The sequence below is a fragment of the Magnolia sinica genome, chromosome 11 (assembly GCF_029962835.1).
Source record: "Magnolia sinica isolate HGM2019 chromosome 11, MsV1, whole genome shotgun sequence".
NCBI classification, from domain to species: domain Eukaryota; kingdom Viridiplantae; phylum Streptophyta; class Magnoliopsida; order Magnoliales; family Magnoliaceae; genus Magnolia; species Magnolia sinica.
The window spans coordinates 14,199,799-14,271,887 of record NC_080583.1 but is presented as its reverse complement, the minus strand read 5'-3'; the positions used below and the strand labels follow the sequence as shown (position 1 = coordinate 14,271,887).

Sequence of the window (72,089 nt, the reverse complement as noted above, 5' to 3'; positions counted from 1 at the left end):
AAAGGCCTCCCCCCAATAATCAAACCCAAATCGGGGTGGGTTCGCCGAACTGGTGGCCCCCCCGCCACTTGCTGGCCTGTCCGACGGGGCCACGCCCATCTAGGGGGGCCACGCTGATTTGGCAGCCCCCCTATGGCTACGGATTATAACCGTAGCCATAGGTACGCCCCCCCCCCCCACACACACACACACACCCACACACACACACTCCTTTATATATATATATATATATATATATAGATATATATATATATATATATATATATATATATATATATATATATATTTGTTTTTATTTTTATTTTTCATACACACTCATGCCTTTTCAATGAAATTTTGGAATAAGATGTAAATGACATACATAATTAAGCCGGGTTTTGCAATGACTCAGCCTACATTGCAATTTTCAAGTTGATTTTATATGAAATGCATGGAATTGACCGTGAAGTGAAGGGAATTTACCGTGAAATGCATGGAATTGACCGTGAAGTGAAGCGAATTGACCGTGAAATGCATGGAAATGATCGTGAAGTGAAGCAAATTGACTATGAAATGCATTGAATTGACCGTGAAGTAAAGGGAACTGATCGTGAAATGCATGGAATTGATCGTGAAGTGAGGGGGAATCGTAAAAGATGACCGTGAAATGCATGGAATTGACCGTGAAGTGAAGGGAATTAACCATGAAATGCATGGAATTGACCGTGAAATGCATGGAATTGACCGTGAAGTGATGGGAATTGACCGTGAAATGCATGGAATTGACCATGAAGTGAAGGGAATTGACCGTGAAATACATGGATTGACCGTGAAGTGAAGGGAATTAACCGTGAAATGCATTGAATTGACCGTGCAATGAAGGAAATTGACCATGAAATGCATGGAATTGACCGTGAAATGAAGGGGATTGACCATGAAATGAATTGGATTGACCATGAAGTGAAGGGAATTGACTGTTAAATGCATGGAATTGACCACGAAGTGAAGGGAATTGACCGTGAAATGCATGAAAATGACCTTGAAGTGAAGGTGAATCGCCAGGATTGACCATGAAATGCATGGAATTGATCGTGAAGTGAAGGGAATTGACCATGAAATGCATTGAATTGACCGTGAATAAAAAGAATTGACCGTGAAATGCATGGAAATGACCATGAAGTGAAGCGGTATCTTCGAAATTGACCGTGAAATGCATGGAAGGGTCGACCCTGTTCGGCTAAAAGCTGTTTGGGCTCCACTTCTTCTTTATACCGGGACCCATTGAAAGAAATTGGCGTAAAGGTCAATGCAAAGGATGTATGTGAGATAATTTTGGAGGATTTAACGTTAAATTCTTGGAATCGCCGTATATTAAGAATCTATAGTTTCCTCAACAAGTTTGGGTGGAAACCAAAATCACAGGATAAATCTATAACTCATGTATGGCCCAAAGTGCTTTAAGGGGGACGGGGTCAACCCCATCTGGACCCGGTAGATTTCACGGTTAATCGCGGTGATTCCCCTTCACTTCATGGTCAATTCCCTTCACTCCATGATTATTTCCATTCATTTCACGGTCAATTCCCTTCACTTCATGATCAATTCCATTCATTTCACAGTCAATTCACTTCACTTTATGGTCATTTTCATGCATTTCACGGTCAATCCCGACGATTCCCCTTCACTTCACGGTCAATTCTGTGCAATTCATGGTCAATTCCCTTCATTTCACAATCAATTCCATGCATTTCACTGTCAATTTCGGTGATTCCCCTTCACTTCATGGTCAATTCAATTCATTTCACGGTCAATTCCCTTCACTTCACGGTCAATTCCCTTCATTTCACGGTCAATTTCATGCATTTCACGGTCAATTCCGGCGATTCCCCTTCACTTCACGGTCAATTCAATTCATTTCACGGTCAATTCCCTTCACTTCACGGTCAATTTCGTGCATTTCACGGTCAATTCCCTTCACTTCATGGTCAATTCCATGCATTTCACTGCATTCACTCCCTTACACTCAAATACACGTCCGAACTCATCTTTGTCATCCCTATTCCCTCAAATACATGTCCGAACTCATCTCTTCCATCACTATTCCTTCTTTTCACTGATTTTCTTCATTAAATCTCCATCCTACTATCACATTGCATCTTCCATGTTCCATTCTACTCAAGGCTACCTGCATTCGTTTTCTGAGAGGACGTAATGCATTGATAAACGTGAATGTTGTAGGCTTTTCTCCGAAGAATGTGTTTCACATCAACACCGGGATAGACCGTGAAATGCATGGAAATGACCCTGAAATGCATGGAATTGATCGTGAAGTGAAGGGAATTTACCGTAAAATGCATGGAATTGACCGTGAAGTGAAGGGAATTGACTGTGAAAAGCATGGAATTGACAGAGAAATGCATGGAATTGACCGTGAAGTGAAGGGGAATCACCGAAAACGACTGTGAAATGCATGGAATTGACCGTGAAATGCATTTAATTGACCGTGAAGTGAAGGAAATTGACCGTGAAATGCATGGATTGACCGTGAAATGAAGGGGATTGATCGTGAAATGAATTGGATTGATCGTGATGTGAAGGCAATTGACCGTTAAATGCATCGAATTGATCGTGAAGTGAAGGGAATTGACTATGAAATACATGGAAATGACCGTGAAGTGAAGGGAACTGACCGTGAAATGCATGGATTGATCAATTCCATGCATTTCATGGTCAATTCCCTTCACTTCACGGTCAATTCCATGCATTTCATGGTCAATTCCCTTCACTTGATGGTCAATTCCATGCATTTCACAGTCATTTTCGGCGATTCTCTTCACTTCATGGTCAATTTCATGCATTTCATGGTCATTTTTGACGATTCTCTTTCACTTCACGATCAATTCCATGCATTTCACGGTCAATTCCCTTCACTTCACGGTCAATTCCATGCATTTCACGGTCATTTTTTGGCGATTCCCCTTTACTTCATGGTCAATTCAATGCATTTCGTAGTCCATTCGCTTCACTTCATGGTCAATTCCATGCATTTCACGATCATTTTCGACTATTCCCCTTTACTTCATGGTCAATTACATGCATTTCACGGTCATTTTTGGCGATTCCCCTTACTTCACGGTCAATTCAATGCATTTCGTGGTCAATTCGCTTCACTTCATGGTCATTTCCATGATTTTACGGTCAATTCCCTTCACTTCATGGTCATTTCCATGCATTTCACGGTCAATTCGCTTCACTTCATGGTCATTTCCATGCATTTCACGGTCAATTCCATGCGCGTAGCTCCGCCGGACAGGCCAACACGTGAGGGACGAGCCCACTCCGATTCGGGTTTGATTATTAGAAGGAGGGTTCTATGGCTACGGATTATGGTATTTATGGCTACGGCCTACTGTTATAATCCGTAGACATAGGTCCAACCGTAGCATAAGACATTACTATACTCACGGAAGTTTTAGACCATTATGAAATTTGTTTTTCCTCTACATCCAGGTTTTCGTGACCTTATGAATGGATTGGATGGAAAATAAATGTTATGGTAGGCCTTACAAAATTTTTAACGGTGAAAATTAATTTTCCTGCTGCTCTTTGTGGTGTGGTCCAGTTGATCTTTGGATATGATTTTTTCTTTTTGATAATGCTCCGAAATGATATCGAAATATGGATGAACGTCGTGGATATAATAAATACATAACTGTGGAGCCCTGTAACTTTGATCTCTCTTGAACCGTTCGTACAACTCTGGAGTTCGAGGAGCGTCAGCGCTCGTCTTTGAGCACCAGGCGATCCGCTTCCGGAAGGAAAGCAGGGGCATTTTCGACCTGTGAAATGAGGCCGTACAGCTGGGGCTTATTCTTGGGAGGTAAAAAGCAAGTGACCTTAAAGAAGGTTGGTCGGCCATATATGGGTCGTACAGTTGAAATTTTCTCTTATACTAACTGTGCACGTGGCATATAAAAAATTGAAATTGATCAGGCGAACCATGGTCCTGGTTTAGGTGTATCATAAAACAAAATTACACTTATTTGATCATCGAAGTATCATTTTAATGGACCATTTATTGGGCGGTTGAGATGAAAAAATCAAATTAGTCCCATTTCAGCTGGGGAGTTCTTTTATACTCTGAAAGCGTATGTTGCTTTCTGCACATGCACTTAATAAACTACAAATAAACCGACTAGATTGTTAAACCCACTGATTCCACGTCATCAACTCAAAACCAAATGGATTCAACATGCCTAGCTTCTGATTCATGGACAGTTGTCGTCGAATTATGATTTATGACCAATAGACTTTTTTCATTTATAACCGTCCAATAAATGTCCACTAATCCGATGGTCAGATAACTAAATGAGGTTAATTTTTCGTCAATGATACATCTAAACTGGGACCTATAATTCGAGCAGCTTAGTTTCAATTACTTTAATGCCACGTATGCAATTTCCAAGTGCCGGTGTATCATTCATCATACTCTGCCAGTGCATCAAAGACAACCGTTCACCAATCAAAAGTGAGGAATTTTTAACGAATCTGTTTTTGAGATTGGGAAGTTTACGCGGATTGACAGTTGTACGGTTTCTCTGTGCCGGCGCATCAAGCGTCCTAAGCTGCCAGAGTATCAAAGTACTCCCCATCATGAGTTTTTTCCTACCGTATAACACCCTCGTGGTCATGAGCCTTCCTACGCCCACTTATCCTTACCTTAAGAGAATAAGCCCCTGCTGTACGAACAGCTTTTCACGCGTCGAAAATGCCCTGCTTTTACCGGCCGCACATTCGAAAGCGGCCAGCCGCATCTCCTTCTGAAATTGAGTTTTTTTTTCTTCTTTCCTTTCCCTGATCCTTCATCATAGCCGAAGAATTCCATTTTTTTATTCCTCCTCCTCATTCGTGGCTATCCACTCTAGCAGTAAAATTCTCCTTTTACCGCTTTCTTCTTTTTCCTTTTTTGACTGTCCACCCTGAGAGTAAAAGTGTCAAAAATGTCATGTTCGGTTTACCTTTATCTGGTCAAGAATACACACCCTTACATACATCATTTTCGACTTTTGTGAACCGAAGATAGAATGAAAATGATCTCCCCATCTAAGAAGCTTCGAACCGCATGTATATTTGAAACCCTACTTTCTTTTTGTGGACCCCATTATATATTATACAATACGTGCGAATGGTAAACAATTCATTTTTTTTTAAAAAAAAACATTGAATGATATCACATGTCTCAACAAATGAGCAAATTCAATGTTTAAATGGCTCACACTGAGGGTTTTTGAAATAAAGAACGAAATAAAATGTGAAACTAAACGAAGCCTTAGTGGAAGAAACCAAGCACCGACTGAATTAATAGATCAAAGGCCACAAATTTCAAGACAATTGCACGGCTCTGGAAAAACTTGGCTGAAGTTTTCTTTTACACATCCACCTATTTTCAATGTTGGGGCCCACATGCTGAATGTATCAGATTTATTCCAGGAAAAGATGTAGAACATCGGACCAACCTGATCAATAGATTGGATCTCGCACCTATGCCTGATGCTTGACACGTGGGGCGTGCACATGAACTTCGCTGCATAGAAAAGCTCCTCTTCCCACAGCCCAAAATTTTGGTACACGGATTCCCTGCAACCTCAACATGTGGGGCCTGCCGTGATGTATGTCTCATCTCCACTCCGTCCTCCGTTTAGGACACAGGCACACAGATCTAAAAATAAAGTGAGCCAGAACACAAGATATAATGGGGATTGAACGCCTACCGTTGATAACTTCTTGGGGCCATAGAAGTTTTGGATCAAGCTGATATTTGTGTTTACCTTCTTCCACGTCTGTGTGACCTTATGAACAGCGTGGATGAGAAATAAATGTCACCGTGGGCCCTGGCCCCATTTGGCCGGGCAGATTGGAAGGGACTGGATGGTATTGGAAGGGTTCGGTAGTTAAATCCTACGATTGGCCAGGCGTGCCAGATAGACTGGGTGATCTAACATCGGGATATAACAATCCCATGTATCTTAAGACAATCCACTGACAACACCATCATTACCTTTAAATCCCATCCAATCCACCCTAATCCGTTCAAATTTGCCTGGAACTTGTTTGGTCCGAGGAATTGGAAAGGATGGGAAGGTTTAATCCCAGGATTGGCCTGCGTGCCAAACAGACTCAATATAGCAATCCTGGGATGCAGCAATCCCATGGATCTTAAGGGCGTGTTTGGCTAGGCGCTGGATGTGGGATTACGACGACTTTCGAGGGTTATCCATGAACATCCCATCCCACCGACTGTTTGGACAGTCGACTGGCGACGCCCTCATAAACCGCGCGGGTTATCCATGAGTCGGATTCAACAAATCCCTCTGCCAGTTTCGCCATCCCTCCATATCCCATGGGATTCGTGAATGGATATGGAAGGACGGTCTTCAGATGGCGGGCGCAGGAGACCAGTCGGGTGATGGAAGCGACAACTCTAATCGACAGCTGCCGTGCATGTGATTATAAATCGAGAGGTGTTGCTTGGTGGGGATAGGTAAGAGATCGAGAGGTGAGTCCTCTTCCCCTCCTTCACTAGCCTGGGTGTTGACGGGCGCTGGCACGCTGGTTAAGATCAAGTCATTCTTCTTCCTCGTTGTTTATAGGCAGAGTATTGACGGTCAGTGTTTACAGGTAGGTAACCGAACCAACTCTTAGAAAATGGGTTTTTCCAACCTCTGTTGCGTTTGTTCCCTGTTGTTGCTGATGAACATGTCTTCAAATCAGTTTTTGGATGGGTTCACTGCTGGATTGAGATTTTTAGCTTCTCTTGAGGAAGAGGAAACCAGTTATCATGAAAATGCACTACATGACCAAGATGGCCCAATTTAAAATAATTGAGGTTGTGTGGATTCGTTGGGTAAATCACAATAACTGATTTACCCTCCGGATTTCATAAACCATTTTTCATGCTTGGAAAAATCGATCTCGCTGGCCATCACTAACAACTTTCCTAAACCCACACGCCTATGGAGCCCTATCCATCCACATGCAAGCACGCATGCTAACATCAGGTGGGTAATGGTGGGCCTGACGTTCTGGATGTATTCTCAAATGGACTGGATGTACAGGAATGCTTGCCAAGCTTTGCATCAGGTGGGTAACGGTATGCCTGACATTCTGGATGTATCCTCAAATGGACCGGATGTACAAGAAATTCTTGATAGAAACAATTGTTGTCGTCGTTCTTTTGCATGGTGTGGCCCATGTGAGGAACAAGGTGGCGTGTTTTTAGGGCAATGAATATGAACTGCAAGGTTGGACATATAGAAATTCATTGGATATGAAATTAAATGGGTATGCTGTTTGGAACACATTTGTTGTTTGGAAGATCATATGGTTATTTGAAATGCATTTGTAACTGCATTCAAGTAGTTAGATGGAGTGTTACTTTATAGTTAATAATCACATAAAGTGAAAGAAGCTTTGCTTCAAATTGATCAATCTGTAATTGTCAATTAATCTTGATTGAAAGCACCGATTGCTTAATATTTGCAGTTGTTAATATTTCTCTTCTTGGTAAATTGTACAAAGCACAAAACAGGAAACAATGTATAGTTCCTTGTTTGTACTTTTCACTGTATGTGGTCTTAATCCGTTGTCAATGACCTTCAAAAACTTAAAGTAGGATTCAAACTTGAACTTGGTTGTTTGAAGTATTTCAATGGTTTGTCACCTGTACGTGAAATAGCTCTTTGCCAGTACAATACATCTACTAATTAATTTTTGGAGTTCAGAACAATACATATGAATTTTCTCTGTTTTACAATCTTTATAATATTTTTTATGGAAATGTGTACCCATGCATTATCGGGGAAACCGAAAAAAACTTTGTATTCTATGTCTTTATCTTCTTCTACATATGCAATTGCATGCTACTCTTAAACTAAAATTTTAAAATATCAGAACAATTAGGCAAACCAAAGTAAATAAAAAGAGGCTTCAAAATGATATTTTGTGCTTCTTCCTATCTTTTCACTGAGCTTTCTCTTAGAATATCTACTCTTCGTTCTTCTGATGGGAATGGTGCCTTTAGGACATCCTCCATTCAAATACCACAGTTGTGCTATAGCTTTGGATTCCTATGAAGATGCCATCTTGCTTTCATCAAACAACCCTTTTGGATGTAAAGCAGGCCTCGGCCTACACATTCCATTGGAATGGCATCTCTGTCTCCCAAACTCTTGGGCCAACATGATAACTTCTCATGGTGGATATTACTGATAATCACAATGTTTATCCTGACATCCATGTTTTAGTTTCCTACAACACAAATCTCTCAAGCAAATGATACAGACATGGAATAGGCCCTACACAACTGCATTTTTCAAGCAAGGCAATGTAAACACGATATAAGTCACGCAACATACAGAAGGCTAACTATTAAATGTGAAATGGTTCAAACCCTTGTCATCTTTTTTCTTTGCTGTTTTCTTTTAAAGATTGAAGTTTGGTGATGCCGGTTAAATAAACGGCAATCCAATTTCTGTTAGAAGATCAAGCAACTTCAAATTGCTGTAGTAGCATACTGATGACTATCAACAGATAATTGGTTCAAAAAGCTTGTCACCATCTGTTCTGGTTGGGTAGTGTTAAGATGCATTAAACCTAATACACAGGTTAGTAAATATTTTAATTAGGAAAATGACCCAGTTTGGAGCAGCCATTAGGTAGATGTTGAATCGTTTTTTCAACAGTGGAACATTTACCTTAAAATTAAATTACTTTGACTGATAGTGTTGGCTTTGGTGAAATAGATAATTATGCATCTGCAATCATTGAGTTAACGTGTGTGACATAAGTAGCTATGCATTTGCATATTTGAGTTAACATGTGTGATGTGTTTTTCATGTGCGCATATATTAACAAGCTCAGGTGCAAAATATAGACGATCATTTATATATTGTCTAAGAGTGGTAGCATGTTTGTTTCACTGAGCAAAAATTATTAGGTAACTTTGTTGTTGTTGTAGATGTTACATTCATGATAAGGAGACATGTCTGTTGTAACCCACCATAGAAAATCCATCAATTACTAATCTGTTAACACATGCAAATCAATAGGCATACCAATACGCTGTATGCACTCTATTGTAAATGATATTTAAGGCTGCGGCTTTCGCTAGGCAAACTTTTTTTAGGGTGATTTTTAATAACTGACAGCTATCCATTACCTTCTTGTATAGTTAGTCTTTATGCTCTTTTCTAATTTCTTATAATACAGTTTGTGTTCTGTCAAAAAAGAAGAAGAATCGGATCAATCATAGAAAAACCTTTTTTTTTTTTTTTTTGCTTGAGATTTCTTCTTTCTGTGTTTTGCAGCTGTAATCTTTGTTAGAAGAGTGGATATTTTTGGTTTCTTCTTCTTCTGTTCTGCAGCAATAATCTCTATTAGAAGAGTGGATATTTTTGTTTTCTTCTTCTTATGTTCTGCTACTGTAATCTTTGTTAGAAGAGTGGATATTTTTTATTTTCTTCTTCTTCTGTTCTGCAGCTATAATCTCTATTAGAAGAGTGGATATTTTTGTTTTCTTCTTCTTATGTTCTGCAACTGTGATCTATGTTAGAAGAGTGGATATTTTTGTTTTCTTCTTCTTGTATTCTGCTGCTGTAATCTCTATTCGAAAAGTGAAATCTCTTGTTTTCTTCTTTTTATGTTCTGCTGCTATAATATCTATTAGAAAAGTATAAGACTGCAGAATTCATTTCTGGGTTTTGATTATTGAACTGGGTTTATGAGATTTTTTCTTTTTCTAAGAGCTTAAAAGTATTTTCCCAAACATAGATATTATTGTTTTTTTGTTGGATTTTAAGGAGCTTTGGTTGAGCTTCAAATAGAAAACAAAAAAATATAACTAGTTTGATTCATCTTTTTTGTGAAAAAGAGTATCATGGGTTGCTATCCATTCTAAAGAATTACTTTTATTAGGCAATTGATAATTGCAACCATCCTTCCATGGCCTGGAAAGAAGATAGCTATAGAAAATAAGGCCAACTCAAGGATCGATTGGATCATCCAATCAAGGTGATTTTGCATGCGGCCCATTAAATGTGTTTTGGACTTAATGGATAATTCAGAGTGTCCAAGTTAACCAATACAAGTAGGAGCAGCACTAGAACAACTGACGAGTGACCTCTGGTTTTCCCTGCACACTAATGCTACTTCATTTTGTTGGTCATTGATTGGATTATCGCATGCATCTAATGCTACTCCGACTCTAAGAAAATGACAAGCCATCTTGCATTTTGTACTATACTTGCCAAACACCCTACAAGACCAAATTGCACTTTGTATTATACCTACCAAACGCAATAAAAGACTATAATACATTTTGGACATGCGTGGACCAAATAAACAAATTCAGGTTTGTAGACAACTCCTTTCCTGATTTCATAGGGAAGGTCCTGACTTCCAATTCTCTTGAATCCACCCCAGGATAACGTGGAATAATGGATATTTCTCACCTAGTGTAGATCAGATGAAAGGTGACAATCATCGATATCTCCATTGAGCTTGGGTGGTTTGATTGTTTCAATATACGTAAAATTGTTTTAGTTGCAAGTAACTATACAAAATAACAATGCACATAGAAATAGAGTAGGAGTTGTGAAGATATTTATTAAACCATCGACGTTGTACATCTAGGTGTAGGTGACCTAGCCAAATGGGTAGTAAAGAGGAGGAGGACGAACGTAGGGCCGTGGTTGGCAGCTTGTGTGGCAGCGATTGGAGAATACTGCCGAGCTTACATGTTTAAACAACCGACATGTTTTGGGAATGATGAGCGGGCAAGGTTCATCAACTCGATTATTCGGGCTACTGATCGGGACTGTGTTACCCAACTCAGGATGAGTCGAGAAGCATTTTTCTTACTATGTTCTCAGCTCCGTGAGAAGACACTTCTTCGCGATAGTCGAAACGTCAGTCTTGAAGAACAAGTCGTTATTTTTCTTCATACGGTGGGCCATAATGTTCGCAATCGTGTCATAGGGCATCGTTTCATTCATTCGGGTGAAACGATTAGCCGGCATTTTCATCGCGTTCTTGATGCGGTGGTATCACTGTACCCTATTTACGTGAAACAGGCCGGACAAGAGCCACCCACCGACCTCCAAACAAATCAAAATTGGGCTTCATATTTCCAGGTATAAGTATTTCTGAAGGTCTCTTACCTACTATACTGTTCAGTTTTGTCCATCAATTTACAAATACATGCCGGTTTAATTCACATGTAACACATCATAGGACTGTGTTGGTGCAATTGACGGTACACATATTCCAGCGCATGTTCCAGCACCCGATCATGCTTGCTTCCACAACCGAAAAGGGGTTTTGTCCCAAAATGTTCTTGCAGCCTGCTCATTTGATATGAAAATATTGTATCTGTTAGCCGGCTGGGAAGGTTCTGCATCAGACGCGAGGGTGCTACACAATGCATTGACTCGAACCAATGATCCTTTGACGGTCCCAAATGGTAGATCACTATAATCGTTACACTAGAATACATTTTGATAGTTAATGGTTCAATCTGATACGCTTAATGTAACATTAGTTCTAATGTGTAGGAAAATTTTACATAGTCGACGCTAGATATGCCCATTCGCCAAGATTTATGGCTCCTTACCGTGGTGTTCGATACCATTTGCAAGAGTATCGAAGTGGCGGAGCACCGTTGAACATGAGGGAGCTGTTTAATTATCGTCATGCCCAAGCGCGGAATGCAATTGAACGTTGTTTTGGCTTAGTGAATGGTAGATTTCCGATATTGAAGACAGCGATCCAATATGCATTTGAAACACAAGTGAAAGTTGTCATTGCTTGCTTTGTCTTACATAATTTCATTCGATCTGATATTGATTGCGGTGAAGATCTACAGGCTGCTGGTATATCAGTAGGCGAGGTGGAGGGTAACCCTACACCCACCGAGGTCTCCACGCATGACGAGCAACAGTGTTTATTTCGATCGAATCAAATGGAGAAAGAAGCGTGGATTAGGGGGTGCGATGCCATCGTAGAGCAAATGTGGGCAGATGCGCAATGTAATAGTAGGATAAGATAGCACAGTAGATAGTCGTTACATTATTATTTACTTTTTGCAAGTTCTGTCTTGACATATGAAGTACATTACACCAAACGTGTTGTAACTAAATGGAGCGGACAAGGATTATTTTGCGTCCTGTTAATCAACCGTATAATTTGTCTAAAACTTTGCGACTTTCTTTACACATGAACTTAGGTGGTTTGATATTTTGAATAACAGGGCATATAATAGTTTGTTTTCTGTGTAGGTGAAATGTCGGACAATTGTCTATCTGATACATCCACACCTATACAGTCGCCCGTTCGGTCCCCTGCTATACCTACGCGATGTTCACCGCGAGAAAAGACAGTTAAATCCCTTGCAGAACCCCTCTTCCGGGCAGCAAAGAGCAAGTGGAGCTCTCCAATGGATCAGGTTTTATGTAACACATTATTGGAACAAATCGCCCTGGGAAGGAAAGCCGACAATGGCTTCAAAAGAGAAGCATATCAAGTTGCGGTCGAGCAAGTGACAAGACAAACAGGGGTACCTGTCACCTGACAGAACGTACAAAACAGACTCCGATATCACAAAAGAGAGTACAATGTTGTCAGGGACATGCTTGCTGCTAGTGGATTCGGCTGGGACAATGAGCGTATGGTGGTAACTGCGCCAGATGAAGTATGGGAAGAGTATCTCAAGGTACTATTAAATCTAGTTGTTCTATATCTGTATATTCCATGTATTAGCTTTCAACCCAAACCTCTGATTATATAAATCTGAATACATGGAAATAATGCGTAGTGTTCTGTTTCTGTAGTCACACCCACACGCTGCAAGACTAAGGGGCAAGAGGATCGAGAGAATGGATGACCTAGGGGTTATCGTTGGCTCTGATCAAGTGACCGGACGTTATGTAAAGGGATCTAGGACAATGGCTGCATCGTCATCTAGGATTAATCAAGATCTGAATGAGACTTGGACGGAGTTAGATGACGATCTTGACGATCATGTTGACCTCTCCGATGATACATTAGGGGATTCTATAGGGACCATGCGCGGTCAATTTTCCTCGGACACACCGAGCATGCCAAATCGATGCTATCGCGGCACTCCCACTCAGACATCTGATACAGATCATGGCCGCAGTGGGAGTGGGAGTAGCACCAAAAAACGACAACCCCCACCTTGACCATGTGATGTACTTGGCGTTTCTCTGAGGTCTGTTGCGAACACTATGCGTGACTTTGGGCTAGGAAAGGAGATCAACGGAACTAGCAAAGTTTTGGATGTCCTTGAAGAGGTGGAGGGCCTAACCTACTCTGAATTCATTGAAGTTGGTCAGCTCTTAAGTAGAGACGAGAACATGGAATCCTTCTTTGTTAGCCTACGCCCTGAGTGTCGCGTGCATTGGTTAAAACAAACCCTCCGAGAGAAGTTTGGTGATGGTGCTAGTGGTTCCGTTTGATGGGCTTCGTCCGATGATGATACAGTTTATGCTTCTAGAATTGTAATAACTAATATTTTTTTCCTTTTTTTTTTTTTAGCTTGGTTGTGTGGATTCCTTTTTTGGTTTGGGATTGGTTTGATCCTGGTAGGTTTACATTTTGTGGATGACATTAAACTGCTTACAATCAATAACATTAAACATTTTGTGGATGACATTAAACTCTCAAAAATTGGCACATGTAAGCTCTAATACAGGTCTTCGACGAGGGAGCAAGGTACGTGTTAATATGGGTTTCAATGCAATGCAATAGCCCCACTAAGGCAGGTGTAAATAAGAAATTCATCTCACTTCTCTTTCTTCAATATTAGATATAGACATTTGTATCTACATATATCTTATTGTATCCGCTATCTTTATTTCACTATGTGATCTCCTAAATTGATTGAGTGTTATTTGTTTCTGTAGATGAAGAAGGAAAAATATTACGTTGTTCTAGTTGGTCGTCGTGCAGGGATTTATCTATCCTGGGAAGAGGTCCGATTGGAAGTAGAAGGATACAGAAACAGTAGGTTTCGGGCCTTCAAAAACTGGAGAGAAGCTGCAGCTTATTGGGAGAGTTATCATTCTGGCACCATTGCTCAAGCAAGTATAGTATCGCCACACATTAAGGCACCTGCATCCCATTCAAACGAAGGGCTCGCCTCCCGGATGACGTCATGGTCGTCGACCCAACAGACGACCCGAACAGTGGTTTCTCGTGCGACTTCAACGGATGATGCCGACGTGTCAAGGGGTGAAACGTTAGCTGCATTGCTAACGGGTATTGTAGTTGTGTTTTTTATTTTGTATATTGTCATCAAACTTTAGTCACTTGATTTCCCTAGTAAACAATTTCAGTACTAATTAAGCATACCATGATACTATGTTACATGGAATGCAATTCCTGCTTGACAACTTTTTGCTGATATACTTATCTTAATTGATGCAGCTACCATTAAAGTGAATTGAATGGCAGTAATATGTTGCTGTGAAATAGATGGCGAGCAAAGTTAGCAAGTCCAGACCGACACCATGGAGCCTAGTTTTGGTTAGCATGAAAATGGGCCCCACCCATCCTATAGTATAGCATGCTCGAACAAGTCTGAGTTTTGGATTTTGGATTAGAGTATGATTTTTAATTCATATTCCCCTTCATCGTGAAGAGTCAGTCCCAGTGATTCAGATATGATAAAAGAGACACCATGGTAGCCCCACATAAACATAAATGGTTGGTGTTTCATCCTAATTGTTCCCTGTGTTGGTGCTCATATGGGTTTATGCATCTGGATGATTCTTGGCCCCAAGACCCGACCGCAGGAGTATGTTTGATAGATGGAGTGGATTTTGAAAGAGTTGATCACACATTTATATCTCTTTATTTTGAAAGAGACCTTCGTTATGCCCATGTGTTGGTTCAATAAAGCTCATGTATGCACTACACATGGATTGGCATGGCATGATAGGTCTCAGGCCAAAGTTTGCAAAGCAAATCTATGTTAGTAGAACACTTTGTTGAAGGTTTCTAACTCATTCCCCAATTTCCAATACTGTGGCATACAAGTAGACTGGACCAGATATTATTTTTGAAAAAACATATAGAAGGTAGGACCATCCTTATGGATGGAGTACAACTCCCGATGCCATCTCTCTTTTTTCGTCTCATTTTAGAAACAAAAATGAAAACCAAAAAAAAAAAAAAAAAGAAGAAGAAGAAGAAAAAAAGCTATACACTATTATACCCCACACCTCATCTAAGAACATGTGACCGTTCACCGCATGTTTAACAAATGGCAATGCCTCTTCCACCATACACTACCATAGTTGTTCCGAAATCTAGACAGCCCAATTCTCCACCCAATTGATGGACCACAACTTCTCAAATTCACCGTAACAGCACGAACTAGTTTAGCTCCAACCATCCAATTTATAACTATAAACTGGATGGTTAGGATTGCTTAACAAGTCCAGTTTTTGACATACGCTCCATCAACAATGTGCCTCACGACCTGGACGGTCTGGATGTCCATACAAGAATTAACTTGGACGAGTCAGTGTCACTCTTAGATGGTGATAAACTATCACAGGAGTCTAACCAGATTCAAAGAAACCAAGGAATGATAGAATGTACACAATGTATACACTAAACATGAGTGTATGTTGGACGTGTAGACCCAATGAAAAGGGAAGGAAGATGATGACTGTATACACCAATGTTCAGAATATATACCAGGCACCACATCATTCATAGAGAAAACCAAACACCCCAAAAAAACTAGCTAAGATGGAGAATGACCGTAAAACAGTGCTGTCAAACTCTCAACAAATATATACTAATCTCTGGCCCACCATTCCCATCAGGATTCATCATCAGAATCGGCTTCTGAATCTCTTGCCCCGATTACCCGCTCGAACCTGGATCTCATGTACATGAGCTCACCCTCGGACCATCTTCCATTCCCCAGCAGCACGCCTGCACCAATCGAAACAGGTCCCACTGCCTTCAGTACCTTCCACTCAGTGGGCCCACACTCTCGCTGAATCACGTGCCCACATTTCCGTTGCAATTAGTCCTCGACTGTAATTCATTCGGCAACCTGACCCCTTTCTTCTCGACCATCCGATCAGACTCCAATGCATTTCTCACTAGGCCCGACGCCATCTCTCTGATCCAGTCTCATCCTATAAAATGATGTATAGAGGATGATGGACGGCATGGATGAGACACAAACATCATGGTGGGGCCCACATAGCACCGACCCAATCCGTTTCCCTCGTTGCATGGAATACTGTGCAAGAAGTGGGCGGGCGTTGGAAACGGCAGACGTTTAGTTCCATGGGATTGGTCCGGCCATCCCAAACATGAACGGCTGCAAATCGGTGGTGTGAACCGAATCCAACAACCATCCCAAACACGCTGGCTTTTCATCGTGGAATTCGTTCCATCCCATGGATCTTAATACAATCCACTTACACCACCATCATTACCTTAAAATTGATCCCATCCCACCAAATCCCATGGGATCGGTCCGGCCAAACACGCCCTAAGATAATCCACTGACAACACATCATTACCTTGAAATCCATGCCATCCACCCTAATACCATTCAATCCCTTCCAATCCACCCGGCCAAACGGGCCCTAAGAAGGTTTCAATGGTGGATGCTGCTATCCCAACTTTCATGTGGTGTGGTTCACTTGAGCTTTGGATATGTTTCGATTTTGGGCTCAGCTACTAACATGATCCGGAAAGACTGATGGACGGCGTGGATGAGACACATACATCATGTGTGGGCCCCACAGACTGAGTATCTCAGTGCCATATCCGCATGCCACGCTGATATTTGTGTTTTCCATTCATCCAGGTGGTAATAACGTCATGAACGCGTTGGATGGAATATAAGCATACCGGTTGGGCCAGGCAAGGTTTCAACGGTCCTCTCTGCTTCCAATAGTGTGGCCCACTTGATTTGTGGATCTCGTTCCTTTATGGGCTCATAAACTAAAATGATCTGTTGAAACAGATGGACGGAGTGGATATAACACAGAATAACGATGGGCCCCACAGTTCTTGGGGTTACAAGAATCCTCTCCAACAGGGGGTTGCAGGCAGGCAATCCGCGTCCAAAAATTTAAGTTTTCAGTCTTCAAAAGCCCGCTCGCTCCGCGCCTTTCCCAGTTCAAACTATCTCTTTCTCTCTCTCTCTAGCTCTCTCTCACTCTCTCGATCTCTCTCTGTCTCTCTCTAATGGAGAAGATTTGCGTCGCAGTCCGCGTCCGTCCTCCGGTCAGCCAAGAACCGCCCAACGCGTCGCACTGGAAGGTCGAAGACAACCGCATTTCCCTGCACAAGGCTCTTGGAACCCCAATCTCCGGCCTCTCATTCACTTTCGGTTCTCGCTCTCTCTCTCTCTCTGTCTCCATCTTTTCCCTTTCTTTTTGATTATCAGATTCTAACCTTATCAATTTCTGTTTCTTTTTTCTCAGATCATATTTTCGACCAAAACTGCACGAATGCGAGGGTTTACGAGCTTCTCGCCAAAGACATTATTCGTGCCGCCATCGATGGATTCAACGGTAAGTCCTTCCAAGTCCCTTTCTTTTGTTCCACTCTTCGGAGTCGGAATTTGATTTCTATGCCCACCCTTTTTAGATAAATTCGCTCATTTAATTAATTTATTTTTTTGATAATTCGGGGAATACAATAGTACAACTCTGTAGATTTTGACGAAATGTAGAATAAATGGGTGTGCATTTATTTTTTAAAAAAGGGTTTTAGGGGTGTAATTGATGCTCTTACAGACTATAACACTTTATATGCAGGCACTGAGAATTGTATGTGTCATACACTAACTCGAGTACTCAAGGAAAGCTCGCTAAATTGGTTGAGCAGTACTAAACTCTGATTCATTGACACTTGTTTGTTGAAACCGTCCAATAAATTTCCACCAATCCGCCAGTTAGATAATCGAATAAATGTAATTTTTGGCTCATTATACACGTGACTTGGGATCCAATTTGAATTTAATTGTATGCCGTGTATGCAATTTCCAAATAATTTTCAAGTGCCTGCTAGTCATCCATCACGCTTTGCCTGAGCATCAAAGTCTCTGTGTGCGCGCGCATTTGTCTCTCGACTTGCCTGAGTCAATCCGTGACTTGCCTGTGTCAATCCGTGACTTGCCTGTGTACCCTAATTCTATGCCACACTGAGTATAAAATGTAGGTATGAATTTGCTGAGGGCACAAAATCAACATGACTTGGTGAGTTTCCCTGGGTTTTTTCCTATGTTTCGATGTCTCGGACGGAAAAAAGAAGAAGAAACCCCTGATTGCATGCTACATTGTGTTGTTGGTTAAAAAGGATGTTTGTTGAAAGTTACATAACATGTATGCGTATTATGCTATGACTATTAGACATGAATATGATATCATAATATATTATTGTAACATGAGATGAAAGCTTCCTTTAACACACCCCCCACTCCCCTGTGCGCATCATGATTGAATGAGGAATGACGAGTGTTGTATTTTGTTTCAAAATTTATATTCAAATTGGAATTTCAAATATTTTGGTTTCCCTCCACATTTGAAATTTCTGATGTTTTTTGAGTTGTGGGTTTTGTCCCACATCGAATTTACCAAAGTAAATCTTCATATATATATAAGATAGGCTTTTTGCCTTGGAGCTTGAGCCCCATTCAGGGGGCATGTGAATTTGGTCCTGTGGGGGGCTATGCCAATAGCTCTAATTTATACCATTGACTACACATGCGCGCACGCTGAGCTGCACCGTGTCCGCGTGCCCATGCGCGACGGGCCGGTGTGGGTTTACTCGTGCGCGTGCATGTGTATGGGTACTCGCGGGACTTTATTTATGTGAGAGTGTACTCACACTTGCACATTTTCATTTTAAACTGGAGAGATGCAAGGTATCCCGTATCGGTATCAGTTGGCGTAATGGTGCCCTCCGATACCATTACGGATACGGGGGCGTAGCGACGCCATTTTTTTTTTTTTTTGACCAAAAAAATATGGATTAAATCCAGAATATTCTAAGCATTCCAAATATGTATTCATTTATAAATTGGAACATGTTTATGGTGGTGTAACGGTCCACTCTTTGGTGAGAAGTTGTATCAGACTGTCTGATGAATTTATGAACCAGATTACCTGAATTTGACTACAAAATTCATATATTTAATTTTTTAACTATCTACTATCAATGATAGATATATTAGAATGAATGTAATATGAAAATATCTTACATTAGGTGTTTGCAATTATTTTTGAGGAATTTCTCGAACATACTTGTGGATGTGACTGTGATTCCTGTCTATAACCTGTCATCCTCAAGTCAAGAATATTAAAAAAAAGAAAATATTAGTGTCTGATATACTCCCCTGCAACTTGATTAAGGATTACTTGATTGGTTGTCAGGGGAGCTATTTTAAATACAAGTTCGGCAGTGTCAAGTGTGTACTTGGCTTCTTGCAAGAATATTGCTGTGAGCTGTCTGCTGCAAATACTTACCTTAATACAAATATATACTTGCAATCACAAGTCATCACCAAAATGAAAATCTGTTTTTTTGTGGTTGCTCGACCTCCACATCATCGTCATCGTCATCATTAGGCTGAGGCTGTCCAATAGGTGTAGGTGCTGCATACCCATAATATCCAGTGCTAGAAGGAAATACTAGATCAACGAAACCAGAGGATGACTGATCTTGACTAGGCAACAACTTCGACCCTGAGTAAGGATATCCACCAGTGCCCGTTGAATAGCCATACTGGTGCCTGTACTCAGGCTGTTGAGAATCTTGAGATTGTGAGTGCGTCTGCTGTGATGGGTAACTTGGATTTGGATTTGGATATCTATAATTATATGGATATTGATCGGGAGGACTACTCCAACATGAATGTGATGGAACAGGCTCAGTATAACCACCATAATCATAATCCAATTGACCATAAGAATATCCATCATAATAATCAGGACCATGAGCCTGCTGATGTTCTAGACCTCCCGGACCCGGTGCACCACTAGATGTACTCGCCTCCTGTTAGCTGTATCGTGACTCGGTACACTCATAAGTCCGACCTCGTGTACTACCTCGTCGATGTTCATCGGCATCGCGATCTGTAGACTGCTGTATAGGGCGCTGAGCAACACCAGAAGTGCCAGCACTAGGAGCAAGGGGGTCATCATCACCATCATCCGACACGGTCACGCTACCACTGCTCGAACTCTTTTGTTGATCTTGAGCCACACCCAAACTTGGCATAAACGCTGCCCCTCTTACTGGGTCCAACACATCTGCACCAGTCTCTTATTGCGCTCTGCGTATTTCTGGGTCATCAATTTCTAATTCTTCACTATCCTCCTCAATTTGCTTTTCTCTTGTTTCCAACCAAGGTAAAAGCGGGTCATCCTCATTATAAATATTGTCTACATTTATTGGACAATAGTCTGCGTCATCGGCGGCTGTAATGCTCCTATGATGTCGTCGCATTCTTAGTTTTATATTATAGTGCATGAAGACAAGTCTATCTAATGTCCTAGTCTGCAATCTATTCCTATTCTTTGAATGAATAAGCGCAAAACAACTCCAATTCCTTTCGCAGCTAGAAGAAGATGTTGTCTGGCTTAAAAATTTTATTGCAATTTTTTGGAGAGCCTTTGTACTCTCTCCGAAATTAATCCACCATTCGGCTGGTTGTAACCTAGATATTGCATGCTGTGCAAGAGCATCTTTAAAGCTACCCAGGCGGTTTCCAAATGTATCTAATTCATTCAACGTCTTTATTTGCATATCTAAGTCAAGTTCTAATCTCTTTATCGCATTCTTTAGCCCGACACGAACTTCATCATCCGTAACAAATGATTGGGCATATCTGTACATAGGATTTAGGTAGTAACCTGCTGCATGAAGATCGTGATGGAGTTGTCTTGTCCATCTCCTGTCGATCATCATCCAATAAGACTCCTAGCTTCTACAATCACGTTGAATTGCCAACTTTGCCTTATTCATGGCATCATATAAGAAGCCCATGGTAGGTGCTTCGTCGGTTTCAACAAGACGGAGTACCCTCATTAGTGGCCCAATCACTTTTAGGATCGACTTGACCCTCTTTCAATATTTATTGTCTCGTATGGTGTTCGCAATTTCAACTGGTGTCCCCGATGTCTTCTGCCCGTGTTTTGTGTTGAGCCATTCTCAGGAAGCGAACATCTCACTCAACTCTCCCCTATGCTGGAATAAACTCTCTAATGCTATAAAGTTTGTTGCGAATCTAGTCACCGCAGGCCTCAACAACTTTCATCCTTTCGTAAACTTTCTCATTATTGCGACTACTTGATTATGGTTGTAAATAAACATCGTCACTTCTCTTGCCCTTTCGACTATTTCCTTAACATTCTTCTTGTTCCCAATATCTTCCAATATAAGATCAATACAATGGGCAGCACATGGTGACCAAAAAAGATGTTTTCTCTTATTCATCAACATATGTCCTGCAAGCTTATATGATGCTTCATTATCTGTCACAATCTGCACTACATTCTCCTCTCCAATCTCTTCCACATCTTTATCCATTAGTCCAGTAATATAAGTAGAATTTTTTGTTACCTCTGAAGCATCAATTGACTTGTGGTATATAGTTCCTAAGTGGCAGTACACCATGAAGTTGATCATGCTATGTCTGGTTGGGCTAGTCCAATTATCACACATGATTGTGCATCCTCTGGCTTGCTATACAGGTTTAAAGGTAGCCACGTATCCTTTCACATTCACATACTCTGCATCTGTCCATTTTTCCCTAATTTCCTTAGCCATGGGAGCTTTTATTCCTTCACCTGCTTCTGCTGCTGCATCAATTACCACTTGCCAAAATAGAGAATTGGCCGCGTTAGGAGGTATGTTGGCATGTATAAATAACTTTGCTGCTGTTATACCTAATTTCTCAACGGAAGTTCTACCCCACATTTATTTTATCTTCTTTTGTTTAGTTGATTCTTTCCTAAACAGGATTGGATCAATAGAGGGTCTCCTAGGCTCATTTACTTCTTCATCCAAACGTATAAGGGCATCACGTGAAGATGTCTGTCGTTGGCTCCCAAACACACGTCGTAACCCACTAAACCTACCCCCCTCCCCCCGTATCACGCACTGACCTATGCGTGCTAAACATGCGGTGACGTTATTCTTCTTCACAAGCTAGACGCAAGTGCTCTCTCCTAGCTATAGTTAATTCCCAATCTGAATCTTCGTCAGAATTAATAATATCTTCATCACGAACGCCCATATATTCAGGACCAAACACCTCTTGTCGAGCTGCATCCTAAACATCATCTTTCTTCTTTTGTACAGCAACACGTTTACTCTTCGACTCATCCAGACTAGCTTGCATTAAAAGCATTATCTCTTTCGGTACTCTAGTACATCCTGCAACTTGACCCTTTCGATGTGCCAAATGTTGTTTGAGACGGGTAATTCCACCAGTCACTAGTCTATTACAATAGTTGCACTTCTTTTGGTGCTTAGTACCACTAACCCTCTCACAATGTTACCATCCAATATCCTCGCTTACTTGTTGGTCAGACCCAGACATTTCTTTAGGTTTAGGTACATACTAGATAATTAGATATGGATTAGATATGAGTATGAGTATATGACCTATATCAATAAAGATGATTTTATGTTCTAACTAAACCCTAAGAAGCTCCAAAACCTGTCCAATATAAGAAAATAAAAACATAAAGTCACTAATTCGAAAATAGAAAAAAAATTATAAAATGACACCACAAATCTATAAAATACACATTAACATGTTATACTATAATTAATAAATAATAAATCAAATTCTATGATTAAATCAGCAAACCATTCCTTAAAAAATGATTTTTCGAATTAAAAAAAAAGGGCCAAAACTAGTGCGCAAATAGAAAAAAATATAAAATGACACCACAAATCTGTAAAATGCACATTAACATGTTCTACTATAATTAACACATCATATTCTATGATTAAAACAACAAACCATTCATTAAAAAATGATTTTTCGAATTTAAAATAAAAGGGCCAAAATTAGTGCGTAAATAGAAAAAAATATAAAAAAATATAAAATGACACGCAAATCTGTAAAATGTACATTAACATGTTATACTATGATTAACACATCATATTCTATGATTAAACAAAAAATCATTCATTAAAAAATGATTTTTCGAATTTTAAAAAAAAGTGCCGAAATTAGTGCGTAAATAGAAAAAAATATAAAATGACACCACAAATCTGTAAAATCACATTAACATGTTCTACTATGATTAACACATCATATTATATGTTTAAAACAGCAGACCATTCATTAAATAATGATTTTTCGAATTAAAAAAAGGCCGAAATTAGTGCGTAAATAGAAAAAAATATAAAATGACACTAAAAATTTGTAAAATGCACATTAACATGTTCTAGTATGATTAACACATCATATTCTATGATTAAAACAACAAAACATTCAATAAAAAGTATAAATACCTATTTTTGACGAATTTCTGGAAAATGGCCCACGGGGCTTCGATTCAAGAAAATCCTTAATATAATGTGTTTTTATCTCAAATGGCAAGCCAAGATTGGTCACAAATAGTAATAGAAGGATTTAGTAAGAGTTTGGAAGAAAGTGGTTTCAAAAAAACTGAAAAAACAGAGCTTAAAAAGAAAAACAATATGGCCGTTATTTGACTATTACGGCCTAGCCGTTATGGGGCAGTAACGGCGGTTATGCCCCGTAACGGCCGTTACGGTGCCGTTACGATACCAAAATCGGGGGGTCGCTTGTTACGCCCCCGTATCGGGTAACAGGTACGACCGTTACCGTTACGTATCAGCCGTTACAGCCGAAACGTAACGGATACGGGACACCTTGGAGAGATGTGATTGTTCGGCTAGTTGCACCTCTTGGGTTTAAACCCAACATACTAAACCCTTTTGAAAGAGTGTTTAATGCACTAATTCGGAGTATATATAAGGACTTCCGTTCCAGTTTCAAAATAACGAAAAATCTTTTCTTCTATTGTGAGAACTCTCTCTGTCTTTTGGTTTACAAGTTTTGGTTGCTGAGTTCGTTGTTGAGTCAACTCAGCATTTTCGGGTTAAACCGCAAGTGGTTTGAGCCTGCGTACAGTGAGTGCACTGCTGTCGTTGTATCCTGGAGGTCGATTGCTCTGGAAACCTGTTGCACTTGGGACGCTGTCCAAGGGGAGCAAATTCGATTTCAAGCGGAGTGACTCTCGTCACGCCTTGACTCAAATCTATATGTCTTCTATCTCATATTTAATTTTCTTTTTTGGATCTCGATTTTAAATAGTCTATTTGATTCAACCAAATATTCCAACATGAAGATAGACTCGGCATGACTTTATAACTGAATTATGAGTGATTGTAGTCTAATTAGTTTTTGGGATGTTCACAAGGGACCCATTTGATAAAATCATAGATATGGCGCACATAGGCACGTGTGGGGTGCTCTACTCTTTATGATCCATTCTTGTAGAAGTTGTTGCATTTATTCATAAAAGGCTGAAATCACATGTAAATTCCAGAGTGTGTTTTCACACTGAGGTATTGGGTTCAAGCCCAGCTTACCTATACAATTTTTATTTTTATTTTTAAATCATGTATAAATTCTAAACAAGATTTTTTTTTTTTGCAAGTCACTGTGTTGGCCTGCCTAAGTCAAGCCTAAGTTTGCCAATCTTGGTCTATTAAATTTTATATGCATTTTTAAATTATTCAAGGATCTCCATGTTTCTTATGTTTCAACCTATGTTTTCACGTTCAAAGAGCCATGAAGGAAATTGATATTTTGAGCTTATGCTCACAAAACTTTAATGGATGTTGGTGATGCCACTTAAATAACTGGCCATTCTTCCTATTTTGCATACTTGGATTTTCCAGAAGCATGTGTTTGATTTGCTACTTACACCCACTTGCTGCCTCTGGTGATATTTACAGGAACTGCATTTGCATATGGACAGACCAGCAGTGGCAAAACTTTCACCATGAATGGTTCTGAAAGTGATCCTGGAATTACTCTCCTGGCAATCAGAGATATTTTCCAAAATATTGAGATGGTATCAACATTAGTTTGTTAGACATTTCTTTAAGTTGCCTCACACATTCTTTGAATTTTGGGAGCACTAAGCTATTTTAACATCTTAACATTCTCAGACGACCGACCGTGAATTTTTGATTCGTGTTTCCTACATGGAAATCTACAATGAAGAGATCAATGATCTTTTTGCTCCAGAGAATCATAAGCTTCAAATTCACGAAAGTTTAGATGTAAGATATGAGAAGGTTTTGAAGCTCATTTTAAAGTTTAGAGCATTGGATTATATTGCTTATTTTTATTATTTTTCCAGCGTGGCATCTTCGTTGCAGGCCTTCGAGAGGAAATTGTGAATAATGCTGAGCAAGTTCTCAGACTCATTGAACTAGGGGAAGGTTTGAACGGATCTTATCCATCAGCATAATTGTATTATTCATTGGCTTCTATCTTCTATTTTGTTGCTTTTACTTTTCTTTGAAGTGATTGTGCATCTATTTTCTCTATTGATAATTTTATTTTTTGTAGTTAATCGGCATTTTGGGCAGACAAACATGAACATTAGAAGTAGCAGATCCCACACCATATTTAGGATGGTATGCCCTGTCAGAAAATTGGAGCTTCACTGGGTCTTTTCTTTGGTTCTTATCCCTGCTCCTTGTTATTGATACTAGACCTTGTGATATCTTAATTAGGTTATTGAAAGCAGGGGCAAGGATTCATGTTCTGGTGATATTTCTATTACTGATGCCATCCGAGTGTCTGTCCTGGTTTGTATTCTTTTTCTTTGCAATATCCTCTTTAATTTAGTTGTCTAAAACTGTTTCCATCTTATTCTGGATCAGTCTCCAGTTATAACATGTGTTCAGTTGTGCTTCCCAGTATCGGTTCCTTGGAATTCCAAATTGCAAGAGAACCCTATACTAGGCCTGTTGCAGGCTTTCGTTTTCCTGCTTTTCCACTCCAAATTGCGAGAGAAAGATGTAGGGGAAGGTCCTGAACATATCTCACTTCCATTTGGTGCTAGCCTATCACTTTGGCCCATGAATCCTCAAACATAGCCTTTGTCACTGTCTGATTCATTCAATATTTCTTAGTCCTGCATCTTATTTTATTACATGCCTATTTATGCTACCAGAATCTGGTAGATTTAGCTGGGTCAGAGCGGATTGCTAAGACTGGAGCCGGAGGTGTGCGTTTGAAGGAAGGGAAACACATCAACAAGAGCTTAATGATTCTTGGCAATGTAATTAATAAACTTAGTGATGGTGGCAAACAAAGGTTCGTTATACATAATGTGAATCAGTTGCTTCATTTTTCTAGGAAACTGCTATATTGAAAAGAGTGGAATTCTGATGCAGGGGACACATTCCATATCGTGATAGCAAGCTCACTCGCATACTCCAACCTGCTCTTGGTGGTAATGCCAAAACATCTATTATTTGTACAGTCGCACCTGAAGAGGTATCCTTCTATTCATTTCACGCATCTTTTTGACACTTTATACAGAGCATACCATGCAAGAGGTCTGGTTATGTTATGCAGTTATTATATTTAGGTTCACATAGAGGAAACAAGGGGAACCCTCCAGTTTGCAAGCAGAGCTAAGCGTATTACCAACTGTGTTCAAGTGAATGAGGTCATTTCTCTTACTCTCTTGATTTCATTGCAGTCTCTCTTTTCCAAGTAAGAAGTTGAATCTTGACACGTCTAAAACATCATTTTAGACAAAGTTGTTGCTTCAATATTTTGACTTAGGTATGTCATCCAATATCAGCAGTTTTCATTTCTCAAGATATTGTGTTTTCAGATTGGTTAATGGTAGAGCTCTTAATAATGGATGTAGTACCTCTATAATTGAAAGAATTGTGGTTTTTTCAAAGTCCATTTTTCTAATGTTCAAAATGTATAAAGGTTTATTCTGTGAGAAGGGAAAGAAAGGGGACCCTCCGGGATTTGAAATAAGAAGAATAAAAGTTAAAAACAAAACATTGAAAGTTTAATATATGAAAGTAGAAAGCAACATTGGACGCATAGGAAGTTTAAAAGGAAAAGCTAAAACAATGTGTTTCTTGAGATATATATAGCATGTAGCTGCTTCATGATACTAATGATGCTAGATAATCATAGATTTTGTTGTCTTCGTAATCCTATTATTTTCTCCTGTTTTGCAATTTTCTCTACAACATTTAGCTGGAAAATTTTCACTAGGAAATTGTATTGTGTTGAGTTGAGGTTAATCTTCTTGTTAGGGGCATTCTGTTGTGGCACGTGTCATGGGTGGTCTAGCCCCATGAGTGGTGGAGCCCACTTATTGGTCGGATGAAAATAAGAAAAGAGGAAGAAAAGGAAAAGGGGCTTGTAGAACACATTTTAAGAGAGAAAAGGGGGAAAAGAGGAGAAAGAAGAAGAGAAGAGAAAGGTAGGTTTCTTGTGTAAACAAAGATTACAGTATTTGATACCAGAGAGGAGCTGAATGATTTCTGTATTTGAGACAACCCAAGGGGTTGAATATATAGAGATTACAGTCATCTATACAAGGAAAATAATAAAATCAGAATCCTCTACCTATGGAAATGAACTATACAATGTATACTAGCTATACAAGGTATACAAGGCATGTGAGCCCGTCTAACATCCCCCCTCAAACTAATGCTGGTCATCGACAAGTAATAGTTTGCCAACTAGAAATGAGTGACGTGCAGAAGTGAAGGACTTGGTGAATGTCGATAATCTGATCATGGGATGCAACATGTGGAAGAGAAATGAGCCCAGACTGAAATTTCTCGCGGATAAAGTGACAGTCAACTTCAATATGCTTCGTCCGTTCATGAAAAACTGAGTTAGAGGCAATCTGAATAGCACTTAGATTATTGACATGGAGTGGAGTAGGATTCTGCAGAGGAATGCCCAAGTCGGAAAGAAGTCCACGTAACCAGACAAGCTCACTACACACAGCGAACATCGCTCGATATTCGGCTTCTGTGCTCGATTTGGAAACAGTGGCCTGCTTCTTACACTTTCAAGAGATGAGAGAAGTGCTAAGAAAAACACAGTAGCCAGTGGTAGATCTTCGTGTGAGAGCACAACCGGCCCAATCAGCATCCGAATAAGCACGAAGGTGAGACGCCGCGGAGGAGAAGAACATTGATTGATCTAGAGTTCCACATAGGTATCGTAGGATGCACAACACCGCAGTTATATGAAGAGTCTGAGGAGCAGAAACAAACTGACTGACGACTTGGACAGCGTAGGCAATATCAGGGCGAGTCATAGTTAAGTAAACCAGACTCCCAACCAAACAGCGGTATAAGTCGGGCTGCGCAAGTAGATCACCATCGTCACGGCCATATTGAACGTTAAGTTCTAAGGGAGTCTGAACTGTCTTTTGATCCGTCAATGATGTCAAGGCGAGAAGATCCTTGGTATATTTACGCTGGCTGACCAGGATTCCACATTTAGAACGTGAAATTTCAAGCCTAAGAAAGTATGTGAGATGGCCGAGGTCTCTCATCTTGAAGGATGATTGCAGAACATCCTTTAAAGCCGAGATGCCAGTAGCATCGCTACCAGTCAGAAGGAGGTCATCAACATAGACGAGAACAATGATAATGCCGTGAGCAGTGGTGCGAAAAAATAAGGATGAGTCATGACTACTTTGAGTAAAGCCAACACATGTAACAACATCGTGAAAGCGTTGGAACCATGCCCGAGGTGCCTGTTTGAGGCCATACAGGGCTTTCTTTAGGCGACATACCTTATTGTCAGGGATTAAAGAGCCAGGAGGAAGTTTCAAATATACGGTTTCTTGGAGGTCTTCATGAAGAAAAACATTTTTCACATCCATCTGAGCAAGTGGCCAAGAGCGAACGGAAGATATTGCCAGAAGAGTACGAACGGTTTTCATCTTGGCCACAGGAGCGAATGTCTCATCATAATCAATTCCGTATTCCTGTTTGTATTCCTAAGCGACAAGTTGAGCCTTGTATTGATCCAATGATCCATCAGACTTGGGCTTGACAAAATAAATCCATTTGCTACCAATTAGCTGTTAGTCAGCGTGTCGAGTGATAATGTCCCACGTATGATTTTCATCCAATGCTGCAAGTTCTTCTGCCATAGCCTTCTTCCAACAATCATGAGTGGCTGCCTGAGAGTATGAAGTAGGAATGGAAACAGTATCCAGAGTAGCATTCGTGGCAGACATAGAGCATATCAAGCGATCAGGCGCTCGATGTACATGATTGGAACGACGTATCGAGGTAGGTTCAGGATCTGCAACAGGTACAGTAGGTTCGGGATGACTAATAGGTGGTGGATCTGTACGTGGTTGACGCGAGTAAACCTGCAACGGACGAGGGAGAGTATGCGAGGCAAGAGGAATATCAGAACAGGTGGTCTGATGAATAATCCCATGACCCTGAAGAAATGTACGAAAATCTATTGAGAGATATTCCCCCCCGAGTCAGAGCGGAGAGTTTGAACTGGAACCCGAAATTGAGTCTCCACCATAGAGTGAAATATCCTGAATTTTTAAAAAATCTGTTACTTTGAGTGCAGAAAATAAATCTAGGTGTAATGTGTGAAATTATCAATGAATATAACATAATATCGTAACCCAGAGAGAGACATAATTGGTGAAGGACCCCAGACATCCGTATGCACTAGTTCAAACATTGAAGAGGATTTTGTAGTACTTAGAGGAAAATGAATACACTTACTTTTTGAAAGACAACAAAATGTACAAGAATAATCTAAATCTTTTTTATTAAGAGAAATGTTCCCTAACATGCCAGAAGAAAATAACCGAATTAACCTATCGGAATGTGGATGACCTAGGCGAAAGTGCCACAGTTTCCACAATTTATTTGCTGAATAAATATCTGATGAAGATGGAGAAAAGAAACAACGAGCCGGAGTGACAGATGGATCAAAGTCCAACACGTACAGACGACCATGCCGCCTACCCATCTCAAGTACCTTCCCCATTGCCAGATCCTGCACAAAACAACAGTTGGGAAGAAATATGACTAAATAGTTATTGGATGTGAGTTGACCAACTGAAATTAAATTGGAGGAGAGGTGAGGGACATGAAACACATCACGAAGGGTGAACTGACGATGAGCAGAAGGAGAGAAAGTCAATGATCCAACAGACTGAATGGGTAGTCTAGTGCTATCCGCAGTAGAAATAGCCTGATTTCCGCTGTAGGGACGAATGTTGCGAAGATGGGATACAACACCAGTCATATGATTGAAGCACCCGAATTGAAGAACCATGTAGAAGATGGGGATATACTTGACATCTTGGCCGCAGAACAGGCCTGAACGTTTTGCTGGAGCATCGCAGGAGTCAAAGGTGATGAAAGACCTTCAGCAGAATCAGTAGATGCAGTATCAGTAATAGACGGCTCAGAAGAAATAGTGGTAGCAGTAGCAGAAAGAGCATGCCCACGACCACGGCCACGACTACGACCACCACGTCCACGGTCGAAAGAAGATGCATAGGCACGTGTACGACAGTCATGAATACCATGACTAGTCTGTCGACAATAAGCGCATCATTCTTTGCATTGAGTGATGACATGACTCACCTTGTTGCAGCCGCGACAAGTCAAAGGAGTGGAACCACGGGTTGGTGTAGTGGTGGACACAGCAAGCACCATATCAGATGATCTCGGAGTTGAGGAAAGAAGAGAGAGAACTTTCAGTCGTTGTTCCTCAGTCAATAAATCATTAATAACCGAATTTAATGAAGGAGTAGGGTTAAGGTTCAAGAGAGCAGCCCGATAATGCTCAAATTCCGGACGCAGCTTCATAAGAAACTGTCGAACTTGCGCACTCTTGTGCATAGTTTGGAATATCTTAAAGTCATGAGGAAATGTTGGATCCATCATAGCCATCTCAGTCCAAATTGTGACAATTTTGAAGTAAAATGATTGAATATTGTCGTCACCCTAAGTAAGATTAACAAGATCCTGTTCCAGGCAGTATAACCGGGCCGCATTACTCTGTTGATAAATTGTCTGGAGATGCTCCCACATTGCTTTAGCAGTGCGATGAGGTGTGAGGCCAACAACAATGGATCGATCGACCGAATTGAGAATCCAGATAATAATCCGTCCATTGTTCATTTCCCAATCAGCTAATTTGTCGGCATCTGTGGAAGTGGGGCTAGTAACAGATCCATTAATTAGTCCCCACAAACCACGACCCTTGAGGAAGTTCTGAAAATGGATGCCCCATAGAAAATAGTTGGTACCATTAAAACTACAATGTGGGGCCTCTGTATGTGATGAGTCCTTGTCCATTGATCTGAAGTAATAGCAAAGAGTCACAGCAGAAGAAGGTTTTAGATGTACCTTGCAGCAGGAGGTACCCAAGGTATTGCAGGTGCTGGATCTGGCGTAATAGCAACAGGGGAAATCTAGATCTGGAAAATCTCTAGATCTGGAACAACAACAGGGGTTATTGGAACTGGCGTAATAGCAACAGGGGTTGCTGGAAAACCGAGCAGCAGTAGCAGCTGCAGTAATCGCTGGATCTAGAAAATCGTGTAGTAGGGCGTGCAGTAATCGCTGGATCTGGAAAATCGTGCAGTAGGGCATGCAGCAGCAGAGGGTCGGATGGTGGTTGGACGAGTAGGGATGGTCGGATGGTGGCCGGACGAGCAGGGACGAGTAGGGATGGTCGGATGGTGGTCGGATGGTGGCCGGACGCAACAGGGATGAGCTGGTACGGTCGGATGGTGATCGGATGCAGCAGGGATGAGCAGGGATGGTGGTCGGACGCAGCAGGGATGGAGGCCGGACATAGTAGAGATGGTGTTCGGACGCAGGGAAGGTCGGATCTGACAGGTGGTGGCGGTTTTGGATCAGTGAAGCTTTAATACTATGTAAACAAAGATTACAATATCTGATACTAGAGAAGAGCTGAATGATTTCTGTGTTTGAGACAACCCAAGGGGTTGAATATATAGAGATTACAATCATCTATACAAGGAAAATAATAAAATCAGAATCCTCTACCTATGGAAATGAACTATACAAGGTATACTAGCTATACAAGGTATACAAGGCATGTGAGCCTGTCTAACATCTTGGTGGCCAAGGCTAGAGTTCAAGAGGGGTGATTCTTGAAGGTTTTTCTTATTCTCTCCACGTTTTTCATCCTCATAGCAACCTGATGTCTCTTTTAGGTTAGTTTTCTTCCATTGAAAAGAGTTTCTTGTGGTGAGAATATTGGGTTGTTTGAAGCATCAAAGAGGTAATTTGTATTTGATTTTCTTTTGTATTTTCTCAAGTTTTGGACAAAAGACTATAGAAGAACATTGTACTTTCCTATTTCATAGTGGATTCTCTCGGATTTGCCCCATGGTTTTTTCTTCATCTTGAAGGGTTTTCTACGTAAATCTTGCTTTGTGGTTTTGATTGTGTTTTGGTTTTTTCCTATTTTGTGGCTTTGGTTTGGATTTGTGATAGCCATTTGTGGATTTCATATTTCTATTTGATTCATACATAGACGGGGAGTGTGTCGGTTCCCAACAGTGGTATCAGAGGTTTGGTTGGAAGCGTGGTTGTTTGTGGGGCTTGTTGTTTGTCATGTGTGGATTGATGGAGGTAAGCACCTTAAATAGAATAGTTAGCCTTCATGGCTATCATGGGCAAGGTGTCCCGAATCGGTTACGTATCGGCCGTAATGGCCGATACGTAACGGTAACGGTCGGACCCGTTACGCGTACGGGGGCGTAACAGGCGATGCCCCGATTTTGGTACCGTAACGGTTGTTACGGGCCTGTTACGTGCGTAACGGCCGTCACTGACCCGTAACGGCTAGCCCGTAACGATCGAATAACGGTCATATTTTTTTTTGCTTTTTTAAGCTCTGTTTTTTCATTTTTTTGAAACCATTTGCTTCCAAACTCTCACTTAATCCTTCTACTACTATTTTTGACCAATCTTGGCTTATTTGAGATAAAAACACATTATATTACGGATTTTCTTGAATCGAAGCTTCGTGGGCCATTTTTCAGAAATTCGTCAAAAATAGGTATTTATACTTTTTATTATATGCTTTGCTGTTTTAATTATAGAATATGATATGTTAATCATAGTAGAACATGTTAATGTGCATTTTACAGATTTGTGGTGTCATTTTATATTTTTTTAATATTTTTTTCTATTTACGCACTAATTTTGGCTTTTTTTTTTAAAATTCAAAAAATCATTTTTTAATGAATGGTTTGCTATCTTAATCATAGAATATGATGTGTTAATTATAGTAGAACATGTTAATGTGTATTTTACAGATTTTTGGTGTCATTTATATTTTTTTCTATTTACGCACTAATTTTGGCCCCCTTTTTTTAAATTCGAAAAATCATTTTTTAATGAATGGTTTGCTGTTTTAATCATAGAATATGATGAGTTAATTATAGTAGAACATGTTAATGTGCATTTTACAGATTTGTGGTGTCATTTTATATTTTTTTAAATATTTTTTTCTATTTATGCACTAATTTTGGCCCTTTTTTTTAAAAAAATTTGAAAAATCATTTTTTAATGAATGGTTTGCTGTTTTAACTATAGAATATGATGTGTTAATTATAGTAGAACATGTAATGTGCATTTTACAGATTTGTGGTGTCATTTTATATTTTTTTCTATTTACGCACTAATTTTGGCCATTATTTTTAAAATTCGAAAAATCATTTTTTAATAAATGGTATGTTGTTTTAATCATAGAATATGATGTGTTAATTATACTAGAACATGTTAGTGTGCATTTTATAGATTTGTGGTGTCATTTTATATTTTTTTCTATTTACGCACTAATTTCGGCCTTTTTTTTTTTAAATTCGAAAAATCATTTTTTAATGAATGGTTTGCTGTTTTAATCACAGAATATGATGTGTTAATCATAGTAGAACATGCTAATGTGCATTTTACTGATTTGTGGTGTCATTTTATAATTTTTTTCTATTTTCGAATTAGTGACTTTATGTTTTTATTTGCTTATATTGGATAGGTTTTGGAGCTTATTAGGGTTTAGTTAGAACATAAAATCATCTTTATTGACATAGGTCATATAGTCATACTCATATCTAATCTATACCTAGTTATCTAGTATGTACCTAAACCTAAAGAAATGTCTGGGTCTGGCCAACAACAAGTGATGATATTGGATGGCAACATTGTGAGAGGGTTGGTGGTACTAGGCACCAAACGAAGTGCAAGTATTGTGATAGAATCGTGACTGGTGGAATTACCCGTCTCAGATAACATTTGGCACATCGAAAGGGTCAAGTTGCGGCATGTACTAGAGTACCGAAAGAGATAATGCTTTTAGTGCAAGCTAGTCTGGATGAGTCGAACGGTAAACGTGCTGCTGTATAAAAGAAGAAAGATGATGTTTTGGATGTAGCTCGACAGGAGGTGTTTGGTCCTGAATATATGGGCGTTCGTGATGAAGATATTATTGATTTTGACGAGGATTCAAATCGGGAATTAACTATAGCTACGAGAGAGCGCTTGCGTCTTGCTCGTGAAGAGAAAGAACGTCGCCGCATGTTTGGCACGCATGGTTCAGTCCGTGATACAGGGGGGCAGTGGGAGTGGGAGTGCAACTGGAAGTGCAACTGCTTTTGCAGGTGGGGGTGTGGGGGGGGGGGTAGGTTTGATGGGTTACGACGTGTGTTTGGGAGCCGACGACAGACATATTCACATGATGCCCCTATATGTTTGGATGAAGAAGTAAATGAGCCTAGGAGACCCTCTATTGATCCAATCCTGTTTAGGAAAGAATCAACTAAACAAAAGAAGATAAAACAAATGTGGAGTAAAACTTCCGTTGAGAAATTAGGTAGAGCAGCAGTAAAGTTATTTATACATGCCAACGTACCTCCTAATGCGGCCAATTCTCCATATTGGCAGGTGGTAATTGATGCAGCAGCATAGGCAGGTGAAGGAATAAAAGCTCCCACGGCTAAGGAGATTAGGGGGAAATGGACAAATGCAGAGTATGCGGATGTGAAAGCATACGTGGCTACCTTTAAACCTGTATGGCAAGCCAGAGGATGCATGATCATGTGTGATGGTCGGACTGGCCCAACCAGACGCAGCATGATTAACTTCATGGTGTACTGCCACTTAGGAACTATATACCACAAGTCAATTGATGCCTCAAAAGTAACAAAAGATTCTAATTATATTACTGGACTAATGGATAAAGTTGTGAAAGAGATTGGAGAGGAGAATGTAGTGCAGATTGTGACAAATAATGAAGCATCATATAAGCATGTAAGACATATTTTGATGAAAAGAGAAAACATCTTTTTTGGTTACCATGTGCTGCCCATTGTATTAATCTTATATTGGAAGATATTGGGAAGAAGAAGAATATTAAGGAAATGGTCGAAAGGGCAAAAGAAGTGACACGTTTATTTACAACCATAATCAAGAGTCGCAATAATGAAAAAGTTCACGAAAGGACGAGAGTTGTTGAGGCCTGCGGCGACTAGATTCGCAACAAACTTTATAGCATTAGAGAGTTTATTCCAGCATAGGGGAGAGTTGAGTGAGATGTTCGCTTCCCGAGAATGGCTTAACACAAGACATGGGCAGAAGACATCAGGGACACCGGTTGAAGTTGCGAACACCATACGGGACAACAAATATTGGAAGAGGGTTAAGTCGATCCTAAAGGTGATGAAGCCACTAATGAGGGTACTCCGTCTTGTTGAAACTGACGAAGCACCTACCATGGGCTTCCTATACGATGCCATGAATAAGGCAAAGTTGGTAATTCAACGTGATTGTAGAAGCTGAGAGTCTTATTGGAGGATGATCAACATGAGATGGACAAGACAACTCCATCACGATCTTCATGCAGTGGGTTACTACTTAAATCATAGGTATAGATATGCTCAATCATTTGTTGCGGATGATGAAGTTCGTGTCGGGCTAAAAAATGTGATAAAGAGATTAGAGCCTGGCTTTGATATGCAAATAAAGGTGTTGAATGAATTAGATACATTTGGAAATCGCCTTGGTAGCTTTGGAGATGCTCTTGCACAGCATGCAGTATCCAGGTTGCAACCGGCCGAATGGTAGATTAATTTTGGAGAGAGTACGAAGGCTCTCCAAAAAATTGTAGTAAAAGTTTTGAACCAGACAACATCTTCCTCTAGCTGCGAAAGGAATTGGACTTGTTTTGCGCTTATTCATTCAAAGAATAGGAATAGATTGCAGACTAGAACATTAGATAGACTTGTCTTCATGCACTACAATATAAAACTAAGAATGCGACGACGTCATAGGAGTGTTATAGTTGCCGATGACGGAGACTACTGTCCAATAAACTTGGACAATATTTATGATGAGGATGACCCACTTCTACCTTGGTTGGAAACAAGGGAAAAGCAAATTGAAGAGGATAGTGAAGAATTGGAAATTGATGACCCAGAAATACGCAGAGTGTAACAAGAGAGTCGTGCAGATATGTTGGACCCAGTAAGAGGGGAAGCGTTTATGCCAAGAACGGGTATGGCTCAAGATCAACAAAAGAGTACGAGCAGTGGTATCGTGATCATGTCGGATGATGGTGACGATGACCCCCCCGCCCCTGGTGCTGACACTTCTAGAGTTGCTCAACGCCCTATACAATCGTCTACAGATCGAGATGCCGATGAACATTGACGAGGTAGTACACGAGGTCGGACTTATGAGTGTACCGAGTCACGATACAGCCAGCAGAAGGAGGGTATATCTATTGGTGCACCGGGTCTGGGAGGTCCGGAACATCAGCAGGCTCATGGTCTTGGTTATTATGATGGATATTCTTATGGTCAATTGGATTATGATTATGGTGGTTATACTGAGCCTGTTCCATCACATTGACGTTGGAGTAGTCCTCCCGATCAATATTCATATGATTATAGATATCTAGATCCAAATCTAAGTTACTCATCACAACAGACGCACTCTCAATCTCAAGATTCTCAACAGCCTGAGTACGGGCACCAGTATGGCTATTCGATGGGCACTGGTGGATATCCTTACTCGAGGTCATAGTCGTTGTCCAGTCAGGATCAATCATCCTCTGGTTTCGTTGATCTAGTATTTCCTTCTGGCACTGGATATTATGGATATGCAGATGTAACACCTACACGTATTGGATAGCCTTAGCCTGATGATGACGATGACGATGATGTGGAGGTCGAGCAACCACAAAAAAGCAGATTTTCATTTTGGTGGTGACTTGTGATTGTGAGTATATATTTGTATTAAGGTAAGTATTTGCAGCAGACAACTTACATCAGTATTATTGCAAGAAGCCAAGCACACACTTGACACTGTCGAACTTGTATTTAAAATAGTTCCCCTGACAACCAATTAAGTAATCCTTAATGAAGTTGCAGAGGAGCATATCAGACACTACTAATTTTTTTTTTTTTTTTAATATTCTTGACTTGAGGATGACAAGTCATAGACAGGAATCACAGTCACATCCATAGGTATGTTCGAGAAATTCCTCAAAAATAATTGTAAACACCTAATGTAAGATATTTTTATATTACATTCATTCTAATATATCTATCATTGATAGTAGATGGTTAGAAAATTAAATATATGAATTTTGTAGTCAAATTCAGGTTATCTGGTTCATAAATTCATCAGATAGTCTGATGCAACTTCTCACGAAAGAGTGGACTGTTACACCACCGTAAACATGTTCCAATTTATAAATGGATGCATATTTGGAATGCTTAGAATATTCCGGATTTAATCCATATTTTTTCATATTTTTTTGGCAAATTTTTTTTTACGCCATTACGGGCCGGTACGCCCCCGTATTCGTATCGGTTTTGGAGGGCACCATTACGCCAACCGATACCGATATGGGATACCTTGATCATGGGTATCAGTTCCACATTTAATGTGGAAGATCTTGTACCGTTTCATGGACTTTCCCCTAACCCTCAGATAAACTTTGATGATGATGCCCTTGACTTGTCCCATAACCCATGACCATTACCTGACCCCTCTTCTCAACCTTTACCACCTGTACCATCCATACTTACGAGAAGAGAGGAGATAGATGATATCTTAGATGAAGAAGCGGTTTCCACACGATATGGAGGTTACCAAGAGTACCTTGTCAAGTGGAAGGGCAGACTAAAGTCAGACAATACGTGGATCACAGAGGTAGAGTTTCAGCGATGAGACTCGAATCTCCTCGAGCATCATTGCAGCTTTATTTTGCCAGAGGCGAAATCTCATCAACCAAGGGAAATTGATGAGGACATGCGAGTGCCATACCAAAGGAGGGCTAACCCAGTCTCCTTATGGCTAGACGACCATTACATGGGGCCCACTTGGCCCAATTCACATTCCTAGCCATGTTAAAGACCTCACGTGCATGTTTGTGCATATTTGAAGATCCCATATTGGGAAGATGCACGTGGGCTGCATATAGGAGCTTGATGGACATGATGATCGGACCGTTGGATCATCATCATCGAACGTCTTGATCGTGGACCCCCATGGGCCACGAAATAGTTTAGTTATTTAGATTATTTATATGCTTTATTATTTTTGGTATAGCTTATATTTGTGTTGACATTAGGGAGTTAGAAAAAACTTTTAATTTATTAAGCGTCTTTATGTTGAGAATCTTATCTGAGAGCGTCTTTTTGTAAAATGTCTTTTAAGAGACTATAAAAGAGAAAGATGGGTGCGTGAAGCCCTAATGCCATTATTTTTTTTAAAAAAAAGCTTTGTGTTTTCTCTTTTTCATGTGATTTGAAGAATACTCCATATGATTTGAAGCTTGGGTGTGGTGTGATTCCATTCCCCATTTAACAGAGGTGCAAGACTTCTATCTACCATCTTCCTTTCTATCCAAAAGAGGTATTTTCCCAAAAACTTTATATCTCTTCTTCCATTCCTATCCAAGACCATCCAAATCATTTTTTTCTTCAACTTTTCATCATCCAACTTCAACCCCAACCGAAATCAACTATTGAAGACCCAAAAACCTTAGCCAATGACCGACATGTGCGAGCCCTTAGGCTGACCGTTTGGACAACTGCTCAATCATTTGATTTCCCCTTGCTTCTCCTATCAAGACCCTTTGATTCCCCATCCATAACCCTGCCATAAACCCTGATCCCCAATTTCCTATTTTTTCCAATTTATAAAAACCCTAATTCCAAAATCCCCAATTCTCATGAACCCTAATTTTCCAAATTTCAGATTTTCTCCTTACTAACCCTAATCATGAAACCTATAAATCTCTCCCTTGAGTGTGGAATGTGTATATGCTAAATTGAAAGTTTTATCCTTCCATCGGGCCTAGTTTTAATTGATTTATGTGATTTCTTAGCATGCGGGCATGTGATTTAGGTTAAATAAGATTTTATTTCCTATTGTTTACTCTTAATTACTTGGTGGGTTAACATCTTTTGTTAATTGAATTACTTTATGAACTCTTTCATAATCTCCACGTTGCATGCTAGCATTAAATCATGTGTCCTGCATCACATTAGACAATCGTTAAGTGGATTCTCGTGTACTTGAAAGGCTCGTCCAAGGTGTGTTTGTGTTTTGGAGATACAGACCATATATTGAAAGGATACACAGACACTATCTAATGCCCTGAATTTCGGGGGTCGAGTAAATGCTCAACTCCCGATACTTCGGGTGTCACTTATGCCTCGCAAAAGCGAGTATTTTGGGTTTGTTTGCTTAGCGTGTGAGCATTTGAGAAATTAAATGGATCATGCAACGTACACTGAAATGAATGTAACTTAAACTTAAAATATGACTAGCAAGATGATGTATATACGTTTGGTGTACAGGACCGTGTCCCAGCAAAATATATACAGTCCAAAATACAAAATATCTCTGCCCTAAGATCATGTTGCTGGCCCTAGGGCAGCATATAGCGACCCGCCTAGCATTTGGAAATATGAGAGCTCCTCTTCTGAGTCCATAGACGTCTCATCCAGCGTGTTGGACTTTGCAATACCTGCATTTAAGATAGGGTCTGGTTGGTGTTTTAAAACATCGTCCCAGAGTGGGAGTGAGTGATCAACTCAGTGGTTCCATTAACATCAAGTTACATAAGTTATCAATTTCGCAGACACAATTAATGAAAAACAACTTAAATGTTCAATTCCTAAATACTCTTGTTAATGCACGTGCATGCTATTATGAGATGATGCATGTCCTCGCAATCTAACACTCCCTCATAGCGACTCTAACTCCTTATTCGCAAATGCCCAACAATACCTCGTCATGCAACCACAACTCCCAAGTCGCCACACCTAACTAATGCAATGTGAGAAGATGATCATGTTAGCCGAGTGTTTAGTTAAGTCCGTTTGTCCAGCAAGATTGGGGAAACTGAGACACCTCCACGCAATCAATGGGCCTAACTTGATCACTAGGCCCAGAGCGACCGTGACAGCCCTGCACCTGCGATCCTTGATCTGTCTGGGTTCGTCACTCCCAGCTGAGCTCATACGATAGGTGTGATTTTAAACTGAATTGCTCGCGATCACCACGGGGAGGCTCGTTACGTCAACGTAGGCTGACAATGCGGACACAATGTCCCATACCACCATGCCTGGCTCTCGAGACTTGTGGATTGCATCGCTAATGGTTGTAAGTGGGCGTTCTGGGGGTGTGGGGTGCCCCATGTTTAGGCGAGCGTGATCATACATAGTAAACACACATGGTTGGTCAACTAGTGGACTAGTTCGGCTGACTCAGGTGAACTAAGACGCAATTGGCACTGGGTGCAAGCATCCTGTGTAGTCCAACTACCGTCGGTTGTCTGTGTTCGGCCTAGATCAGTCGGACTGGCCCGGGGCAGCCGACCCAATAGGGCTGCCTTCGCAAGTTTTTCGATTCGCTGGCCAACCTAATTGACCAATCAGCTAAAATTAAATAGCATGCCACATACATTACTTATTTTAGGAGTATGCAAGCATGCATGACAGTAATTCAAGATGTTCCATTCAGTTTGGGCATTCTATCGGACATGCGGGTGCATTACTCAAATCATCGCAGATTTTACAAACATTAAAACAAATAAGTGCATGTGTCAGGGGATAATGTAGAGTAAATGGGTAGAAGTTTCAGTAAATCAAGCCTATTCTAGCATTTAATCAAATGTTCATCTGCACCAAGCATAATTTACGATTTATGGAGGACAATCAATCTAAGGGGTGCTCACTGATTAGCATGCAATCACATTTTCACTACACAATCATTATTTGCGACATAGGTTCGATAATTGGCAGCCTAAAGTTAATGCTCCCCACCTAGAAGTAGTCCATCGAATTCCTAGTACCGCTCCTAGGATTCGGGTTCATAGATTGACGTATTGATGCCCTGTGCTGATGAGGTTAGCTTGCAAGGGCACATGCAAATAGCCTTCAAGGCTCAAATTATGAAGTGGGTCCAATAGTTACCTATTTCCTGCCGCTGGGCTGTCCCCTACGGTGGGGCGCGGTTGTGAGCTTTTTCGTGGGAGTGAGGGAGTGAATTTTTGGGCCCTTTATAGTCCCAGATTTTGTACCCAGATAGCCCTGGGGGCCTCTTTTCTATTATACTTGCCCTTAGTGGGCTAGGTTTTGGCCCACAGGGCCCCTTTAGGGCCTGCTGGCTCATTCGAGCCAAGGGGCAGGTGCCCCATCATAGGATCCACAATTGGTCAAAATCAGATGGAGATAGGATGCTTCGATCGACCGCGGGGACCCACTTGCGATTGACGGTCGTTGGTGCTCGATTGGGGCCGCAACTATACGGATATAAGCAGGGAAATATCTTTGACTCGTGCCTCAAGTTTAGTCACAATTCGACGGTTGGAAAGTTGCAACTTCGCGAAAGAGCGAGGGGGCCTATTTTACTTAAGTTTCAGATTCATGCCTAGGAGAATTGCGCATTTCAAGCATTCATCTCCCGGCCCAAGTTGAGCAGTTCTAGGCACTCTCTTGGTTTGCCATTTGCGATGGGCCTCAAGCCAAATGAGGCTGACGATTTCCTATTAGTTTTGGATTTAGCGGAATTTCGACAAGCGGCCTATGCTTATTTTAGTTTGTCAGAGCGGATCTTGGGAGAGCCAGCCTCTGCAGTCCATTTTGAGTCCTGGTCGTACCTAGGACTAGTTATGTTTGTGACGCCATCCTTTTAAGATTTGTGAAAGTAGCCGTTGGATCTCATTTACCCTCTAGTTTTTGAGGCTTCGCACGTGTGCCCGTGTAGGCCGTTTGACACGGTCTAGGGCGGCTCGCTGGTGGACGCCCTAGGGTCTAGTGTCATTTTGGCTCGGGTGTTACACGCTAACAAGGCAGATGACACAGATAGTAGAAAGTCCACCTCTGAGTATTTATTCCCTTTTACAAGGGGAATTGCATTTTGAGAATAAAAATTGCAAAAGTGTGGATCTCTTTCTATGACATAAGTAGAATATATTTCGGCTATTGAAGCTGGAAAAAGAGTTGTTTGTGGATGAAGAGATTTCTCCAAGAATTGGGCTTGAAGCAAGACAAGTATGTGGTTCATTGTGACTGCCAAAGTGCCATGGATTTGAGCAAGAATGCTACATACCATTCCCAAACCAAAAATATAGATGTTCTATACCACTTGATATGCGATGTGTTAGAGAACCAGTCAATGCAGTTCATGAAGATCCACACTGATCTAAATCCATTGGATATGGTGACAGAGGTTGTTCCAATGGAGAAGCTAGAACTTTGTAGAAACCCAGTATGGGTGTTGGGTGAGTATCTATATTCGTTGATATCCTCCTCATGTGTCTGGTGGGGGAGATTGTTGTGGCACGCGTGCCATAGGTAGTCCAACCCATGAGTAGTGGGCCCTACTTATGGGTGGCATGAGAATTAAAAAAAGGACGAAGAAAATAAATAGGTTTTTTTTTTTTTTTTTTTGCCTAGAAGCTTGTAGAACACATTTTGAGAGAAGGGGAAAAGAGGAGAAAGAGGAAGAGAAAAGAAAGGTAGGTTTCGTAGTGGCCAATGCTAGAGTTCAAGAGGTGATTCTTGAAGGTTTTTCTTGCTCTCTCCACGTTTTTCATCCTCATAGCAGCCCAGTTTCTCCTTGAGGTTGGTTTTCTTCCATTAGAAATGGTTTCTTGTGATAGGAAGGTTGGGTTTCTTGAACCACCAAAAAGATAATTTGTATTGGGTTTTTCCCTTGTAATCTCTCAAGTTATGGACAAAAGACTTGAGGAGAACATTGTACACCCCTATTTCATAGAGAATTTCTCTTGGATTTGCCCTATGGTTTTTCCCTTCACCTTGAAGGGTTTTCCATGCAAATCTTGCTTTGTGATTTTGATTGTGTGGTTTGTTTATTTCCTATTTTGTGGGATTGTATCAGATTTGTAATGGCCATGTGTGGATTTCATATTTCCGTTTGACTTGAACTTAGTGTGTCAATTCCCTAAACATTCATCATCTTTTTCTATGCTGTAGACTTTTTCTAGGAACCAATAAATGAGCATTCATTCCTCTGTCTTTGTTCCACTCCCAGTCCTGTTCTCTTTGTTTGCAGACAACTTTTTGATTGGCATTAGTGCTTTCTACTTGCATTTGTATGTACAGTGGCCTTGTTTTTTTACAACTGAAGTTCTTGTTAGCTATAAATTGGGAGTTCCATTTTAGCACTTTCTATATGTAATGTGTTGAGTTAGATAAACTGTGTTTGTAGTTTTTGTTGATTAAGTTTCAGAGTTATAAGAAAGATGCTGGTCCGTGTTATCATTCTCAACTTTGGAAATGCCTGAAATGCTTAAACATTCTGTATCATTTTTTTTGTGCCTTTAGATGCATTTTATATTTCCAATTACTGTTTTATCTAACCCTGGATCATGTTGTTCTTGAAATATGATTAGCTTTCTTGATACTTTCATCAGGTGTTAATGCTTTAGGCATCTCATATCTCTACACGACATTATGTTTAGGGCCTGTTCTGAACATTGCAAAGCATGAACTGGACAGCCTGTCCACCCTCAAATGACAATGAGATGATAACGGGTTCAAGCCGTTTCCATTTAGTCCTCATTTTGAAACGCTTTTTTGTGTGTGGATGGGTGCACTCAGTGCATCACTCCATCCACATTTTTATGGATGCACTGTATGGCCTCACTTCCCCAAAAATGCATTTATGGAAGCATAAATGATGTCTGCATTTTGAGATATATCTGAAAAGCCCTTCATTATTAGCCTTATACCTTATTTAAAAAGAACCTGTTTTGATTTGTCATCACATTAAAACTTCTTCTGTCTTCTTACGGTTAAACAAACCCTTTGTAAGTTTTCTCTGAATTGATTAGTTGAATTTAGTTCCCTTTTGCTTTTTAATTATATCTTCTTCTTTTTTTCATGTTCTTCTAACCCTGGATGGTTTTTTCCATAGATTTTATCGGATGCAGCCCTACTGAAGCGGCAAAAGCTAGAGATAGAAGAACTCCGTAGTCAACTTCAGGTGATTCTGCATCTGCTTTTTATGTAACCTGCTAGTAGCTCCAGCCTTAATGTACATGAGAATTTTTGGGTGCAGGGTTCTCATTCAGAGGTGCTGGAGCAGGAGATCTTGAAACTGCGGAAGGACATGTTAAAAGTAATATCTGTTCTCATCTGAAACTTGTTACCATTTACACTTTGAATTGTTTATTTATTTATTTTTATATATTTTATGGTTTCCATGTGTTTACTTTCCCTTGTTTTGATTATTAGTATGAACTAGAACGTGAAAAGCTTGCCATGGAGCTTGAGGAAGAGAGAAAATCACATATGGAGCGGGATCTGCGTATTAAGGAGCAACAAATGAAAATAGACAATCTTAGTAGTCTTGTCACTTATTCAGATCATGATAGGAGCTCTTCCCAGGTTTGATATCAGCAAAGGATTGGAATAGAATCTTGAAGTCTTTTATTATGATTGTTCTTAACATAATAATTGTTAGAGCACATTCCAAATAGTTCACCGTCTCTTATTGTCACTATTTCATTTTTTATTTTTTATTTTTGCTTAGTTGTGCAGTGGTGAACAGTCATTTCCTGCAAATAGCTTGGACTCCTTTGATAAGGTAAATAACTTATTTATCTCTTTTATTATCATTTTGTTGATCTATTTGTCTATGATCCTTAGTACAATCAGTTGCAAACCAGATTACATGTGTTTGGTAAATCTTAATTGAAACTTGATGATCAATTCATTGACACGGATGCACCCATTTACATAATTCATCATCCAAGCCTTATCCCAACTAATTGGGCTCAGCTACATGAATCCTATTCCACCATTCCACTCTATCAAGGGTCATAAAGGAGGAGGGTTGCGTCATGTTGGCAGCCGGCTTGAAACTTCCGCCATAACTTTCATAATGAATCTTGACAATATCAGGCAATTCTTATGTCAGAAGATATTATTACAAGCTCCTTAAGAGTTAATGCTTTCATCTACGCTCCAATAGAATTGAGGCTTCTTTTATATCTGTGTCCGACTGTCCGTGTGACACATGCATGCATAAGTGCATGTGCGTGTCTTGAAATTCTGAAATTTTATGGTTAAACCATTATTCTGTTCGAAGGTCAGTATCATAACATCTTAACATGAATGTAATGGATAGCTAGTCAGGAACTATGCATAGCTGTAATTGTATGCAAATGAAATCTCCATCTGTTTAGGAAACTTAGTATAATTGTCTCCATCAGAATATGGATATCAACAACACAAAGCCCACATGGCCATCTAAGCACATAACAGGCAACAAATTGCTTTTGCAGGCCACACGTTCCTACACTTCCCAGCTGGATCAAACCAAAAATTTATAAACATTGGAGTCTCATATTATTTGTGCTTAAACGTATATTCTCCAGCCACTTTTTAGGATGACTGTTATCATTTCCTTCTTTGATAAGACAACAAAGCTCTCCTTGCTTTATGTCATCTTAGGAGGACTACAAATGTTTTTGTGAACCTCTTTTAAAACTGATATCATCTTATCTTTTTCTTATATAAAAAGAAATCTTTTGATGCAGGATACATGATTTAATGCTTGCAATGTAGAGATTATGAAAGAGTCCATAAAGTAATTCAATTAACAAAAGATGCTAATCCACCAAGTAATTAAGAGTAAACAATAAGAAATGAAATTTGATTTAACTTAAATCACATGCCCGCATGCTAAGAAATCATATAAATCAATTGAAACTAGGCCCAATGGAAGGATAGAGCTTTTAATTTAGCATAGGCACGTTTCACATTTAAGGGATAAATTTGTAGGTTTTATGATTAGGGTTAGGAAGGGGAAAGTCTGAAATTCGAAAAATTAGGGTTCATGGGAATTGGTGATTTTGGAAATAATGTTTTTAGAAATTGAAAAAAATAGAAAATTGGGGATATAAGGTTTAGGGTAGGGTTATGGATGGGGAATCAAGGGGTTTTGATGGGAGAAGCAAGGGGAAATCAAAGAATTGAGCGGTTGTCCAGACGGTCATCCTAGGGACTCGCATGTGTGGGTCGTTGGCTAGGGTTTTTGGGTCCTCAATTGTTGATTTCAGTTGGAGTTGAAGTTGGATGATGAAAAGTTGAAAAAAAATGATTTGGATGGTCTTGGATAGGAAGGGAAGAGGAGAGATGAAGTTTTTGGAAAAATACCTCTTTTGAATTGAAAGGAAGAGATAAAGAAGATGATAGATGGAAGCCTCGCACCTCCGTTGAATGGGGAATGTAATCATACCACACCCAAGCTCCAAATCACATGGATTCTTCAAATCACATGAAGAAGAAAAAGCACAAAGTTTTTTTTTCCTCAAAATAATAGCATTAGAGCTTCACACACCCATCTTTCTCTTTTATAGTTTTAGAAAAGACCTTTTACAAAAAAACACTCTCAGATAGATTCTCAACATAAAGGCGCTTAATAAATTAAAAGTTATTTCTAACTTCCTAATCTCAACACAAATATAAGTTATACAAAAAATAATGAAGTATGTAAACAATATAAATAAATAAACTATTTCGTGGCCTATGGGGATCCACGATTAAGATGTTTAATGATGTTCTAATGGTCCGATCATCGTGTCCACCCAATCCAACGGTCCGATGTGTCCATCAAGCTTGTATATGCAGCCCACGTGCATCTTTCCAGTGTGGGGGTCTTCAAAGATGCATGAACATGCACGTGGGGTCTTAAAAATGGCTAAGAATGTGATTGGGCCAAGTGAGCCCCATGTAATGATTGTCTAACAATAAGGAGACTGACTTAGCCCTCCTCTGGTATGGTGCTCGGATGTCCTCACCATCTTTTCAATCAACCCATTTATTGTTAACGTGGTTCATGTCTCTTTCTCTCTCAACAATTAACTTGCTGAATGGATAAATTCTACCCTAAATAGTTGGGACAAGGCTGATTATGTTGATAATGATGGTGACTTGGTGGTTGTTCATTATGATTGAACTGGCTATGTGTATGCAGGGGCAGGTTTCTAGACGTCAAAACCATATCGAAGAATGCAATGATAACCATGACATGTTACAAGAAGATTCTTTTGGAACTCCATGTTTTAAAGCAATATCAAACTCTTTTGTAATGAAGCGGTCAAATTATTCAAGACTCCCTGATTCTAGTCCACTTCCAGATAATTTTGTCAATGTAGCTGACGAAGATATGTGGTTGAGAATGAACAAAGGGCAGACTACCGACCTTGATACACTTCATATGACTCCTGAAGGAAAATATGAATCCTTGCCATATGTTGATAGTACTCCTGTGAGTTTTTTCCTTGCAATTATTTAGCATGGCTTTAGCATATTCCTGTGTATGTGTGTTATCATCACTTAGCATATTCATGCGCACGCACGCATGCATAATTTATAGTATCTTTCATAAATTTTGTTCTTGATGTCATAGAATATACTAGACATATTGTTTTTTTAGTTATGACAATATCCTTGTGAATTCCTTGCAAATGAGAGAGTACACCATTGGTGGTTCTTATTTTCATTAAATTATGCAAACATCTTTATGAATTCCTTCTGAACTGCATTGCCTCATTGGTAGTTTATTTGGATCATTGCCAGGGGTCATATTCTGCCAATTCATATGGATTCAATTGATTGCTTTATTCATATATTTATTTTTGGATCATTGCATAGCCCATCCAAATTCTTTTGAAACCTCTTGTCAAGGAAATGGGTAAAAATACGAATAAGATTTTAATCAGGTCAAATAATTGAAGCAAAAGAAAGCTTGCTTGTGATTGGGGTTCTATAATGTTTTATAGAGTTATGAGAGAAGATGGACAATCTAATATATTTCACGTGCTTCAAAATATGAAAAACTCTAGGTAAAAATTTAAAACCAGTGCTGACACATGTGCTAGGTGCTCTTTTGGTGAAATATTTGGAGACCTGTTGGGTAATGCAGGCCCAAGGTCCAACATATAATGAATTTTGGGCTGTTTGCTGCCAGTTTTGGAGGCTAAATTTTAGAGACTACCTTTAGATAATAGTTTTTGACTTTGATGATTGTAGTGACTGATTTTTGAAGATTTTGGGGATGATATGCTAGATTTTCTATTTTTATGTCATTAGTGTTCCTATTTAGCATAATATTATATTGATTTATAATCAATCTAATAGTCAAACAATTCCTAATTGAAGATTCACAAGGATTGAGGGTGTGTCTTTTAGAGCCTATGAAACGGGATGTTCTAGGAGGTTGATGACACTTATTTTCTTAATTTTGTGTAGTTTACTTGAAACTAGTGAAGAAATTTTAGTTTCAATAATTTTTAATCCCTTTATTAATTGATCTTCCGTGGTGTGTGTTCTTAGTCCATTCTAGCAATTTGGGTATCAAAATGTCACTAATTTGGTAACTGGGGATTGCATCACTAGGTAATCGCAAAATGAAATACCTGCTGGTTACCCAAGGCACCAGGTGCATGCTTAGGAACTTTTAGGGGCATTTTTTCTTGGAACTATTTTGGCCATACTGATACTTATTTGAGAAATTTGGAATATTCAGCCTTCTAGCTTTTACATGATTTCTACCCTATAAAGTCATTGTAAAGTAATAAAACTACACACCATGAATCGGTGATCATGTAAATTATGTAAAGCTTTATCCATATCACATGGAACTAAACTAACCATTTGTGAAGTGACAATTGCAAATTCAATAAACTGTGAAGTTTGAACCAACCAAGGTTACGTAGATCATGGGTCGCTTTGCTACATGGTATGGTAACAGATGTGTTAAGCTACATTCATAAGAGAAAGGGAGTATATTTGGAGGGTAAAAGTAAGTTCTATTTACAAAGAGCACTTTGACTATGAAGAAACCATCAATAACAAGCATGTATAAAAAATAGTTATGTTAGGGCCATAATGGCCATTATGTAATGGTAAACATGGTGACCATTACGTGATACGTGGCCATAATGCCCTATTTGAAAAAGATGGTCAGTAATGAGCCGATACATTTTTTCCTTTTACCATTACACAGCTGCAACAGCTGTTACAGCCTATATCATAATGGCCATAAGATTGGCCATTACAGGCTTACATCCATCATTAACATTATTGAATACATTGATTACAAGGCTACATATATAGACTCTAATGCCATAAGGAAAGGAAAGGAAATGATAATATTTGGAGGGAGAAAGTTCTTTTCTTCAATCATTGACGTGTATATTTGCATGGAGAAACTTTGATACTCTTTCGTGGAGTGTGATGGATGATATGCAGGCTCTTGGAAGTTACTTAGAAACTGAATATGGGGCACACAAGTAATTCAAACTAGACTATACAAATTATGAGTCTTAGTTTAGATGTATTATGACCCAAAAGTAGCACTTGATTTTCTGACTATTGCATTGCTGGATATTTATTGCATGGTCAAAAATGAAAAATAACTGATGGTTTTATTTCAGCAAACGATTGTCCATAAATAAGTGGTTAGAGTTCAACCAATCCATTTTTGGGACTGACTAAGCAATAGTGGATTCCACAATATGGTCTGTTTAATTTGAGTTAATATGCTAGGCGTACAATTTTTGGGTGCCCGTGTATCAAGCATGATACTTCTTGAGGGCAGGCAAAATGACAAAACGATGCCTAAATTACCTTACTTTTGATTACTTAGAGTGTATTATCAATGATAACATCGCCAACAAAATTCACTTTATTCTTCTTTAGCGATTTTTCTGTTAGTTTCTTAATGAATCATTGCTTGTGAGATATTATTGTTGTGGATTGATTACAGCCAACTGTTGCCTAAATTACCTTACTCTTGGTTACTTAGCCTATATTATTAACAATGATAATATCTCCAACAAAATTCACTTCATTCTTCATAAGTGAATTTTCTTTTAGTTTCTTGATAATCATGGATCGATGCTTGTGATATATCATTGTTATGAATTGATAATAGCCAACCGTTGCCGTAGTTCTCACCTAGTTGAATCAATATCAAGTGCCATTATTTGCATTTCTTTCAACAAACACTACTAGACAAAAAAGGGGGATGCCTTCTAATTTGTTGAATTTAGTAAATTGTTATCAAACACAAATATTTCTATTAATAAGGAGTTGTTTGCCTATGTTTGTAGCATATGAACTAATCCACTATTTTCTTAGGGATTCTTTTCTTGAGATGAAATCTGGTGAAGTGAATTTGGTTTAAGGAAATGTACAACATTTGCTTGAGCAGTTTCTTAGACCAATGAATTGTGCATGTTAGTCTCACCTTTTGGTGACCTTAGTCATTTAAATGGGAAAAAATCTCATACTCTGGGTTACTGTGTGATCATGGTGGGGTCATCCTAGCCATCTAAGACAAGCAAGGCCATTTGATCAGAGAGCGGCCAACTAACACAATTGATCTATCGCCATGAGTCAACAATGGACAAGGTTAACCTGCAACCCACATTTCTCCGTTAGATCATTGAGATGGGACGGCTGGAAAACCCAGTAGAGGAGTATAAGCCAATTGAAGGACCCAAGCATAAGACAACCCAAGATCGCACAAGCCAAGAAGAAGGCCCACCGCACAGGATGAATGCATTGTTGGAACACAAATACTTTTTTCGCGCCCCTGGAAACCCTAGAAATATGTGTTCCGTGCCCAATGGTCATGACGTTGGAGTTTGGGAAATTCGTACATCAGAAAGGTGGTTCCGCTTATCCACACCACATGCTGCTTGAAGTTTTCTCTTTAATCGAGCATTGACTTATGGACGACTCCTAAAACAATTTTCCTTCCCCTACAGCTCAGGCTTTTGTTTTTTAAGGGCCCGTTTGGAACGCAGGATTTGGAGGTATGGAATTGAATTTGGTCCAATGTAAATTCCATCTGATTTTTGGAAATGATGAGAAGGATTGGATTAATCCAGGTATCATATCATCCCATATAAGCAGGAGATACAACGGGATTTTTGGTGGGTTTTGAAATCCACTACATCTGTGGGCCTCACGTTGATGCATCTGTTTTATCCACGCTGTCCATCTAGTTGCGCCCTTTGCACGTGACAATCGAGTTGCATATGCATACAAGTTACCGGCATCAGTTGTGGAATCTGGTCCGTTGATTACAATTCCATGGTCCGCCAAACACAAGTTTCACTTAATACAATATTTTTCCTGAAGGAAGAATTTGATCCCAAACGTGGGATTTGATGGTCAAAATACCATGGTATTTCCAGACACAATCATTATCTAATAATGGTGTTAATTCCACCTAATGCAATTCAATACCATTTAATCCCACTTTCCAAACAGGTCCCAAAGTTGTTTTTACCTCTTTTCTTGGTAGTGTTTTAATTGGTGGAGAGAGAGGGTCTTCTCCTTATCTAAGCGTAGGTTATGTAGGAAGTCTTATGATTTACTAATACACGGATTCCCACAGAGAGTCTTAAGCATTGGTTGTTGGAATAAAATTTCTGAGATTTTCTTCTCTTAGCTCTTTCGTGAGCATGAGAGAGGTTTTAGCCTTGATCTTCCTATGAATCCCTCCGTTTGGGCCATCTCTAAGCCCCCGTTTTGTCTCTGCTTGGTGTCCTTTGCTAGCTGTCGGTCTTTACCATGCACGTTGCTGATTTGGTCCAATCAAGTCAGTAGCGTCTGTCCCTAGTTGGATGCGAACAACAAATCTTAATTCCTCATTTTCGTGGGATGGGTAGGGTTGTTTGATGGGAGATATCATGGCATGGTTTTTCTCATGATGGAGCATACCAACTCAACCGCCAAGGTTGTTGATTAAGGTATTCAATAATAGAAAGTCGTAAAGGCCACCGCCATCGCTATTACGGTTTTTGACCATTATGGCCATTTTTTTCCATAATGGCTGTGGAGACTGTGTAATGCATAATTGTTCCCACCATTACCATTACGGAATGGCCAGTATGCCGTTATGTAAACGTTTTTTGAATACCATGTTGCCGATAGGTTGGCTCAATCTTGTTGTTACTGGGACATTTCTTTTTGATCAAGCATCATATACTTCTATTTACTCTTTATACTTGTAAGATTATGTCTCACATTTTATTTGGTGAAATTTCTGCCTCCCTCATATATCCAGGGGGTTTATTTATGATTCTGCAAAAGGGAATTAAGCAAAAGAAGGGTTATGTGTTAAATCTCTCATATTCCTTTTCTAATTCTTCAGGTGAATTAGGGATTGCAAAATATTTGATCCTTGGCTTGAGAAATACATTATCATTGGGTCCCAAGTTCCAAAAGGGAGTGGATTAGGTGTGGCCCCGGCCTCACCCAACACGGTGCGGCCCTGATTGTGGGGTCCACCTTGATGTGTCATGTGTGTATTGTATATCCACGCTGTCCATCCATTTTACCTATTCATTTTAGGGTAGAAGCTCAAAAATGAAGCAAATCCAAATCTCTGGTGGACCATCTCATAGGAAATGGTGGTGATTGAACACCCAACATTAAGAACTTCCCACGGCCCACTGTAATGTTTATTTGCCATCCAACCTGTTGATAAGGTTACATAAACCTGGATGAAGGGAAAAAGCTAATATCAACTTGATCCAAAACCTTTGTGGCCCATAAGAGTCTTTTAATGGTCAATCACCATTGTTTCCTATGATGTGGTCCACATGAGATTTTGATCTGCTTCATTTTTTGACTCATACTTGAAAATGATCTGGAAAAATGGATGGATGGCGTGGATATACAATGCATACATCAAGGTGGGCCCTACAGTCAGGGCTGCACCTAATCAGCTCCCTTCCAAAGAGTGGTACCCACTTTTGGTTTTCCATATTGTTTGGCTTGATGGGACCCATCACAGATGGACCATCCTCAAAAATATTCCCCATAGGATGATCCTAAACTTCAATCAGTGGTCAGTTAAGAAAGAAGTAGAGTGCCAAACCAATTCAATAGGAACTAGGATCCGCGGTTCTGGGTAATTTTGTGGTATGGTCCATCATGGAAGGGCTCACTGGTCAGCTGTTTGGATCACCAAAGGTCCCACCAGTTGGACCTGACCGTGGTGGTGGTGGGTGGTTCGGTTTGTTGGTTAATCATGCTAATTTTCCATGTATTTAACTTGGTAAAGTATGGTGGATGACTATATCTATGACATTAAATTTAGTAATTGAGTTGCCTAACGATGTTTTGAATGATTTATATTACTTTCTCGTACTCATTTAGAAAGTGCAGGGTTATCCAACTGAATACTACAAAGAGGAGGTTCGAAATCTTAGGAAACAACTGGAACATGCCATTGAAGAGAAAAATGAACTTGAGGTGAGAGGATTAATTAATTTTGATTTCATTTGGAATTCTTTGACGTGTTGAAAAGATCCTATACTCTAGTCATTTGGCAGATATGAATAATTCTTGAGAAAAAATGGCCGTGGTTGAAGTTAAATAACTTAATTCTTCTTCTTATTATTTTAGATCTGATTGTTTGTTCCTTCTCTAATAAATGCTCTCTTAAAACTAAACCTGACTACATATGCATGCTTGGCAGGTTTTGTAGAACACCTTATTCTTGAATAGGATTCAAAAGCTCAACCAAACATTTGCTAATTCGGGGCTATTAAGTCATTTCTCTCAAAATGTCAATATGCTCAGCACCTTTCAATACATCATATATTTTTCTTGAGGCTATAGAAATTCTCCAAAGATGGAATTGTGCTTTTAACTCATCTTTAGATTTTTACATTTCGTACATCATCTTTGTATACATTTTGGTATAAAAAAAACCTAATATATACACAATACGAGGAGATATCTCACATTACAAGCAGAGGATGCTTCTTTTACAATGTACATTTCTAACATTTTTTTTTTCTAAAATAGATTGTTAATCTCCCTTGATGTTCACATAATATAACTTTAATTGTATGAAGATGGTATGGGAGGGGGGTTTTCTCAAACAAATCCTAAAGTTGGTGGATAAAATTTTTAAGATGTGTATACTAAAAAATAGTAGGATTCAGAAAGTTGACCCATATGGCTATAATGATGATGATGATTATATTAAATGAAAAAACGTAAAGCCAATTTATAAATTCTAATGATAGAAACAGAATTTTGATCATATATGGAGTAATTAAACAACAAACTACAAATAGTACTTTCATTTTGAAAGGCAATGAAATTTATTAAGAGAAAAAAACAGAAACTACAAAGAGTGGGTTGATTGGATGATGAGAAATCATCCCAACAAAACCTCAAAACAACACATCAAGGCTCCCCAATAAAAACTAAGAAAATTTCCCACTTGAATCCCTTGAAATGGATACCCCTAGAAGCCCAAAATATCACTCTTTTTCATCCTTTGTATGATCATTTCAAGCCTTTTTGCCTCGTTATTAAAGCCTATTATTCCATTCCCTCCATATGCACCACAACAACAATGGAATTCCATGGGATTTTGATCCTTTATCCTTGGGCTCCTCAAAGCAATGCTTGAGTGACTTCCTCAATAGATCCAGGCGCAACCCATAGAATTTTGGAAAGGGCTACCATCCTTCTCAAGAACATAAAAAGGTGGTTGATTGATTTCTCATCTTTTAGACATCAAGAACATAAACTCGCGATGATCATATTCTTGTTCAAAGGTGATATATAGTCAACACTTTGTTTTTTGCGACAAGCCAACAAAACACTACCACCCTCTAAGGTCTAGGAATTGTGACAAACATGTAGTTAGGTTGAATTGAATTGAGCACTTGCCTACTTTGATCATACAATTGAAGGGTTTGATTGAAAATAATCCTAATTTCTCCCCTTTCCATTATCAACTATCTGCAGATCCTGGGGATATGACAACATTATACATCCAGTCTTGTAAACTGGCAATGTTCATTATCTCATCATTGACTACAAATAATATGTGTTTGATGTTGCTAAATACGCATATGATGGATTTATGGTATTGTGGAAAGCAATGTTTTAAATAGCATAGCTTAGCCTTAACGCCATGTAGCTCACGAAAATATCTTAAGTCACGTGTAGCCTATGCTGCATGCTAATTTTGCATAAACTACACGCTACATATCCTATGGTACAAGCTACATAGTTTACACTACAAGTTATTTTTCACCAAAACATTAAATCAATTTATTTTTTCAATAATTTGTTACATTTTCATTTTTAATAAAAAACAATTAATCTTTTTAATGATTTTAGTAAAATAATATAAGTAACAGTATCAAATCAATTAGGTTGATGTTTCTTTACCTTTATACTTAATCTTTGCCTGTTTATTTTTGGCTATGGAAATGTCATTAAATTTCATTATTAATCAGACTCATCTGGTGCTAAATATCATAAAATTTCATGATATTTGGCAAAACCAAGCACAACCTTAATTAAAAATCTATATGTAGCATGTAGCTAAAGCCTTACGCTTTAGAGGAGTGAACGCTATGCTACACGCTATTCGCTGTTTAAAACACTAGTGGAAAGTAAGTACTTGCATGGAAGATGGAATCAAGATTGCAAAGTGGAGGTATCTTTGGGCATGTGCTTCATGCCTTCCAAACACGCTTCTTGTTTTTCTTGTTCTTGTTCTTTTTCCTTCTTTTTGAAAGATGACTAAGATATTATTACAAGAGAGAGACAAGACAGACTAAAAAAGTCAAGATCACAAACAAAGATGATGAGGAATCATCTTTTAGGAATAGGTCAATCCCAAAGCCCCACTTTCTAAACTTTGCAACTTACCACACCCTTAAATATTTGAAGCCCCAATGCAATTAACAATTCTACTTCTAGATGTTAGTGCCAGACATCTAATGAAAATTTGACAAGCAATATATATAATTTCCTTATATTAGCATGTTCCCCCTATCTGCACAATCCTTCTAACTAGGTCATGCTCCTGCTTCGAATCATGCTTTAGACTTGAGCACCCGCTCCCACTTCCTACCTGTTTATACTTCAAACCATTTGGAAACAGACACTTCCTTGCTCAGGCACCCAAATTTGTTGCCGATGTGCCTCATGCTCGTGCAACTATAGTTTTCTAAGAAAATTTGAGATATTGCACATATTTGAGAAGGGAAAAGGGAAAGTAGATTTTCTAAGTGGATTTATATCTTCATAGAGTGGATAATTTTTATTTGCTTATTTTGAATATAGAGAATTAAGAAGTAGAGAAGAAAAGAAAAAGAAATGTAGTGGAAAGGTTGACATGGAGAAGAAAGCATGAATCTTGATGGATTAGTTGGATGGCCAATCCCTTGTATGATAAAGCAACTTTTTTTTTTTTTTTTTTATTTATTGCTTTAAGGCTTATCTTGATGGATTAGTTGGATGGCCAATCCCTTGTATGATAAAGCAACTTATTTTATTTTAATTTTATTGCTTTAAGGCTTAAATCTAGCCCATTGTGGCTCTGGCACCATGTGCAATATAAGTAGAAAACATAAATTTGATATAAATCACACCACTACTAAGATTCATTTTATTTAACAAGTTAGAACTATAATGCGACTAAGAGACAACAATACATTAGGCTCAAAGAAGTGTACCATTGATTGCCTTGACAAGAAAGACCCAACATTTTTGTTTCTTACTGACCTAATTGCTAGTGGATGAGGCTTGGTTGTGTCAATGTTGGCATTTCAGAACACTCTAAAACTATGTCATAAGCATTGTTTGGATTATCCTCAATATTATCAAAATATCCCCAATATTATCCGTATCTCCAGCTCGGTGATGCTGATAACACTAGTAGTGATATTGATAACACTGGTAGTATTAGAAATTTCAAATATTAGCGATGTATTGCTAAGTATCACCAACGTATCGATATCGCCAATATATCACCAATATTTTCAACTGTCTTGTATTGCCAATGTATTACTAATATTATCGACTGTGTAAATTCCAGGGGTTGCTTGTATCACTAGTGTATCAACGATATTTCGATAATATCACTAATGTATTGATATTGCCAAAATTCTATTTATTTAAAAAAAATCCATTTCAAATTATTTTTTTTGTGGGCGCATGGTTGTATGTAGTATTCAATTATTGATGATAATATCAATAATATCGCGATATTATTGCTATCACAACATAAGCGATATCGAGACGACAATCTTTCATTTCCTTTCCAGTTGTTAATGATTTCTCGTAGAAATATCGTGTGTTGTCGATATTATGAAATATTGATGGATGTTTGGATGGATAGATGGGATGGTTGGACTGATTTCTTACGACCAATATTTTAAATATCGACGATATCAACCGATATATCCCACGATGTATCTTGTATCCCACTTGTGCGATACGAAACGTACATGCAGTGCCGATATATCCCACATGTTCGATCTGGTGAGCATTTTCAATTTTAAATCCCTTTTTTTTGTTGAAATTATGTTAAATCAGTGTCAAATGGTTATAAATCCATTGGTTCTTCATGTTTTGGATGAAAAATTATGGAGTTGGATCTTTGATTTCGATATCCATTGGTTCTTCATGTTCTCCATGTTTTTTTAATCTTCCTTTGACTAGCTATCGATTGAGACTAAATTTGAAGAATTTAGGAGTATTTGATGAAATGATAATCACATACACTCTAATTTGAAATTTGAGTGAAGGTGGTATGATTTGGAGAAAAATTGGGGAAAATTTGGACCCTTACTCTTGCTCCGGTGGTAGACTCTTAGGAGTTTCAACACCCGGTCAAGGGTTCGAGTATCCATAGGTGGTGAAATCCCACTAAGGCGTGAGTGTGTGGCAGTGTGTAAAAAAAAATATTGGGGAAAATTCAAAAATTTCCAAAAATTTCCCAAATTGCATGCAATGTTGCACTCCAAACATGAAATCAAGCATGTATGAGGGCTGATTTACTGATTCGTTAAGTCCTTATCAATTTTTAGAAAATAAAAATTATTAAAATATTATTTTTTTCAATATTTCCCTTCAACCAGCTATCAACTGAGACTAATTTCGAAGCATTTAGGAGTGTTTGATGAAATGATCATCGCATACACTCTAAATGTTATGCATTCAATTTGAATATAGTTGCATTAGTTCAGTCAGACAACACATGGCTTAGGACCCTACACAAAGGAAACCTATTATGTGCACTTCCTTTTTGAGATGTTATGATTTAAAAGTGTGTAATCAGGTCTTTTTTAACAATCCCTGAAGTTTCATTGAAAAATTCAATAATTTCCCAATGTTTCGCCATGTCTCCCAAAAAGTGTGATAAATTACCTGAAACAAACAATATATCCCGTGCGATAAGTAATACGTATTTGTATCCCAAGGATGCGATACGTAATGCGATTCCGATATTTCAAACATTGCTTACAACAACACATGCTTATAGGCCCTCATTAAATGGAAACTTATTATGTATATATTTTTTCTTCTAATTTTTTATTCCTAAATATGCAAATGTGTATTTTCAGCATTTCTTGAAGTTTCATTGAAAAATTCCACTGTTTTCCTCATTTTCTTCAATGTTTCCCCACATTTTTGGTTCTCGGCGATAGTATTGATGATATTGATATTGTTTTCGTATCCCTGACCAGCAAAACTTGTAGTGATACTGATACTTCAAACATTGTTGACAAGAGACAATTGTGTAGGTGCACATTTAGCTATATTGATCCTTCATCAAACATATTCACATGATTATGACTTTTCACTACTTTTCAGTAGTTGGCCATGTGCCTTAGGGTGTGCTCAGATGTTAAATCGAACTAAATTCCAATCCATTCAATTCACTTTAGTGGAAGTGACCATGATTGATAGCATGCTTTTAGTTTTGATGCAGGACACATGATTTAATGCTCGCATGTAACGTGGAGATTATGAAAGACTCCATAAAGTAATTCAATTAACAAAAGATGCTAACCCACTAAGTAATTAAGAGTAAAAATGAGAAATAAAATTTGATTTAATCTAAATCACTTGCCCGCATGTTAAGAAATCACATAAACCAATTAAAACTAGGCTCGATGGAAGGATATAACTTCCAATTTAGCATAGGCATGTTCCACACTCAAGGGAATGACTAGTAGGTTTTATTATTATGGCTAGTGAGGGGAAAATTTGAAATTTGGAAAATTAGGGTTCATGGGAATTGGAGATTTTGAAATTAGGGTTTTTAGAAATTGGGGAAAATAGGAAATTGAAAATCTAGGGTTTAAAAGGTTGTAATGGAAGGGAAAAGAGGAAGACAAGAGAAGAAGAATACCTTTCGAAGAAGAGAGATGAATGATGTAAGACAAAGAATACCTTTCGCAGAAGAGAAAGAGGAAGGGTGTACCTTGGAATCCACCACTAAACAAGCTTCTACCCTTCCACAAAATTCTTTCATACAAGAGAGCTTCTCTCTTTTTTTCTTTCTTCTCAATAACACTACTAGGGTTGGAACTCATCTCCCCTAGTGGTTTTATAATTAAAAAATTCGGAATTAAAATTCAACATAATTACAACTATGCCACTCACTTAAGTAAAGTGGCCCATCATCCAAAAGAAGAAAACTAAAACATATATTATTAATCTCAACCATCAAATAACTCCTAAAATAACAAAAACCATAAAGAAAGCAAGATCAGAGTCCAAGGGTCCCAGATATAAAAGATTTGGTGGCCCGATGGCCTGATCGACAAGATCCAACGGTCGGATCAACACGAAATAGAAGTCCTATGACTAAAATGATTTCCCAAGTAGCCCACATGCATTATCCCAAGGTGTGGTCTTCCTGATGCACGTCCAATGCATGTAGGGTCTTCAAAATGGCCTGACGGACCCCATCTGGAACACGTCTCATCCATAAAGAAAGTTGCGCTGACATGAGTGGTTGTCTCCATCTCTGGTACACCCAAGTAGGTCCTCTGATGTCCCCATCAAGTTCATAATGATAATCACACCCTATTAAAGAAATAAAGTTTGATTACATTTACGAATCTTACACCATATTGAGTAAATACTGAAAGAGCATCTTACTGAGGACCATCTGGAAAGAACCCAAGTCTAAGGACCTATCATCCTCTCAACTCAGTGTGGCATCTTTGTTTGGTATTTTAATGCCCCGAAAATCGGCTCTTACATTGCACGGGATCCGAATTCCGTGGTGTTAGGAAATGTACTTAAGGCATAACCCATTGTACCTTTCATATATCATATGCATTTACATTCACGAAGGTATCCAATCACAAGGATAACACCAACCACACCAAAATTCTTATTCCATTTAATTAGAAAAGTGTTCAACTAACTATTTAAGTCTACTACTCACTCAGAAAGGAGCTTATTACAATCATTCTCAAATCAGTTCAAATCCATGACATGAAATATGAAATAAGGATAAACTAGACGCATCGGGCGATATAAGCCCACATCATTTGTAGAAATAATCCATGAGCAGCTCGTTGCCCGTCTCCTCCACTTGTACATCACCTACGCTATCTATATGGTTGGAGAGGGTCAATGAAGGTTATATAGGCCATCTTTCATACTAGCGGAAGAGAAAACATCCTATAATGCATTTAAGCGAAAAAAATTTCCATGTAATAATCTAGACTTTTCTAGACCCGAGTATGGGAAATCCGGGTTGTTACAATCTACCCCCCTCCCCTTAAAAGATGTTTATCTTAATTCCTAACAACAAAGGTTATATAGGCCATCTTTCATACTGGCAGAAGTGAAAACATCCTATGGTGCATTTAGGCAAAGCAATTTCTACATAATAATCGGGACTTTTTCAAACCTGAGTATGGGAAATCCGGGTTATTACAGGTATGTGTTTTTTGGTGTTGCTTATTATATTAAAAACAACTGCTGCTGCATTGCTGTTTTGAAACCAATGTATTGCTTTTATTTAGTTAGTTATTTTTCACTAATAGCAATGGACAAACAGCATCCTTTTTTGTGAACTATTTTGTTTTATAAAAATGGTAGTAATTGTGCAATTCCTATTCTCTTCGTGGCCATTTGGTCTTTCGAAGTACATTGCGACCTGTGCATCTCATTTAATTCATTTCAATTTCTTTTGGTGACTATTTTCTATTGATATTAAAGCTTGTTACCTTGAATCGGTGTCTGGTTCCTCTACATACTCTAATAAGCACCATGCATACGGTTTTGTAGAAGCACAATGTGAAACAGATAACTTTGAACAATCAACTACTAGAGGAGATATCTGAACTTCAACAAGAGTCACTATTAATTAGAGAAATCCCACAAAGGATGTGTGAATCTGTGGCCACTTGCAAGGACATTTATAAGGATATTTTATCAATTATGCAGGTGACAATTACTCATATCTTGGCTCTTTCAACCATTATTTGTTGAGGAAAAAATTATTTACATTATACTCTCGTATGACCAGAGCTTTGCAGCCGAAAAGAATTCCACTGATGCAAAATTGTTGTCTAGCACAACGGATATTGGCATGGAGCTTTTCTCGACTTTAGAAACTCATTTTTTGAGAGCTGTGGGCAGTGACAAAGTCAGTAATGGGGAGAGTTCTTTAATTCAAGAACAATCTAGAATACTTTCTGAGAAGCTGAATGCTGCAATTGCAACCTTGGTATCTTCAGAAGCAGTAGATTCTAGTGTCAAGCATTTGAGCAAGCTGCAGTGCCGAAGCAACTATGAGGTAGACGTCTTGCCACGCCTATTAAGATGTACTTTTTCTAGTGTTTTGTTATTCTCTATTATCATATTAATGTTAGTTTGCTTTGGGCTTTTAGTATTTAGGTTGCTATCCACTAGCAACATCAGGGGCATTTAGCAGGTTGAGTAGTGCATCTTAACTTCTTGTAAAACCTATTTGCTGATAATATATATATCAAAGATGTGCTTCACTTTCCATTTAAAGATTTTTTTTCTTAAAGGTGCAATCCTTGAATTTTCTTTTATTTGAATTAACTTGATAAGGATTAGCAACATGGTGGAGACACCATCATTTCATGTTAAAAGGTGATTAAACTAAGTATTATACTGTATGATGTTATTGTTCTAAATATGTTTTAAACTATACAGTGGGAATGCCACTTCCGTCACTGTTAGATTTTTTATCTTTATTTACTGATTCTCAAGAATGCCCTTGACGAAATAAGCTCAATAGGGTCTTGCTTGGTAAGCAACATTGAGGAATTGTCAGTAATAGCTATAGGCGTTTTATGGATTTCCAACCGAGGCTAAGACTCCCTCCTTTTATTCCTCCTGTCGTTAGTGCCTAGGGGAGGGCATGCTTCTTCCATTCTAGATCTTTCTTATATATTTCTTTTGTTTTTTTAATTTTGTTTTTTGTATATTCTTCAATTATAAAAATCAAAATCCATAGGTGTTGCATCTTGAGAGGGAAATAGACGAAGAATTAGTAGATTTTTTTGTGTTGGGTAGTTGAGAAGTTTTGGATTCTAAATGCAATCATCTTGGAGGGTAACTCTTAAGCACCTCGATTAAATACATCGTTTCGATGTAGGACTCTTTGGGTTTGCAACTTGGTTTTGACATTGTCTCCCTTTCTAAATGCTCAGGATCATTTGCATCCCACAAATGAGGTATTTAACTAGAAGGGAGGATGGTTAGCCTCTATCTATTATCTAGTGTTGTATTTCTTTGGATGAGGGTGTTTTGTGGGTTATTTCTTGAGCAAATCTTTTTTAACAGTCTTTTTCAGTAGGAGGACTTGTGCTTTTTGCTTGATTGATATGGGCCCGTCATCAATGTCATGCCTAGAAGTGGTTTTGTTAACCATTCAATGCAATACTCAACTCAAATGCTTTTCTAGTTTGATCTCCACCACTTAGACCATTGTTAGTTTTGAGTTTTGACTAAGGAGATGCCACTTCTCTTTTAGATCGTTAGAGCTGATTTATCTTGCTTTCTCGGTCCTTGATCCAACATGGGCGCTTCTTTAGACTAGATTTTGTTGGGAATAATTCAATCTCAGTTACTCATGTAGATGAGAGTATAATACACCAATAGCATGACATCTGGAATGAGATTATGTTTCTTGGCGCTAGTAAAGTTTTGCACTTGGTATTGTAGAGAGGCATCCATTGTCCTTGTTTCAGTTGGTTTGACCCTCCAAAACTTCATTCACTTTACTTACCTTTGCTGAGCTTATGCAAGCTCAACTTTGATATTCTAATGGTGTCAACCTTTTGGGGTTGGCGATGATGGTTTGTTCTCTTTTGCCGAAACTTGTTTTCTAGACATCATTAGCTCCAATATTGCGGAAGCCTAAATCCCAAGAATTTAATAGGTTCCCTCTTGTTTATGCCGATGGTGATGATGGATCGTGATTTGCTTAAAATTGTTCTTTGCAAAAGGAGTCCCCCTCCCCACCTCCCTCTAATGATTGCTACTTCTCTATGAAATCTTTGCCATTATCCAATTAGAAGGGATTTCCTATGGCTTTAGTGTAAAAAAGATGGTTGTTAGTGAAAGTGGATGGTCTCCTCCTCTCTCTCCCTCCTTCCCCCCCGACGTAGGGAAGGGCATGAAGTAATGAGAAGATCACGGTCTTCCCCAAGTAGGCAAAACCTTAAATCCACAAGGTAGTTCTTGAATCCATAAGATAAAAGAAAAGAAATTCAAAATTATATTATTCAATAATCAATTTAGATTGCTCGACTACACCATTTATATGGACTCAAACCCTAATAAAAGTCCTAATTTGATTAAAATAATAAATTTTGCCAAAAATAAAAAGTCCTAAATTAACACTCACCGAAGGATTCGTAACAGGATTACGAGCAATTTCTAAAAAAAATGGAAGTTTAGAACTCTAAAATGACAATATTAGAATTTACTAAAAATAGTAACTATTTCCTAATATTGTGATTTTGAACTTTGAGCTGTGCATTTTTTGCGAAATGGTTGTCGTCGACCCGCGTTGCGGGTCGGGTTGTCCCCGAAAGCATCATTACATAAAGATCAATAGGTCGTGCATTTCATAATGATGCCTGGACTAAAAGTTATGGTTGATTTATGATCTAGACTTTAAACGGTAATTTCTCCCTATTTGAAATGATTTTTTTTTTTGAATTGGAAGCCCTTGGGGCCCATTTACATCACGCCCTACGTAGGACTGGGCTCGGATTTGACGGACTGCTCATGATAGTTGTTGATACAAAAATCTGGTCCACCTTGGTTAGACCTTCAAGTACTTGCACAGGAAGAAGATAAAGGAGACCCTGACTAGAGCAGGGGACCCTCTAATGCCAAAGTCAGGCTAGGAATCTGGGTCTGGTAGTATTGAGGGGTTTTGGGCGAGAGATTCTGCGTACCTTTCACCGTAAATAGGCCCTCTATTATAGAGCAATAGTTGATTACGTGGGTGGAGACGTTTCTTGAATTATAGGCGTGCGTTCAATGGACGTCTCTTAACCATTTCGTGTGATCTCTGGTGAAGATAAAATCAAGTGGTCAAACCTTGAGAAAGTTGAGGCGGATGGCCGAGGCTGAGGTGGTCTTGGCCAACATGAACTGGGGGCCAACCTGCCGAGGCCGAGGTGGTCTGGGGGTAGTATGTCGACTTGACCTGGGTACTCGGATGAGTTTTGAGCCTCCCCTTGACAGACCTGCCGACCTTTATTCCTTGGCCATTGGGGAGCTCATTAGTCATGACCGGCGATGGCCGACCTCGTGTCCCACAAAGATGTCCGAGCTGACCTCTTCTCTTTAGTCAGTCCATTTTTACCTATAACAATAGTCATACATGTTTGCCACATTGAAAGTCCGTGAGATCTCCATACCCTCGGGAATATTGATAGCATAGGCGTAATCATTGATTTTCTTATGGATCAGAACATGACCTATCTTCTTATTCATCTACTTGTTATATGTCCCAGTAGGAAATCTCTCCTTGCACAGGTAAACCAGCACGTTATGACCCACTTCAAACACCTTCTGTCGCCAATGTTTATCAGCCTATTCTTTATACTCGGTATTAGACTCCTGTAACTTCTTGGGCGTCAATAGGGTTGGCACAACACAGACTCATGCTCTTCCCTCACTAGACCCTTATAGATCAATTCCTCCACTTGTCCTTGCAAGATCTCACATTCTTTTGGACTTATTTGATAATGTGGGCGATTAGGCAGACTTGCCCCTAGGAAAAGATCAATGTGGTGCTAGATAATCTGCATGGGGAGCAACTCGTCAAGAAGTTCATCGGGCATAATCCCCTTGAGCTCTTACAACACTAGTTTTAATTTCTTTGAAATGTTCATGGGTTATACTTCTTTCCTCTTTACAACTAATGCATTTATCTCCCCCATCTCCTCAGATTTGTTGATGAAATCTCGTACGGTTACGAGAGACTGTCCCTCCACTTTAAAAGTCGGTTCTTCATTCTCAAAGGGACAAGGATAATCTTTCTACCATCTTTAACAAAAATAAATATATTATCTCAGCCCCCATGCATGGCATCACCATCATACTACCATGGTCAACCAAGTAGCAAGTGACAAGCCTCTATATTAACCACGTCACACATTACTTCATCTTTATAATATTTACCAATGGAGAAGGGAATACGACAATGTTTAGTTCCCTTTTTTTCACTGATCTTTTTTATCCATCTGATTTTGTATGGAGAAGGGGTATTTTCCTATATTTAGTTACAACTTTTCCACCATAATCTTTGATACGGTATTCTCACTGCTCTCACCATCTATGATCAAATCACCAATTTTTTTTTCACAATGTTCCTCGTTTGAAAGATGTGCTGCTGCGGATCTACTTCATTCTTTCGCGTGTACAATAACTTCCTCACGATCAGAGACTTGCCATGATCTTCATGAGTCCATTCGCCTCCTCTATCATCCTTGACGTGTTCAACATCATTGACTTTCGGATCGTCCTCTCCATCATTTGTTTCCCCATCGTTAATGGGCAGATTAACCATTTGTCTCTAAGGACATATATTAGATCGGTGACCAAGTTGGCCACATCAGTATCACTTGTCCGGTTGAGGCGAAGCGTAGGGGTTAGGTTTTTTCTACTTGCACCAACAACAACAATTATTGCTCTCTGAGATTTAACTTGCCTGCTCCCTGAATCTCGGTTTGCGATTAGGTTGAGGACAACACACACACACACACACACACAGAGGATCCTTCCCCTTGAGATTGTGCTACATCTCGCGAAGGTTCAAAAGTAGTTACCTTGTTTGGGGCATATTTTCGTGCATTGGAATGCTCCAATTGTATCTCCGCTTGGGTGGTCAATTTGACAGCCCTGTTCATCATTCAAATGGGTTGCATTTGGATCTGATATTGGATTGTCGTACATAAACCACTGGTATATCTGGCAACTTGCTGCAACTCGATCTCGACCAGATCGTTTCTCACGGACAAGCAATCGAATTCCTCTGCATAATCCCTCACGGATCGGCTACCCTACCGGCAATTTTGCTATTATTGGAACAATACTTGGTCATATTCGTTTGGCAAGAATCATGTCTGCATCAACTACTTCATCTGCTGCCATGTGCAAGTTGACGCTTTCATTTGCTTGGTTCGTGAAGGTGTTATTCCCACTAAGTAGAGGCTCCACAAGATAAAAGAAAAGAAATTCAAAATTGTATTATTCAATAATTAATCTAAAATGCTCGACTACACTTATATGAATGACTTAAGCCCTAATAAAAGTCCTAATTCGACTAGAGTAGAAATTACCTAAAATAGTAAAATTTTCCAAAATTTGAAAGTCCTATATTAACCTTATTGGAGGATTCCTAGCAAGATTAGGAGCAATATCTAAAAAACCAGAAATCTAATACTCTAAAACGAATGAGATACAACAAAATTAGAATTTACTAAAAATAGTATATATGTTTTATAATCGCGATTTTGAACTTCAAGTTGTGCGTTGTTCATGGACTAGTTGTCGTTAACCCACTGCGTAGGTTGGGCTGATCCTAAAAGCATACATAAGATCAATTGATCGTGCGTTCTGTAACGATACTCGGATAAAAAGTTATATAGTTTTTTTTTATGGTTCAGACTTCAAATGACAATTTCTTCATATCCTGAATGAATTTCTTCGAATTGGACACTCCTAGGGCCCAATTACACCATGCCCTATGTAGGACTAGGCCCAGATTTGATGGACTACTTCAGCTTTCATTTGGGCTTCTTTTGGTCTAGCTATGTAAAGAATGTATATGTGGCACATCCTACATCACCCCCTCACATTAGAATAAAAGTAAATTGTCCTATTCTTTGGTCTCATAATCAGTTGCCAACCATAATTTTCTAATGTGTATAAGGGATATCCCTTATAGGAAGATGATGCAATTGACCCACATCCCACACATGCATGCTCCGCACATGTGTATAAGAAACGAACCACTTTTCCTTTTTAGCCCATCACTACTTTCCTTTTCTTTCGGAAATTTTTTTTTTTTTTTTTTTTTTTTTTCTTTCATATCTTTATATTAGGAAAGAAGTAATTTTAGAATTTTCTTATTTAAATATATATTTTTTTATTTAGGTGTTTTCTTATTTAGATAGTTTCCTATTTTCTCAGATCTTGGCTACCTAGAAATTCTATTTTTAGAGTCCATAGTTTTTATTGCAGATTGTAAGGACTGATTATAAATATGGCCTATGCAATAAGACAAGTTGATTGATATTTTCTTTGAGTAGTTTTCGTATTTCTATGGTGATTTTATTTATTTATTTATTATTTTTTTTGGGGGGGAGGGGGGTGATATCTAGTTCAAGGCTAGAGGACTATTAAGCTTGCTCATAGTGTTGCATTAGTGGTCTCTAGTATTCAGCTAGAGGATTGTTGGGTCCTTTCCCAAAATCTCATTCTTCTTTTCTTTGATCTATTTTCTTTCTCCTTTCGGGGTTTTGCATTAGAAGATAGTGCACAATCTTCCATGTAAAGTTGCCTTCAATTAGGTGGCCATGATGATTGGCGTTGTCCTCTTGGATTGGAAATAAGTTGATGAAGCTTCCCCAGTACTATACTGTTTACTGCTTTTGTCATTAATGTGGCAAGATTCCTAGTATATAGGCTTGTTGAAAGCTATTCTGACATAACATCAGATCTAATGTCTCAGTGTCCAGGTTGTTGTTGTTAGTGCACTACATCTTTTTTTTTCTCTGTCGAATATAGCGGCATCTAATTCACAGTATTATTATGGGTGTGTTCCTTCTTGTTGGTGATGACTGTAGGTAGCTGTGATGTCTGTGGTAATGGTCAGTATGTGCACATGTGACTGCACATGCTCACGTGTGTTAGTGCTTATTGCAATGACAGAGATGGTAGAACAGGAATCTGATAGAGCCCCCTTCTCTATCGTAGATTTGGCAGTGGAGTGTATGAATTGGGATCGTCCATCTAGTGGGCCCTACCAGCTTATCTGATAAGATACCTTACAAAATCTACTGTGTAAAAGTAAAATCAGTCAAGGTTCAAAATTCAATGGGAAGAAGTGCAGAACCATGATGGCTAGGATTGTCCGATTGTTATGGGCTTGGAAACCATGCACCATCCATGTTAGGGCCCATGGACTTCCTGATTCATACACCCCTGCCACACGTATGGTGGAGAGAAGGCTCTGTCATATCTAGTGTTTCTTTGGGTGGATCATGGCTGTAGAGTTTCTTACAACATTTTTTTGTTAGAAACTGATCATTTGATTAAAAGAAAAAGAATAGATTACTTTCGTTTGTTCTAAAGCTGCAATTGCTGCGTGTGATGAAGGGATTGGCTATGGGTGAAGAAGATGCAGATCAGAATGGGAAAGTGGATTTGAACACTGAATTAGACGTGATTAAAGAAAGTTATGGAACCTTGGAAAGAGAGTGCAGCCACAACATTCAACTGCTAAAGGCTTCTGAGGAAAGATGCCAAAGCTTGGAAAGAGAATGCAACGCTTTGAGAGAAGAGCAAGCTTCTCTGATGCAAGCCGAATTAGATGTGATTAAAGAAAGTAACAAAACCTTGGAAAGAGAGTGCAGCCACAACATTCAACTTCTAAAGGCTTCTGAGGAAAGATGCCAAAGCTTGGAAAGAGAATGCAACGTTTTGAGAGATGAGCGAACTTCGCTGATGCAAGCCGAATTAGATGTGATTAAAGAAAGTAACGAAACTTTGGAAAGAGAGTGCAGCCACAACATTCAACTGCTAAAGGCTTCTGAGGAAAGATGCCAAAGCTTGGAAAGAGAATGCAATGCTTTGAGAGAAGAGCGAGCTTCTCTGATGCAAGCTCTGCAGATGTCTACCCAAAGCGTCGCACTTGTCACTGCCCAAAAGGAGGAGATATGTAAGCACTTGTATGCAGAACTGCGGAAGAGGAAAAATCTCGATGAGGATATCACACGGTTGAGATCGGCGTTTGCTCAACGGCAGAGCTCGTTCTTGTCTTTCAGTGGAGAATGTAAGGTTAAGATTGAGAATATGAGAGCAATGGGTTTGGTTCCGACACCCAAAAATAGGTGTTGAAGATGATTGATTATTTAAGCAAATGCAAGTGTTCATTGTGGATAATTGAAATGGATTTTAATTGTCTGAATGGGCTTGTTCGGAAACAACTACGAATGCTCTTTTTATGGATTCCATGTTAATTATTTAGATGTTATTGTTCTTGTTACTTGAAATTCAGTTTGATGATTTGGTCTGATGCTATGGCTTCAACCTCTTGCACGACGTGTGGGTTTGGTAACTTGAGTGTGATGTTCTAGCTTCTATGCAATGGAATTGATGTAAACATGAGTGATTTTCTGGCTTCTACTGCATGAGATATGAGAGATATGAATGCCTTTAGGTTATGAGATTATGCCAGCTCAGCCATTGTGTATGTGGGCCATGTATGACAATCAGGACTGTCTGAGTTGTGGACCCTACCTTGGTTGCACATAAGCTTGGAAACCCTGATGGGGGTGAATCTTAATCATCTGATTTGGGCTGCTGAGTTTTGGACTGCTGGTTGTGTTATTAACTATGTCATGGATGGCTAATATGGTTTCATCAGTGAATTTTTATCTGTGCTCCATTAATGCTATGGTCCATTCATATAGGACACTGATATCATATCTGATGATTTTAATCTATGGTCATGGACCCATGGTTATGCTGATGGATGAGATGGGTTTTTGAAATGGAGTAATCTAACCTGAAGGTATCAAGTGGGGTCCATTGTAGACATGCTGTGGCCCAAACACTAGGCCAATCCTCTCAACAGATGCCCCACACATAGGGAAAGAAAAAAAGAACAATTAGAAAAGAAAATGCAAACGCTCAATATTCAATGTGCATCTCTGGCCCACCTGACCTGGCAAAACTGAGTTTTTGGCCGGTTCATGTCTCTGACAATGCCCACCTGATGAATGGCACAGATGTTGCACATGTGTGCCATGTTGGCATGTGCGCTTTGAATCGCTCCATCACTAGCTTTGGTGGATCTATGCATATGCATAACTGTGAGTAGGCATGGGCCATACTTCTGATCACTAACAAATGATGATCAAACTGTTGTGATCTTAACCGTATTTAAAATTGGATAAGGGTCCATTTGGTTGCATCAAATATCATGAAATGTCATGATTAAGGGTGCAAAATGTCATGAAACTTATGATATTTGGTACAACCAAACGTGCTGTGAAAAATGAATGCAGATTAGAATAAAAGCAGGAAACTCTCTTTTACTCTCATTATCAAACAACAGAAATTACATCTCTTGACGATTCAAGTAAAAAACAAAGTTGGATACGATTCATCATGACATTCCAAGAAATGACTTTGCCACCATATAAACATGTACTAGGGATGGTGAATGACTGCACAGATGCGCACATCCAAACCGTCCATATTAGAGAACTCACTATGGATGGAGCATACCCCAAAAATCTTGCCTAACCAACAATCTAAACTGTCAAATTGGTGCCCCATAAAATTAATGATCAAAAAAGAAAATGGCAAGAAATTCGACTGCCATTTTTGGGTTGTGCTCTATCCTCACTGGGGCCCACGATCTAGACGATCTGGATCGATTGACTCAAATGATACCTGGATGGTGAAGGAGTCACCACCATTTAACCTGGCTTGCCAAACTCCACTCATGGATCAATACCTCCAGCTCTTTGTCCTTGTTGCATCTTTCCCCCCCTCTCTCTCTTCATGAGCTAATCTCCCCAAGCCATCCCCCCTTATCCCTCTTTCTCTCTCTACATGAGCCCATGTCACCAAGCTATCCTCCTTCACACCACATGAATACTTGCAAGAGAACAAAAACATACTCCTTTCTTTCTTCTTACTATCCTTGGTACCAAACAACACACAACCTTTTCTTACACTTTTGGAACACTTGATGTATGCAGCCAAAAAGGGGTCTTGAGTTGTGGGGCCCTTTTTTGTTAGACATCTGAAAGAGGGATGAAATGGGCATGGTGGAGGTGGTAATGGTACCTCAAGGGTCTGTACCACTTC

The 72,089-nt window shown here is 39.1% G+C and overlaps 2 protein-coding genes across 3 annotated transcripts; both read left to right on the top strand.

The window, feature by feature from the left end:
* The first annotated feature begins 12,661 nt into the window (after window positions 1-12,661).
* LOC131218023 (uncharacterized protein At2g29880-like) lies at window positions 12,662-13,235 on the top strand. Its single transcript, XM_058212705.1, has 2 exons — window positions 12,662-12,745; window positions 12,864-13,235. The coding sequence occupies exons 1-2, from the start codon at window positions 12,662-12,664 to the stop codon at window positions 13,233-13,235; spliced, it is 456 nt and encodes a 151-aa protein (XP_058068688.1).
* Window positions 13,236-17,225: 3,990 nt separating this feature from the next.
* On the top strand, window positions 17,226-70,129 carry LOC131218856 (kinesin-like protein KIN-7N). Of its 2 annotated transcripts, none has more exons than XM_058213715.1 (19): window positions 17,226-17,422; window positions 17,517-17,606; window positions 25,045-25,163; window positions 25,261-25,374; window positions 25,455-25,536; window positions 25,667-25,734; window positions 25,834-25,908; window positions 26,277-26,419; window positions 26,500-26,602; window positions 26,697-26,777; window positions 44,587-44,655; window positions 44,731-44,790; window positions 44,907-45,059; window positions 45,205-45,258; window positions 47,653-47,946; window positions 53,859-53,954; window positions 61,776-61,934; window positions 62,017-62,286; window positions 69,366-70,129. In XM_058213715.1, the coding sequence occupies exons 1-19, from the start codon at window positions 17,278-17,280 to the stop codon at window positions 70,104-70,106; spliced, it is 2,916 nt and encodes a 971-aa protein (XP_058069698.1). In that variant the 5' UTR covers window positions 17,226-17,277; the 3' UTR covers window positions 70,107-70,129. The 2 variants fall into 2 exon arrangements, with proteins under 2 accessions (XP_058069698.1, XP_058069699.1); XM_058213716.1 differs by having other exon boundaries at window positions 17,227-17,422; window positions 53,868-53,954.
* Window positions 70,130-72,089: the final 1,960 nt, after the last annotated feature.

Excerpts from the sequence above, each read along its gene's own strand:
- LOC131218023 (XM_058212705.1), top strand. The coding sequence starts at position 12,662 with ATGCTTGCTGCTAGTGGATTCGGCTGGGACAATGAGCGTATGGTGGTA. Across the intron at positions 12,746-12,863 it reads TATGGGAAGAGTATCTCAAG|TCACACCCACACGCTGCAAG; the intron begins GTACTATTAAAT and ends CTGTTTCTGTAG.
- LOC131218856 (XM_058213715.1), top strand. The coding sequence starts at position 17,278 with ATGGAGAAGATTTGCGTCGCAGTCCGCGTCCGTCCTCCGGTCAGCCAA. Across the intron at positions 44,656-44,730 it reads AACTCCGTAGTCAACTTCAG|GGTTCTCATTCAGAGGTGCT; the intron begins GTGATTCTGCAT and ends TTTTGGGTGCAG. Across the intron at positions 62,287-69,365 it reads AGTGCCGAAGCAACTATGAG|GGATTGGCTATGGGTGAAGA; the intron begins GTAGACGTCTTG and ends CGTGTGATGAAG.